At 36.5% G+C, this 72,089-nt stretch overlaps 1 non-coding gene across 1 annotated transcript; it reads right to left on the bottom strand.

The window, feature by feature from the left end:
• Positions 1 to 46,128: 46,128 nt before the first annotated feature.
• LOC136053376 (U6 spliceosomal RNA) lies at positions 46,129 to 46,232 on the bottom strand. Its single transcript, XR_010622637.1, has one exon. It is a non-coding gene; the product is annotated as a U6 spliceosomal RNA (small nuclear RNA).
• Positions 46,233 to 72,089: the final 25,857 nt, after the last annotated feature.

Raw genomic sequence — 72,089 nt, 5'->3', positions numbered from 1 at the left:
GTTGGATTTAAGTGATGCGTAGGCCTTGTGCAGGCCGGGAGTGCTAGTGTGAATTTCACTTTAATGATCTGAATGTCCATAGTGTTAGACTAGTTGAAAAAGAGTAGACAATCACTTACAAGGCCCTATGACACTGTAGCCCAGTAGTCTGTTACTTAAACATGTTAGTTTGTTGTGCCTGTATATTAAAATGAACAGATCCCCCTCCACAGAATATAACAGCTGTACAAAAAAAAAAACCATAAATGGTAATTATATCAGAAGGCTCTTCAGATTTGGGATTTCATTAATAACTCAGAGTACAAGCTGACTTTGAGTGTGAATACTATTTCCATTTTCAATAGCCTTTATGGTTTTTCATCGTTTAAAAATTAACATTCCATACTTTTGCATGTTAGCACAACCTCTTATTAAGACTTCAGACCAGCAACAGCCTCACATCAAAAGCCAGATCCTTGGCTTCTGAAAGTACTTAGTAACTAAGTTTAAATGAGAATTTTCCTGATTGACATCAGCCTAGGATTTCCAGAAGTACAATATCAGAGGAATTTAAAAAGTACATACACACTCATGCAAAGTAATGTTACTGAAGAAACAAAAATAGAAACAATAAATACCTTAGGTCATAGAAACAATAAAATGGAACAGATTGATTTACTAGACACCCCAAATCCAATGTAATACTGTTTAATAGTTGCAGAGGATTACGTCTAACACTATGCCAGCCATTACTAGAATGGGAAGCTCTTTATCTTTCTGTGGAGGTTCAGCAGGCAAGCCTAGGGGAATAATGGATGAAAGGACAGGTGTCAAACTGAATATGGAATCAAAAGATATGGCTTCTTCTGAAAAGAATAACAAAGTGTTTCAAGATGCAAGTCTATGAGGTTTTGTTGAAACATAAGAGGACAGAGCTGTGTTTTTTCACCTGGGATGGGCTGATGAAATAGTCAAGAGTTGTCTTTTTTTCTTATTTTTTTTCATCCAGGGTGTTTCTTTAAAAACATGCTTTTTTTCTGTGGAAACATTATCCAGCTGTAACTACCATCAGAGTACATGAAACAGTTTGACTAATTGAAATCTTCTGAAAATGAAGATTGTTTTTTTGTGCTAACTTGAACTTGCAGTCATCTTTGTAGACCCAGCTAAGTCATTTAACATACAAGTAATGAAGACAAATTGCAATTTTTGATCCAGATTATATATTTATGATAAAGGCTAAAATGGGAATATATTCTTTGAGGGTGAAAACACTTTCAAATGAGCAAGTCTCAAAAGAATTGTTTCATACTATTGGGTTTTTTTTTTGTTTGTTTGTTTACTAAAATTCACTAAATAGAGTAATACCCTTTGTCTCACTTTTCTATAAAAACAGAATGAGAGCAGTATGCTACTCAGAGAGACTGAAGCACTCACACTGTTATATGCAATAAGGAACGATGTTGGGATCCAAAATTGTAGAAGGCATTTGGAGGAGGAAAGCAGTTGTCAGAATTACAGGCAACAGATAAGGTGCAAAACATTATAGGAAGTTTGTGGTGTCTGTGTGAAACATAAGACAGTAGTTAAAGGGATATTTCAGCACCTGAGGATACAGCCAAGATATTTTCCTTCCATGTGAGAAGGTTGCACTATCAGAGCTCTATGTTAGCATACATTGTATATCATATACTACATCATAATAAATATGTCCGACGGTGCATTTTGACAATACAAAATATAACACATCAGCTAAAAAAATTGCAAAACAAATTGGTTTTCTTTAAATGGCTGCTGTGTTTAACACAGTTTTCCTCTCTACAAATGCAATTTGTAAGATTTTTTCTATATATATATCAGTCTTGTTACCTATAAAGTTGACATGTGTCCTGTGATGCTATCAGTGGGCCAAGAAACAGAGTTTTGTAGCACAGATACTGTGAAAAGATGATATAACAAAGAGATGAAGTGTCAGAATAATGCAATTTTGATATAGAGTCATCGGTCTGACTTTATGTTGCAGCTGGGAAACAAGACAGAGTACTGTGAATGTGTGATGTTTCCAAAATAGATATTTACATCCATGTTTTATATGTCATAAATTTATAAGGATTTTTCTATGCCAGCGTTTGGTAAGGATGATAAATTTTCCTTGTATTATCTAAAAAGAAAAAAAAAAAGAAATTTTTGTGAAAATTACAGCTTTGCGCAATATAAATGGGAACGATGTTGCATCGTGTAAAGAATAAACAAAATCCAGTTGGCTATGTACTCTCATAAATATAACTGTACTTCTCCCTGTCCCCAGTCACATAAAATGTCATCCATATTACAATGCCATTGATTCTGCTTATGTGATTTTTTTTTCTCCCCCAAGGCAAAAAGCCTGCAATGTTGGTGTCTATTGATCTCCTTGCTGGAGGCCCACACCACAGCATGCCAGAGAGGTTTTTTGATATGTAGCTCTACTGGATGCTGGGCATCCTTGCCACCCCTGAACACTGACAGAAGGTGCTGCGAGACTGAGACCTTCTACCACATTTTAAATAAAAGCACCAGACAGCACTGTAAACACTGAAACAAATAGAGAGTGTTGGTACAGTGTAACTGAGTTTGTGAGAAAGACAACTGTACACAATAAGGAGTGAAAACAAGCAGAAAATTATATCTTGTCTATTAAGAAGAGGTACTTTTAAGTTCTGACCTTTCCACCCTTCATTAGCCTAGAAAATACAGGAGACAGTGTTGATGTCTGAATAACAGCAAAAAAGCTGTTTGAAACAGTGAGAAAACTGATAATATTACAAAGTTTTTTGTCAGTCAACAGCACTTCAAGTCCAAACCCTTAACTTCGTGTAGAGAGCACTGAAGGAAGTTAAATGATAATTTTTTATTTTTTTCTGAGAAAGCAGATTTTTTACTTAAAATTCTGAGTTCTATGCATCTTGATGTACTTAACGTGCAATCAAATACCTTTTTCTTTTCTTTCCTTTTTTCTTTTCTTTTCTTTTCTTTTCTTTTCTTTTCTTTTCTTTTCTTTTCTTTTCTTTTCTTTTCTTTTCTTTTCTTTTCTTTTCTTTTCTTTTCCTTTTCTTTTCTTTTCTTTTCTTTTCTTTTCTTTTCTTTTCTTTTCTTTTCTTTTCTTTTCTTTTCTTTTCTTTTCTTTTCTTTTCTTTTCTTTTCTTTTTCTTTTTCCTTTTCCTTTTCCTTTTCCTTTTCCTTTTCCTTTTCCTTTTCCTTTTCCTTTTCCTTTTCCTTTTCCTTTTCCTTTTCCTTTTCCTTTTCCTTTTCCTTTTCCTTTTCCTTTTCCTTTTCCTTTTCCTTTTCTTTTTCCTTTTCCTTTCCTTTCCTTTTTCCTTTTTTTTTCCTTTTTTTTCCTTTTTCCTTTTTCCTTTTTCCTTTTTCCTTTTTTCCTTTTTCCTTTTTCCTTTTTCCTTTTTCCTTTTTTCCTTTTTCCTTTTTCCTTTTTCCTTTTTCCTTTTTCCTTTTTCCTTTTTCCTTTTTCCTTTTTCCTTTTTCCTTTTTTCCTTTTTCCTTTTTCCTTTTTCCTTTTTTCCTTTTTCCTTTTTTCCTTTTTCCTTTTTCCTTTTTCCTTTTTTCCTTTTTCCTTTTTCCTTTTTCCTTTTTCCTTTTTCCTTTTCCTTTCTTTCCTTTCCTTTCCTTTCCTTTCCTTTCCTTTCCTTTCCTTTCCTTTCCTTTCCTTTCCTTTCCTTTCCTTTCCTTTCCTTTCCTTTCCTTTCCTTTCCTTTCCTTTCCTTTCCTTTCCTTTCCCTTCCCTTCCCTTCCCTTCCCTTCCCTTCCCTTCCCTTCCCATTCCATTCCATTCCATTCCATTCCATTCCATTCCTTTTCTATGGGAGTGCATTTTGAATGGAGTTATTAAACCAAAAATTTCCCAGGTTATTTTGAGTGAGTGGTCCCTTTGACTCCTTGACCCAAACAATAGCAACAATTAACTAAAACAACATTCCCATCTAAATGGTATTGCTGACAACCATCTCTCAGTCAGACCCTCTGAATTTGAGCAGTGAAATAACACCGGATCCAGAGGTGCAGAAAGAAACCTGGTACAAATCCTTCTTTCTGTTTTCTAAAGCTCACCTCCTCTTGAGCATTTCAAGACAGCCATTGTAGTTAGGTCAAGTAAATTACCCCACGTGAGTACTATTCTGCAAGCAATGCATCATTCTTCCACATATCCCAGTAGTTTCTTCATACAGGATGAGACAGAAACACTTTCCTCAACATTTAAGTGAAAGAAAACAGAGAGTACACCATCATTTTAATGTGACAGTGCTTAGTTGCCTGTGCAATAGACAAGGCATAAAGCAGCAAAGATATGTACTCACAGATACACACAGTGAAAGTCTGGAGAACTGAAAACTCAGATATTACACATTTCCTCATTCTTTCTGTACCCAAGTAGTTAATTTCAAATGCTGTAATGTTACAGTTTATGTGCCTCATGTCATATTGCTTCCAGGGAGTTAACCAGTGTGAGAGGGACAAAAGACAAATAGAATTTGTTTTCAAAATAACATATTTTTTCTTTTGTAAGAAAATATATTCTCAAATATAAACTAAAAAGCAACAGTAGATGAGAGCCACATAACAGCAACACAGTAAGCTGTTCTGAGAAGAAAACAATACATAAAACATTAATTGCTCGCAGCTAAAATATCTATATTCCTTGGCTCTGCTTGAAAGAATGCTGTTGAAAATAAATCCTTTGTTTGACTTAGACTAAAGATGTGTGGGCTAACAATTTTATTTCATTCCAAATACAGCAGTAGTTCTGTAGCTGTCATGAACTGCCATTGTTTGCAACCGTCTATGGAGCTAAAACAGCTTATAGCAGGTAACGTACACAATGTTTTTGATTTTTTTTTAATTAAGGGAAATTTTATGCCTCTTCACTTATTATTATTTGGCAATCCCTGATTAGTCAAGTTCTTATAATTTTTCCAGTATGATTTTTTTTCTAAAAATACATATATTCAGCAGAAACATTAAAAGAATGTTAGGGGAAAAAAAATAAAGTCTGAGGGAGAATGACACTTTTCTCCTCATTGAGGTACTGCTTTGTTTCTTGTAATACATTTCTCTTCTTGGAGAATATCTTCAAGGATTATCTTCCTTAGGTCAGAGTAGAGGTTATCTTCACCTCCCAGTCATAAGAAGCAAGAAGAAAAGGGAGGAGGAAGAAGAGAGGGGAAATACATTTGCAGGAGGAGGCATGAGAGAAAGGACATGAAACTGACCTGAGAGCTTTGTCAGGAAGGAGAATGTGATGCTTAACAGTGGCAAAACTGTAGCTATACAAGGATGCAGAAACAATTGTTGAATAATGTACATGATACTAAGTTGGTAAACAAGGTGGAAGGCGCGTATGTAGTAAATTCAGAAGATAGGCAGGTAGTACTAGTAGTAGTTTTTGGAGGATGGGTGGAAATGTCAACGGTTTACGGGCAGGTTCGGCCCGGTTCCGTGACGATTGGTGCGGGGGACCCACGGACCCACGCCCCAGGAAAGGGGAAGGGGGAAAGGGAAAAGGGAAAAGGGAGATGGGCCTAGGAACAAAACAGCGGCAACGATCTGAGGAGGAAAGCTAATTTACTAAATAAGATATCAGAAAGCAAAATAACACAATATAATACAATATAATTGGAATTAAAGCTAATAAATCAAATAAAATGAGCAAGAGAGAGTGTCCGATAAACCGAAGGCCTTACGCTAACGCTGAAGGCGGACGGCAGCGAGCACCCACTGCTGAGTCGATCCCAAAGGAAAGAGAGAGTGTCCCGTGACCGCAGACAGTTTTTATCTTTCCCTCTGAGCGTAAACACGTAAGAACGCAAAACATCACAAAGTCCTCTGGGGAATGGAGTTGTTCTTCTCTTCTGAGACAGGTATACCTGGAACTATCGATGATCCACGGAGCTGGAGCATTAACTCTTTAACTCTAAATGCACTACATGATGTTATGATGTGGAATACCAGTACCAAAAATCATAAAACCATGACAGGAAATTAAATTACTTGTAAGGAGAGAAAAGGAGTAAGGCCCAAATGGAAGCTGCTTTTGCAACCTTAACCGTTTGCCATCGCAGTGTCACCTGTGATTTCACATCTCTTCAGTTGTAGGGTAGAAAGAAAGTGTAATAAGTGAAGTGTTTGCAGTCCACTGGAAAATCACAGAAAATTGCTCAGGATGGAATCCTAATGAAGGCCAAAGCAACCTACAATGTGATTGCGCTAGTGTAAATTTTGTTGTGAAGTACAGATTCACGGACCAGTCTTGTCAATGAAGATGAAGATGAAAACCACTATTAAAACAGCATTACCATCTCTTTGTGTGTAAATGTTATGTATAAACCAGTTCACTAAACCACTGTGTGTGGTCAGTGCATCTTTATGTTGTCTCACGTTATGATCAAATCAAAAGATACTCATCTGTACAGCTTTCAGCTGTTGTTATTTCCTTCATTCAAGCCATCATATTAGTTACAGTGTGACACAACTGTGCTCTCATTTCTATTCATAAGTAAACATTTTCACTCAAAGAACATAAGAGAAAATATATATATATATTGCTATTATTTGTACTTTTATGAAGTGGAAAGTATTTCCAGGACCATTTTGAGATGCCTTTTTACTTTCCATCTTCATTCCTCCCTTTACACTAAGAAATATTTGAATTTCATATATTTGGATTTCTGGATTCTGGGTTTGTAAAAATAGAAAAGTAGCTTAGAATTCATAAAATCTCTTGAGCATAATGAAAAAGTTAACTTCAAAGTAAATCTGAATGTAAGAAGTTTTACCAGATTGCTTCTTAAATACTGTTATTCTTAATAAATCCTATTTTGTGAAATTATTTGTGTCTGCTTTATTTATGTCAAGGAAATATCTCAGCTTTAAGGAGAACAGCACTCTATTCAAATGACTCTGGCTTTTACCTGATGATCTAATAAGTTAGTGACTGTTTGATGCGTACATTGTTTCAGTGGGAAGTTGCCAATACTATTATTGAGTGGTAATATTTTCCTCCTGCTAGTTTTGGATTTCTCGGAGGATCAGCAGTTAACGTAACATTTTCTTTTAGTATTAAATTGAAGTGCCAGAGATTTGTTTTTCCTTCATTCCATTTTTTAAATTGGGTAATTCCTTAAAAGGATATCTTAATATTGTAAATGGACTACTTCTGTGAATGAAGCATGCTAAATGATACATGGATTTTTTCCATTAGAGCTTTGTACAAAAGATTACTTACATCAAATTCGTATGCTGACAGAAATAGTAGAACAAACTTATCTGCTATTCATGAGTGCTAGGCTTGCTTGCATACCTAGAAATATCAATCCATACGCCAAAAATAACAGAAATATGTAGAAAATCTTTGATCTTTTAAACTCAGTGAACTGATTCATAAACAGCCAGTAACTGGTCCATTGTGTCATAAGAAGTGTTACGTAAGTTTATGCTAACTGAAGATCTGTCCTGTGCAAATATCAGTTTTAGGTTTCACTGGTTCTTCTTCAGTCACTGAACCACTGTAATAAATGGCAATAAAAATGAGACTGGTATATTTTAATACACTAATGACAGATTTTCAATTATTGAGTAGGTGGCTGTGACTTGTTGAGATTTGTTGAAAAAAAAGTTATTGGAACATTGATCTAGCTTAGCCTGATTTGCAACCTGAGGTTAGCTTGTTTGTTTGCAGATTGTCTTCAGGACTTCTCTTTCTGACAACGGAAAGAAATAACTGTAGACTGATAGCAGCAGTCTTCATAGATTATCACAGAATCCTAGAATCATTAAGGTTGGAGAAGACCACTAAGATTATCTAGTCAAACCACCAGCTCATTCCCACCATGCTCACTAAACCATGTCCTCAGTGCCACATCTATACATGTCTTGAACACCCCCATGGACGGTGACTGAACTACCTCCCTGGGCAGTTTGTTCCAAAGTCTCACCATTCTTTCAGAGAATAAATTTTTCCTAATACCCAGCTTGAACCTCCGCTGGTGCAACTTCAGGCCATTCCCTCTTGCCCTATCACCTGGGAGAACAGGCTGACCCCTCCACCTTGCTACAACCTCTCAAGCAGTTGAAGAGAGCAGTAAGTTCTCCGGAGCCTGGTCTATTTCAAACTGAACAATCCCAGTTTCTTCAGCCACTCCCCGTAAGACTTGTGTTCCAGACACTATTATGTCCTAGTTGTACTGTAAAGGCTCTTTTTCTGAAATTAAGTTAAAAATGCCCCCACTGCAACATTCCAAACCATGTGATTGCAACAAAAGGTAAAAAAATTGCAGAATCAAATTTGTCTCTGAGCACCATGTTTCTGGTGAAACATGAATTTATCAAAACAAAAATTATAATGAAAGATTTTTTTTATCTGATTTCACCTCCCTTTATGTGATTATTCTGAGTAAGAAAAATATTTCACAGAGAAATGAAAAACACAGATAATATTTAGAGCTCCTTGTGATAGACCTTTAAAACTACCACTGAGCAGGCTAGCAGTTCACACACTAATAGATTAGCACAATCATTGACAAGAGCTTCTCAAGAGATTCAGGGAGAGCTAAAACCTTGAGAATGGAAAGTTCACATACAATGAAGTACTACTGGATCAAAGCATAAAATAATCTGTAATCCTTGATAATAAATCTTCAAATGCATGCTAACATGTGCCTAATTAGACCATAAAGGAGCTAGTTTGGGGACTGTCATCAAATTCTGTCAGATTCTAGTCTGATTACTGTAATGTTTTCAAACAATGTAAATAGCATTTTATCATTAAATAGCTTATGCACTGATTCTCTTGGGCCTCTATGGAGTTTGTAGAGCCACTGTCAGATGCAAAAGAGATGACTGGTAATACTCAGTCCTTAAACAAATATTGTGTAACCTAAGCAGGCAAGAAGTAATGGAACGTGAGAGAAGAGGTTATGAAACATTATCCCAAGACACCACGGATCAGAGCCAAAGAATCACTCAGGTATCTTCTACATCCATCAGTGAACTGTTAGGCCTTATTGCTGTTGAGAGATGATTCATTCTTACATTACACCCTGTTGTGTTTTGATCAGTGTAGTCACATCTATAAAAACCATGATGCTGGGTGAAAATTTCAGCTGGCTACTAGTTGAAAATGTAAGGAATAGAAGTAGTAATTGACATTTCTTGATCTAAAACATGGTTACTTGTCATCTTTTTTTTTTAATCAAATCATGTACTGTTTGTAAATAATGCCTCAAATAACTTGCAGATAGGCACATGGAATCAGTGTGATTGTTTACCAAGCAAAAATTTCATTGATAAGAATGTGTGGTACACTTAAGAACAACAATATGAAAAAGGCATATTTTTAATTTGTCTGACTAAATCAAAATTACTTTCTACTGTTAATTATGAATTGACTAAATCAGCCTTAAATTTATGGATTTACTAAGCACTTCCAGTTTTGAAGATTAGAAAAACTGTTGACAGTCTTTTCAGAAAGAAAAGAGCAGAAGATATGAGCAGAATACAGAGCAGAAATACTGCTCACTCACCATCTGTTCCGTGCAGCCAATTAAAGCATCCTATCCAACTATTCAGTATACTCAAAAGAGTCAAGGTATTCAATTTGTTAATGTTGCTATTAATTATGTATCGAGGATTGTGAGTGTTTTAAAATGTGTGTAAGATGCAAAGGAAAGACTCAGTTCCTTCCTTAAGAGCCTGCAGTATTAATGGAGAGAGTCATGCAGACCCCACTAGTACCCATCAGCAGCCCCAGAGGAAGGTCCACCTTAAAAGCAGTCTGTGAATGTCATTTGTTTTATTTATGTAGTGGGTAATCTGGTGACACAAAATTTGCAAGAGTACACAGGATGATTGATCATGTTGAAACCTGGGTATGTAACCTTACAAGGTTGGATGAGCCATGTGTTATGCAAAGCTATCTAAAGGGAGAAATAAAGGAGAATTTTCTCTCTATTAAGCAGAATCCATTAGAAATTCACAGCTTCAAGACTAAACTATGACCCATATTGCTTTTTTTATGTCACAATATTTACATGAAGGAGCTAGGAGACTCACCTTTCTGTAGGAGACTACAGAAACATTTGAGACCTGTAGCTCATCTCTCTTCAGTGTATTCTTTCACAGCAACTGCAGTTACTTCCCATGATTGCTATGAGTGCTTTCAGCAGTGGTGCTGGAGATCAGACTTTGACTAAGTGATATTTCTCTGACTGGTACCTGCACACACTGATACGTGTATGTATATTTTCTTTGCAGAGTGTTTAAGCCATGTGCCTACCCAATTTAAATAAATCTACATCTATTTCTGGAAACAAGAAAAATGAAGTCTTCTGAATTCTGCTGAAGAAACATCTGAATTTTAAGCATAGATTGTTAGTTCCAGTAAATCATTTGCCTACAATATGGGACTTAATATTCACATTGGCAGAAGTCCTTTTACTACAGGTGCTTTATTCAAAAAAAACATCTAAACTACCAGAATATCATGCATTAAAATCTATGAAAAAGTTGTCCTTCTGCACTTTCCATTACCAAATTTAGTAAACTTATAAGTAAACTTGCGCATATATATTTTATATATTTCTATTTCAGCTCAAGTGTTGTGTCAATAAATCATTTTATTTTTAGCTATACCCATCCTTCTGAATTCTCTTTAGCACTATGTATCAAAATGTGAGCAAATGTCACACTCCAATATAAAGGAGTGAGACAAGGTTCTTTGATTATGTGTATACCCGATGGCAAGATTAAGACACAACGGGTGAAATGTTAGCCCAACCAGTTTATTACAAATACTAGTTGCTTAGGGATATGGGGAAGGGAAGGTGGGCGATAGAAAAGAGATGAAAAGCAAGGAGACTTGGCAGAAAGCAAGAGAGATATAATCACCACCGTGGATCCAGCGAGGTTCGTAGTAGGTCCATTGATCTCAGGAACTTGTCTGGTCACCGCGGGGGATGGGAGATGGCAGCAAGCAGGCCTCAGGGTCCGTCCTAAGTCTCTTCGGGAGTTCTCCTTAAAGATTTTTTTCTTTGGGAGTTCTTCTCCAAAGTTCTTTTCTGAAAGTTCTCCCAAATCCTTAGTTCAGTGAAGGCCTTTTATCCCTCATTTCTCAGGTATTTTTTCCTTTTCTCTTTGTTTTTGTGACATGTCTGGCTCAATAGATAAGCCAGCAGTGGATGTCACCTTCATTGCCATGCAAGAGCATTGTTGTTTTTTTTTGTGGTGGTCAGCTTATTCAGGCCGTACCCCCCCCAGAAAAGACTATTTGCATCTATTTCTGCTTATCTTTAAAACCATAAGCAGAGACAATGGCACCATAACACCCATCTAGATCAGCAGTTATCAGTCAGAGTCTTGTCACCAGAAAAGGTCTTACAAAGCAAGCTTTGAGACAAAAGAAAAGGAAAACATTTTCTGTCTTTCACAGCAAATTACGCCAAGTAATACTACTTGAGATCTGTGCTACTCTAGAACAGCATATAAAGAAATGAGAAATGGCTCTGAAAAAAAGATAGTTATATAAGATATAAAGTTACATAAGATACTAAGTTATAAAAGATACAGAGAATGTGGGATTCAAAATTATAAATCCAAACATCAGTACGAGACTTTGTTGCCTGTAATCTACTAATTTTTATAGTTGCTAAAGATTTCATTTTATCAGCAGATCAGTAGTTGAAAGAATCTACTTAATTACTGAATATATTACTTGTAGGAGAAACTATTCTTAAATGAAGACAAAGAACCAAGGGATCTGAAAGACTACTTGTTTTTAAATGGTGTACTTAAATCATAGTAAGCAGACTGAAGCCAAGTAAAAGAAACAGGTCTGTTAACCGTCTGAGTCTAATGTTTCTTTTCTCTTTATATCACCAAGTAGTATCAGACCAACAGGAGGTTACAGTAATGTTTGATGCTTGATGGACAGTACTGCAGGTTTTACAACTATTACCAGGTAAAAATAATAACGTAGCCTCTATTAACTGAAATTCTTTCCGAGATTCATATTTCTAGGTGTAACTCATAGAACTGTGGAATCACAGAATCACAGAATAGCTAAGGTTGGAAGTGATCTTAAAGGTCATCCAGTCTCAAGCCCCTGCTGTAGGCAGGCCTGCCCCCTAATAGCTCATGCTGTCCAGGGCTCCATCCAAGCTGGGCTTGAACACCTCTGGCATCCACAGCTTCTCTGGGCACCCTGTGCCAGTGCCTCACCATCCACTGAGTGAAGAATTTCTTCCTAATATCTGATCTAAATCTACCCTCTTTTAGCCATCAGCCCCTTGTTTCATTGCTACACACCCTGAAAGGGATTCCTTCCTCATCTTTCCTGTAGGCACTCTTAAGTACTGTAAGTCTGCTACAAGGCCTCCTCCAAGCTTTCTCTTTTTCAGGCTAAACAAATCCAACTCTCTCAACCTGTCTTCATAGGAAGGGTACTCCAGCTCTTTGAATATCTTTGGGATCCTCCTCTAGACGTGTTCTAACAGGTCCGTGTTTTTTGTTGTGGTCCCCAGAGCTAAACACAGTACTGCAGAGCAGAGGATAAGAATTAAGTTGAGGTTTGGGACAGAAAGCTTTTAATGGAGAAAAACAGAAGATAACTATACTACGGAGCATATAATAGATATTTAAATATTATCTAAAATCCTTTGAAGTCACTTGAGATTTCCAGATCCTATAGGAAATGTGGTGAGATACTAGACAAGGAGGAAAAGGTGGAAGATAGGTCAGTTCTTTTTACCACTATTTTCATTTCTCATTAGTAAAGTTCAGACAGGAAATCTTGTTTTTGGGATGAAAATTCAAGGTACTTCTTATCAGTAATCTTAAACTTCACTTTTCTCATATAGCATACTGTGAATGTAACCAGCCTTATTTTAAAAGCTTGCTAACCTGGATCCTGGATGAGCAGTTTCTGCACACTGGGAGAGTGACACTTTTCACCAGGAAGCTGTTAATTTTATTGTAGATCATCTCTCTATTACTGGGCTAACAAGGGGCAGGGATCCACCTTTGATCATTTATGTAAGGTAATATGCACAGAGAATCATCATAAAGAATGAATTAGAAACCTGCAGTGTTTCCTGAGTCCCTTTCCATGCCATGCATGTATGGTAGTTAGAAAGCCTTCCTATAAACTGTAAAATGAATATGGGGTTCAGTAGAAAATACAACATGTAAACATGAAATTTCAGCCTTGTAATGCATGTGCACAAGGAGGTTGAATTAAAATTACACTGATAATCTTGCAGCTTTTGACTCCTTAACTTTAACATAGTTTGAAAAGTCCCATTCATGTTAGCTTAACTGTATAAGCATTCCACACCTTTCTTTATAAATTGTGTTAGTGATTTTTTGGTTTTTTTTTTATACTGTTTTCTGTCTGGCATGTGGCTAGGAAAAAAATTAGTAAATCCTAATAACCTTATGTCACAGGATCACAGAATTGCAGGGACTGGAAAGGACCTTTAGAGATCATCAAGTCCAACCCTCCTGCCAAAGCAGCTCCCTATCCCAGGTTGCACAGGTAGGCATTTAGGCAGGTCTTGAATGTCTCCAGAGAAGGAGACTCCCCCACCTCTCTGTGCAGCTGTGCCAGTGCTCCATCACTGCACTGTGAAGAAGTTCCCACACACATTTGTACAGAACTTCCTATGCTTCAGTTTGTGGCCATTTCCCCTTGTCCTATTGCTACGCACCACTGAAAAGAGCCTGGCCTTGTCCCTTTGCCTCCCGCACATTAGATATTGATACTGATCAAATCCCCTCTCAGTCTCCTTTTCTAAAGGCTGAACAGACCCAGATCTCTCAGTACCTTCATCATCTTCATGGCCCTCTGCTGGACTCTTTCAAGATTCCCATCTTTTTTATACCAGGGATCCTAGAACTCGACCCAATACTCCAGGTGAGGCCTCACCAGGGCAGAAAAGAAAAGGATCATCTCCCTCAACTTGCTGTCCATGCTGTTTTTAATGCACTCCAGGATGCCATCAGCCTTCCTGGTCACCAGGGCACACTGCTGGCTCATGGCCAACCTGTTGTCCACCAGGACCCCCAGGTGTAACAATTTCCTCATTATACATTTTTTTTTCTGTCACATATCACAGCAGTCATAAGAGAATGCTGTGGAAATAAATATTAAAAAATTACATCTAAAGCTCGAAATATTTTTGGAAAAATTCTGTAACCTGATTTTGTTCATGTAAGACATATCAATGCCTTCTTTTCCCAACAGTGAAAACTCCTCTCTATGGAGAAAAGAAACGAAGACCAAATCAAATACTCAAATCTTTTTAGTTTGCACGGCATGTTATACTTCATGAAGAAGAATCCACTTGAAATTCAAAATAGCACTTAATCACCTTCCATGCTGCACAGGGTGTGCTAACATTTGCGCTCATCTAAGGAGCATTTAGATACATGGGAATGAAGAATTATTTAACACTTGCTAATATAAACTAATACCCATGTGAGTTACACAAGCTTTTAGGATCATCTTCTGTCTACAGGGAGAGGGAGTGCATCTGAAGACAGAACTGACTCCCCTGCTTCAAAGAACTTAACTGACTGGCAATGTACAAAAAAGAGGATGTGATAGGGATATGTTGAACTATGTGTAGCTAAATTGACAACAGACATAAGAGAGAGAAAAATTAATTTGTTGACACAATGAAGAGATAGAACAATTACTTAATTTCACTGACTTGGTCATAATATTGGATCAAGTAATTCAAAGGTTCAAAGTCTCTTTTCAGAGAAGCTATAATGGATTCTATGGATCTCCTGAGCAAAAATGAATTTGGACTAGGTTTATAAAGCAAACAATGCTTAAGTATTTGAAAAGAGAGGTTCTGACACCTTCATGTGGTATGCATTTGGAAAAATAATCAGATGAATTCATAACAACTATTATGCATTTTTGAACATATTTTTATAAATGGGAACACATTAATACACTTCTTTGGCAGTAAAAGTTTGTCTTATATGCAGTACTTAATAGCATTTAATCAAGGTGAAATGTCCAAATAATGGAATAACAGATAATTCTGTCTGTTCAAATATCTGGGCATTGTCCTGAATGCCTACGTGCATTTTCTGAAGTTCTTTTCAATGAGTAATTTTGCTTATTAAAGCCTTGGAGGAAAATATCCCTTTCTTGCTGTACCTTATTGAAAGGCAAATATGATATTGGTCTTACAGAAATCATATCTGAACTCCTTGGGATTATCTTTAACTCATTTCAGATAAGAGGTTTTTTAATATAATATACTCACTATTCTATTCTTTTTAATAGAAAATGTAAATGTTCATTCCTTATCCGATGTGCCATTCATAGCATTTTCATTTAATTTTCTTGCCAATTAAATCTATTCTTCTTTATGATTTAATATATGCAGTAATTATTTTGAATCTTGATGCAATCATTCCGAGCATAAAGAAGTAAGAACTTCCGCTAAGTTTTTCATACATCTGTACATCGTTCTCTTTCTTGCTCTCTCTGTGCATGTCTCAGGTCCTGCATGGATTCAAGGTGATAAGCCCTTGAGAAAACCATAATGTGATTATCTTGCAGAGAGGTGGTAGAATAAATAAGATTATCCATAACAAGCTTAGCCACTGATGAGTTCAAGCTGTGCTGATACAGAATGTCCTGACACAATTGTAAGGTAATAACAGAAAAAGTAGGCATTTACAAAGGAGGGAAAACTGTTTGAACTATGAAACCCTCAATGATTAATGCAAATGCACCTATATCCCTTTTATAAAAGCTTCACTACCTTTTCTAAACTTCTTTCATAGAATATTCTATTGTAGACTTTAAGACATTTAATGTCTATCAGCATCACTATTATTTAAAGAATGCTAAATTTCCTTTTTTTTAATTTTTATTTTTATAAATTTCTATTTTTGCTAATGGCTTTGAGGATGTTTTGATGAATTGTGTTCATATGACCTACCTAGACCATGAAGACAGCTACTACATATTGTGCACACTAATCTTACCACAGTCAGCATAACTTACTTATTTCGTTGTTTTTTCTTTTTTTTAAGGAAACAACATTTTTTAAAAAGTTTTTTAATTTAATCCATCTTTGACTCCAATAACAATAACGATTCACAAACCTTGTCCTTCTTCCCTTCTCCACTAGACTAAGTGGAAAAGTTGTTGCTGTGAGAAGTAATCTAACAACTTAATTTAATGTTTTGGGAAAAAAAAACAATATATTTTTTTAAAAGCATATTTGACTGTTGCATGTAGTAAAACAATACCAAGTAATCAATAAATTAGTTTATAATTACTTGTTTTCTAATATTCCTCATGTTAAAAAGAGCATATGCCGAAGAAATCAAAAGATTTCAAGGAAATATAAAATTTCAGTCATTATAAAAATTCTATGGCAAGGTTTTCAAATACTGTGAACACACTCAGCTTACTACAACTTCATTTCCAGAAGTTCAGTGCATAGGACTTAAGACCACTGGCCATTAGGTCGTGTCACAGTGTACATGTGTACCACTGCACAGATTTGGCTAAAGAATTCAGTTTTAGATAATCAAGATCTTCTAGGTCAAGATAAAATCCATTTCTTTTCTAAATTATATCTAATATGGGAACTATACAATTTCAGGGTCATTGTTGCCTTGAGCCATTCACTGTGACAAGGAAAGACTATTTCAATTAAAAGAAGCAGTTTCTATAAGGCCCAGTTGTAAGTTGATAACCAACAGATATGCATTATTAATATAATACAGCTAAAAGAGATGATAATTCCTGTTATTTCTAAAAAGCTACATAAATGTAAAAGCCCTTAAACAGCTTATAGTAAAAGACATAGCTTAACATATTCATATATATGTTAATATATTTTTGTTTAAAAACATGCTGGAATCGGCATGATGCAGTGATACCTTTGTAGTTAATGTCAGCATGAGTGAGGTCAGAATCAGATTCTTCCTGTTCAAAAGGAACTAACAAGTTGCTGTTAGTAAACCACTATTGAGGCCTTGGATAGTCTGTTCATTAGTGTATGCGGAGAAATACTTGGCTATATAGACAATCAGCATCCATGGTGAAGTTACATAGCTGCCACCTGGTACTCTAATGAGATTGAAGGCAATTAAAAATAATTACCACAGTAAAGTCATTAAAATTCTGAAGGTTTGTTCAATTCTGGCCCCTCATAATTGCTGCAGAACATTTTAGTGTACCTCAGAAATGACAGTGAAACTCAACTATCACATCAGAAACTTAAGTTAATCACATATGTTTATTTCAAAGAAGATATTTCTTAACTAGAAAACACTGAATGAGAAGGTTATACTATTGTAGTATCAGGGGCTTCATCACTTCACCGTATTTGAAAGTCTTTCTGTACATTGTTCCCAGGTTTAACATTATGATATGCACATAGACTTTTTTTTCTTAGTGCTTTGAAAAGTAAAGCTTTCAGAAACTTTTTTCAGTTTTCAAAGTAGCATAACAAATATAGTGAAAACATTAAAAAAAAAAGGAAGAAAAAGCACATATCTTACTATATAATGGTTTCTGTAGGATTGTTTACTAGCAGTGCCATGAGAGACTATTTGTGGCATCTTGTGGGAGGCCTTCAATTTCAATGACTATAGGAAAACAACTGCCTTTCCAGGTAGGGCCCTGCTCCTAAACAGCTAAACAGTCAGTGGTGTCACTTACATGACAGGAACTTCCTGAGATCAGTACATCTCTTTGCGGGGTATCAGCCTTACACCCTTTTACAAATAATGCAGTGATGCATTTATAATGCTGTAACTGATAGGACTCTTTAAAAAGCATTTACAAGATCCCGCTTTTATCAGCTAAAGTCACTCCTATACTCCGTGTAAGTTACACTAAGTAAACAGTGGGTTTTTTTCGTATTTGAAAAAGGTCTCTGAGTCTTGAACAATGACAAAAGTGAGTTATTTTAGATTTCTCTGTATTCTGTTTTTAAACACTTTAGCTAGATCAGGAAATAGAGTACAGCATGCTTTAAACAATATATATATATACAAGCTTATGAACAGTATAAACCTTGTACTACTTGCATAATCACAATTTTGTAAATGAGAACCATATATGAAGACTCAAAAGCAAGGAATGAGTTCATCCTCACAGTTAATACTCCAATTACCTTTACTATCTGGTGCTGTGCAGCAGTCTGAGGTTCTGTGGCATCTTCTAGTTGGCATAAAATTCCTGAGGTAACTTCTGTCTGGCAGGATAAGGAACAATTGTGCAAAGGAGGTAAATAAAAAACAAGATTAGAGAGAACAGAATTAGATTAGATAAGAGTAGAGAGTAGAGTAGAGTAGAGTAGAGTAGAGTAGAGTAGAGTAGAGTAGAGCAGTAAAATTAGGAGAAGATAGAGGAGAGGATAGGGAGAGGATAGAGGAGAGGAGAGGGAGAGGAGAGAGAGAGGAGAGGGAGAGGAGAGAGCAGGGACAGGCATGGGAATTTTGCCACCTTTAAAGAGGGAGGAGGATGGCCTCCAAGTGGGACATTACTGCAGTCTTGGTACATACTTCCTGCGTCCCCTTAAGACAAGGTATTGATCTTCCAGTTTTCTAAAAATACAATGCAGGCACAGTAAAAATAAACCAGAACATAAGATAAACTGAAAAAACTAAATTCACCTTACAATTATGCTATACTGCCATAATGCTGCTGCAGGTATGACCATAACCTAGGCAGTTATAAGTGGGCTGGTTACAGGGTTTGATGAAAGAAATTTCAGCTTTTTCAGTCTAGTAATATATTTTTATTTCACGTTACTTCACAAATACTGCATTGTGAAGAAATGCTGTTATCATAACCCAGGAGTTTAATAAGACAATACTCAACTCAATTTTCAGATTTTAATTCCTTGTTGTTTAAGCCACAATTATCTTTTACATCTGCTTTCTCTTACAAAATAAATGAAGAAAGTACACATGCCAGGAGATTGATAACTTTTCCTAAAGGCTCAAATCTATTTTTTCCCTTCTCACACTACAATTATTAATTATGGCAATGTTTTTCATTTTTTTATTCTTAGAAATGTGTTACTCTCCATATTAAGAAAGGCAAGTCATACTGCAAAAGTGTGCTAACTATAACTATAACATTTGTTATTATAGATGATAACAGTAACACAGTAGAACAACTGTTTTTTTGCTATTGGCTTATTGGTATGAGGTCTATGATCACCTGGTATGCTGGGGCTGCCAGGAAGACAATATAACACATTTTATCACTGAATGAGAATGATAATATTCATGGCTACAGAAACAGGTACAAATTCAAAGAGTGGAATACTACCTTTTGTGGGCTTTCTGTATTTACATTTGAAATACTACAACTGCTGTGAGAGAACACAGTCACGATAGCTGAACACAGTTCCAGAAGTCTAATGAATTAGGTTTTTCCTTGGCTCTCTTGAAAATTCATCTATCAGCAGTTTTAGCAATGGCAATCTCATCTAATTATATTAAGTGCCTTAGCCATCAATGCCAAAAGAACTTCATAAGGCTTATGTACTAAAGTTTTCTGATATTGCTAATCTGGCATACATCCCAATGAGAAGATTGTACACATTTTAGAGAATTGCTATAAGATCACAGAATATTCCAAGTTGGAAGGGACCCACAACTATCACTGAGTCCAAATCCTGGCCCACTCAAAATTCAAAGCTTATGCTTGAGAGCATTGACCAAACCTTCCTTGAACTCTGGCAGCTTGGGGCTGTTAACCACTGCCTTGGGGACCATGTTCCTGTTCCAAGGTCCGACCATCCTTTGGTGAAAATCCTTTTCTTAAAGCCCAAACTGATCCTCCCGTGCTGCAGCTCCACGCTGTTCTCTCAGGTCTTGTTACAGTCATTGGGGAGATCAAGCACCTGTCCCTCTGCACCCCTCATCAGGAAGCTGTAGGCCTGATGTCTGAATGGTGTCCAAAATACCAAATCAGGGAACAGCTGTAGCCAAGTTGGGATGGGTGGGGAATAATGTAAAAAAGGACAAGTTGTTTATTTCAGAAGGAATCTGGACAGGCAAATGGCAAGCACCAGCCCATCTGTTGGGACTGGGAAAACCAAGGCCCAGGCCTGGGTGTCTGCTGAGAAAAAGCAACATCAACACCACACTATGTCCAGTGGGTGTGTAGAAGCGCAGTGTTGGCGCTAGACAGGATGCTGTGGCACTAAATAGGCTTCCCAAGGGTGACAGCACTGAGCAATAAGTCACAAAGTCACGGTGTGACACACCTCCAGGCAATGGGCTGTGACCTCACCACCCTCTTCTGCATATACTGGAGTGACAGTAGAGCCTGCCCCAGCCCTGCCTGTTCCTGGATTCTGGCTGTGCATGTTTGCAAAGCCTGGAAGCTTTAATTGAGGCTTTGTGTGGGTTGTACTGTGGGGCAGCTAGCAGCTGTACTCAGTGCTGATCCCCACATTGCTGCCTGCATTCCCCCAGCTCTGCCTGGTTCATTGAAAGACTGTGGCCTCTCCTTCTTGCAGCGTGCAACACCTATTACAATGACACCAGTGAGGAAAGCAGCTCTTCACCTTCAGATCCTCCCAGTCCTCTGCAGTGTGAAGAACACAGCTACAGAGGAGATATGGTCATGTTCCATCTGCCATGACATGAGAACTGATGCAGCCTATGTGGCTCCCAGTAATTCTTCCTCAGCAGCATCCTCCAGTGGACCTGGAAGAAATACAACTGCCCTCTCTGTAAGAGGTTTATGAATTCTACCAGATTGTCAGTGAGGGCAGATGACTGTCCAAAATGTGGCATCACATTTTGATAAGGGTCCACATCCGAGAGCAGACAGATAGCCTCCCTGCAGGTCACTGTCACTCCATGTCTTGGACCATCTCTCGGGCGCGTAGGTCCCAGTGAGTAAGAGCCCCTCAGCTCTTCCAGGTCAGCTCTTCCTAGGGACCTCAGACATCATCATACCCATTCTCAGGGAAATGGAGGAGCCCCATGGGGGGCTGTGGCTGGTCCTACTAACCATGGCTGCAGCCACAGCCCCTCTACTGCTTTCCTGGAAGGCCCAGACATCCCAAAAAGAGGACAGCAGAACACAGGACACTTCCCAGTCCTGCAAGAGGTTGCCTTCTTAGCACCACTAGCAGGGCTTACACTAATCTTTAATTAAAAAAAAACCAAACAAACACAAGAAACCATGACTATCCCACAGACAATGTCTTGGTCCTACTCAAAGCTCAGGGCAGAGCACACAGGTGCTGCTATCAATTGGGTGTGGTGTTCCTGGCGATGAGGCACAAAGGCTGGGCTTCAGCAGTCCTGAACACAGTTCCCTCTGAAGATCCTGCCACTGTCCCTCATTAGGAAGCTGTATGCCTCTCTGAAGCTTTCCCTCAGTCTCAGGAACCTCAGCTGCTCCTCGTATGTCTCATCCTCCAGATTCTTCACCACCTCCACAGCCCTCGTTCTGATACTTCAGTTATATTCTAAAAATGAATCCATATCGTTGATTACTGTCTGTACTTATATTGCCATTCACTCAGGGTTCATGGAGGGTAACGGAAGAACAACTGAAACTTACATTCACTAGAACATATTAAAAAATAGGGAAAAGACACAGCACAAAAACAGATTATAATTCCTGCTGGAAGATAAACGAATACTTTAGAAACTTGCATTTTATAAACACAACCACACTGGTTAATTCGTTAAGTCTCAGTCACCAAAGGTAGGCAGCAGGTTATAGCTGAAGCTGATTTGAATCCATGCAGCCTGCTAGGTTATCAATGAATAGTCAAACTAAGACACAAACAAAAGGAACAGCAATGGATCTATGTAGGCAGCTCCAAAAGTAACATCTCCAGTTTACTTCCGCGGAAACAACAGCAGATACAAAGAGCAATATAACACTATTTAATAGAGGAAATTCTCAACCACAAAACACTATTTTTCAACATAAGTCACCACCATTGGCCAATACTGTCAATGAATATCATTGGGTACCATTTTTAATGCATGAAGGAATTCAGTTCCACACCTTTTCTTTATATAATTGCTCAGGTTGGAAAAGAACTTCAAGACCATGAAATTAAAACCATCAATATATTGCACCACCCCTGACGTTGTGGGACAATTTAATAAAATGGGAGGCATTACTTTTGGAGCAGTCCACATACATCTGAAAAATGCTCCTAAAGATAACACTACTGTTACATGCACATATACTTATTTTGTGACTCGACTCTTCTTCTAGTTGTCACGCACTTATTCATTGTGATACTTCACAGTTAAGATTTTTTTTTCTCAGTGAAGATTTTTTGAAGCAAATACAAATGTTGCCTTCTCTTTTAAAGCAAGTTGGAGTATTTATTTTCTTCTTACTCTCTGGCCATAGTATTTCTGGCAATTTGCCATGGGCAGATAATCTTCAGAGAAGTGAAAAATGTTTGCTTACTGCTGAAATGATACGTACCTGGAAACTGCTGACATGAAACATACATGAAAACATACATACATGAATGAACTTTGCTTTTAGTTCCATGGTTGTTCCAATATATAACGGATATGTTTAACACAATGAAAGCAGAGAATGTGAAAGAATGGGATAAAGGCTGAAATTTTCTCCCTTCTTCAAAACTGAAGTAAATGGTATAGTGTCACTTACAGGTTTAAGCACAATATCTACCCCATTCTGAACTAGAAACCCTCTGACCCACTCTGAGTAGACATTACGAAAACTGTCTACTTTATGTGTTTCAGCTGCCTTTACACTCTCATTTATACAAAGCAGAAAGATTTTGCCATAGTTATCAATTTTGTTAGCATACAGCATTTGTATGTTAGCAGGTGACTTCTATCACTTGCCACTAGATGCCACCAACCTGTATTAGTCATACATGATCTCCCTGAAGCTGTAAGCTTGAAATCAACATTGCCCTTTTTGTACTATTTTTTTTTCATAGAACTGAGGCTTCTCTGTAGAACAGTTTAATGTGTTCTTTCTCCTTTACTCCACTTTGGCTCCTCTAGAATGCTAGGTTGTTATAAGAGTACAACAGCTGCATTTTACCTATTTGGCCTAACAAGCACACTGGAATATACCACACAAGATCAGGCTGCATTTCATCCCTTTCGGTATCTTAGCTGCATCAGTGACTTTTACCAAACTACTAGGAGAAATAATAGATGGAGCAGACCTCTTCCGATCAGATCATCAATCAGTTTTACAGTTTCAAAAGTTAACTTGAAACTGCATACTTAACTTGCAGTAAGAGTCCTTTAAAGATTATTTTAAATTATGTAGGCATACAAGAAGGAAACTGAAAAATGCAACCTGTAAAAAAGTGACATCAACCTCCTCATTTATTACAAAAAATTGAAACAGAGAAGTTTACTTTACCTTTTTTTCTCCTTTTTTCCTCTTCTTAACTTCTAATTTAATTGCAGCAAGTCAGCTGCCTACATTCCCAACCCCTCAACCCAGCCATAGCATTATGCTCCAAGCAGTCCTTGATTTCAAATGACAAACTGGTAATTTACTTACACTGTGATGCAAGGCATCTCTGTCATCATTTCTCTTTTCTTGAAGAGAATATTTTTACCCAGAAAAGTGCCCTAAGCATTCATTTATGGATGTTCTAGTTTGAAGGGGCTTCCTGCGTCTTGCTGAAGCTGTCACACTCTGAACAACGATCTTATCAGCTGCAGAAAAAGAACAAATTACTGTTACTCAACAGTTCAGCAGTTAGCTTCTCTTTCTTGGTAGGTCAATCTCTTCCAATGAAAATTTTGCTCTTTCATGGTAAACATTCAAGATTTTGTATGGAAGAAATGGTATCTGCACCAACAAGAAAACTGAAAGGCAAAGCAATTCAAAGCTTATACTAGATCTGTCTCAATCCGTTATCAGGGAAAGGTTCTTAAACGACCCCAGAAGCAAGATTAAGACAAAAATAAGGTCAAATGCCGTAAAACCTTATCAGTTTTATTTGCCGTAACAAAAACCCAGTACGGGCGATAGGACAGAGGGAAAAGAGAGAGGAAAATTAGAATCCCTAAAGCAATAGAACAATAGAGGATACAACTAATTACCACCACCATGACCGGAGATCCGGTGATGTCGATGGTCCACGTTCCTGGCTCCACCCAAGTTTCCAGATCTTTCTTCTTCTAAGTGTACAGTCTATCCTTGTATGGTCCTTGTCCCCACGGCTTGAAGCAAGCAAGAGCAACTAGGAGAGTCCCAAGAAGAACTCCCAGGAAGAACCCTCTGCAGAAGAAAAGAGAGGTCCCAAACAGGAGTACACCGTTCATATAGTCTCTCTGTCCCCGCAATTCATCCGCCTATTTCAGAGGCAGCTGAAGGGGTCCGTCTGGGGCAGATGTCGTGGGTCTTCATCGAGACAAGTTGTTTACTTCTAGGTGTACTCTTCTCTCCTCGTGCAGGTGGATCGGATATTGTGGTTTCGTCAGGGACCATCGATCTTCTTCGAGGTGTCACAACAACAGGATGCTGAAGCCAGGAAGTGGTAGCAATGAGGCAGAAATGCTGAGACAAACAAAAAAGTCCAAAGAGTCCCTTACAAGATCCAAGGCTTAGATGTGGGCAGTTGAAACAGCTTTTTCCACTCTCTGAACTGGCAGAAGTTGAACCATTTTTCATCCAAGCATGATTTACATATATCACTGTAATGGCACCCCAACAGTTGCCTATCAACTATGCAGAATGTGAGAGGCAATTTTCATATTCGTAATCTCTCTAAAACAAATGTTATTCGCATTTTATTATTTGAATGTAAAGCCTTTAGTCTCTAATGCTCAACATACAGTTATGAATGCAGCAGAGACTGACATCTAAGGCTTTCATGTCCTTGTTCTGTTAGTATATTTGAAAATTTGCTCTGTGTTAAAAGTATCATAGACAAATTTGCTTAAGTGCAAAGCATCCAGTTTCCTAGAATCTCTCTCATATTACTCGAGGTTGTCAACTCTAGGAGTTGAGAACGAGCTGAAAGGTAATGGGAAGTGTTGCATAAGAGACCCCATTTCCAATATGAGATTTATAACAGGCTGCAAAGACTCTGATAGTGTAACTTCTGACCTCCTATGTTCACAGTAGTGACAACTAAGTCATTTCTTCCACATATTCAACTAAGGATGCACCCAAGCATTTCTAACATCATCACAGTATAACAGTTTTGCAGGCAGTTGCCCCATTGGCCTTCATCTGCCTCTTCTCTAAGAAATGCAGGTGTTTCCTTCTATTCCCTGACCAGCCCTGCTTGTACAAAAATGGGTCTCAGATATATCCTGTGCTCTCTACTATATCTTGTAATTTTGGATTAACAATGCTCTTCTGTCTTTCCAACCAGAAGAGTCTCAAGTCTGACCGGCTTGAAAAGTAAGTCTGTATCTATCACATAAACAAAGATCTTTTTATTTTCACGATATTCCCTTGGCAGGGCCAACAGAAATGTAATTCTTCTAGTCCACCCCGAAGGAAAGCAGAATGGGCTGCAGAATCATATGGCAGTCAACATGTCATGGCCCTGCTTTTCAAAGATGACATGTTACATGGCCCAAGTCATGCTACCCATCACTTAGATAACGTACAGCTCAGAAAGTCGGTAACAATTGTATTGATTAGTAGATGTAAAGAGTGAAAAGAACCACTATTAACTTACAGTCTGACATCTTCTAATAGCAATGGCTGTCAAACTTTCTGCAGTTGACTCCTGCACTACACTTGCGAGGGATCCTTTGACTGAGGCAGGGAGAAGAAAATTGAAGGTGATATTCTTTTCCTCTTGAAAGCCTTAAAAATTACCCATTAGTTCTTATGAGGCCAGAAATACTCTTTCTTTTTTCCTTTTTCTTCAGCTCCTCACAAAATTGCCTACCATTACTGTAGAAATTGTAGAATTTCTTCCACAGAATATTCTATAGAATATATTCTGTTAGGAAATACACTTTTGTGTTCTTGCATGAGCAAGAAGTGCAACGACTGTCCTATTTTCACAGTCCAGAATGCTACCATTTCAAGAGCAGATTTGAATAGTTACGCACAGCTGAGGTAAACAGACATTGAACAGGAACATACCTTCTGCTCACAGTGATATTGTTGGCAAATCTGCACTGACTTCCACTGAGAGTTAGTATTTCATGCAGTCCTACTCGCTGTATTTATAAACCTACAGTTATATTTCAGAAGTATCGTCATTGCTTTTTGTTTTGTTTGCTTCGCCATACAATAGCTATGTGGGAAAATTCTGACTCTGGTTTAAAATGTGAACAATACCCACCTCAAACAATGGCTCTCCAAATCACTGGTACTGATGTTATGCAATACCCAAATTAGAGAATTTTATCCTCAATGTTCTTTGATTTCACACCAATCTAACAGACAAAAGAATCATTCACAAACTCAGAAACTGATCTACAGCAACTGTCCACTGTGAATTCTTTTAGCCCATGGCAAAAGCAAAATAAATTGAGTTTGCTTTGCCTTGCTTCATGCTAACTTGAATTAAGTTGCATTTGCCATGGGCTAAGAGCACTCAAATATTTATTGTGGATCTGCCAGCACACAGTAACTTCTTACCCTGCAGAAATGTGTTTGCGTGATGTCTCAGGTACAGAAGTTTTAATGTCACAAGTTTTCAAATTAAACAACAAAATTAATAAACAGTTTACAATTTAGTGCCACATCCTGTGAAGGGAGGTGTGAGAGGGGAGGCTGCATAGATCTGAAATTCTGAAGTCATTTTGAGGAAAGGGAACAGAAAAGAAGTTGGCAAAATGAGTCCATTCTACTCATAAATCAAGGGAAAGCAATAAAAAAATAGTTTTTGAGTCAGAAATCTTTTCAAAGCTTCCTTATTTGAATATTTGAAGTGATTTTGGGGTATTTATCAAATATTCTTCATGAAATGCTTTCTGAAAGCGTGGTGGTATTGTCCTTTCATAAAGTACAAATTCACTGTTTTCCAATTCTGCTAAAATAGTCAAGACACTTCACATCATGACTTCACTTATTAACCTCCCAGTTACCTTTGAAATTGGTGGTTAATATTTGACCTCTATAGCCATGTGTATGAGAACACAGACTTCATCATGCAATTTTTAATACAACAGCACAGTTAGCATAGTAGAAATAGCACAGTTGGGACAGCAATTCACTGCTAATAAAAACATTTCTTTCAAGAGGTTTGTTATCAGGAGGTTTTATGTACACTTCTCAAATTTTACCACAGTTTTGGTATTGAAGCTGTATTCCCTGCCAGTTATTCAGCACATTGGCAGGCTTTCTTTACACACAGAAGCAGGAGGATGGTAAAAGACCTTAGCTCCCTGCACTCATAAAAGACGATCTAAGGATAATAGCCTGTTTTTCTTTTTTAACTTTCGTATTCCATTGGAGACCTAAAACCTGTTATCAGTTAAAAAAACAAACAAAACAAAACAAAAAAAAGGTAAAATCCAAACTGCCACTACAGCTATCTCTTCCATGTGTTGTATAGCTTATATTGTTACCAGTCCCCAGACTACTTGTGTACCTTGTGGCTCCTGTACATTGTAAATAAGAATCTAACTGAATTTAGTATCCAACAGAAAGTTCTACGTAAGACATAAATTCATCTGCATCCTTACTGAATTATTTTGTGTTTTAGGGCTAGCAATGGAGACAACACGTGACAGCAGCCATGTTCATTTTATGAAGAAAGTTTCACCTAAAGGAGAAGTGATAAAATGACTTGGAGCTTAAAGTGCTGAACTGACTTCATCACCCCAGAAAAGTGATAAGCCCTACCTCATCACCTGAAAATGCCTTATCCTTATATCTCCCACACTTGACTATACATTTAGTGGCCGACATTTGACCAAGCCATTTTTAAATTTAATCTGCTCATGTGAAAGCTTATCTTTCTTGATCTTTTTGAGCAGAAACCTCACTGAAGGAGGAGTAAGCCAACAGTTGTGTTAAACAACACTAATAATTTTCCATGCCTTGTAACACAAAAATTACTATCATTTCCACTAGCCTGAGAAAGCAGTTATTTTTACATATGTAGTTCTGTATACACAACTTTACATATACACAGTGTACACATATAAACGTTCATCTGGATTTATATTCATTTTTCACAGGTACACTTATATACTTTTGTATTAATACTTTCAATATTTCAGTCTGTCAAAATTATTAAAGTATTTGCTCTGGAGAAGCAGTAAAACTGGAAAGTCTCAATTTTATTTTTAAGAATGGTAAAAGGAGTTGATTCTCTGGGAGAAAACACACTTCATAGTTTTAGACAAACAGATTCTCACATAGGGTGCCCTGCTCACATGTGGGCTTCAAAGACCATTCTCCTGACAACAGAGAACTTTAATTGCCTACGACATCTTTAACCTCAATAAACAGTCCCCAAAAGCACTTGCAGAGAATGAAGGCTATAGGCAATGAAGCTTTTTTTGATCTGATTATCAAGTTAGTCACTAGTTGCAGTCACTGAGCCATCTAAAAGCTAGGTAGCTGTAATGAAATATCAAAACTAATGGCTGTCAGGTGGAATAACTAGAATTAGTCACATCAAATAGAATTAGGCTAACCTCTGTTATTGCTGCTTGTTTTTACTGTACAGACAGCACTGCTCTGCTGAAGGTGGCCCTGCTCAGGTACCTCTGGGCTGTTCTGATCACCCTGCCATAGCTTTCTTCTCCTTACACTCTGATCATCTGCCCTATGCCCTCCTTCCTCATCTGGGAAGCTCTGGCCTTGCTGCCTAACACCTCATCTTTCCTTTCTGGGCAGGAAGACTAAGCAAATTCTCTGTCAAGGGAAGATTTATTCTTGAACTAATCTGACTGCTCATTTTTTTATCCCTTAGTCTGCTAAATACAGCTTGCTAAATACCAAATACAGCAGCTAAATACAAAAGACTGGGGCCACTTTTTTTTTTTCCTGCTTGTTTGATTGTTTTTACATACTAGACAGGTGGAAGAAATTAACAATTTAATGTACAGTGTTCAGCTCTAGAGATTGCAGCATATTAAAGTCATAGATTTTTAGAGCAAGTCCACAAAGATGTTCAGAGAGCTGGAGAACATCTCCCAGCAAAAACAGGTTGAGTCAGTTTGGTTACTTTAGCCTAGAAAAGGCCCCAGGAAAACCTTACAGTGTTTAAAGAACTTAAACGGGTGTCTACAAGAAAGATGCGGAAGGTCTTTTCATCAGGAAGTGCAGTAATAAGAGTTAATGTTTAAAAAAAAACCCAAAATTTGTAAGAGATCTGAAGGGATGTGCAAAGATTAAGGTGCTGGTGTAGATCAGACAGGGAAATCTGAATATAGATCTGGCAGGCAGCAGAGACAGAGTAGCCCTCATCACCATTTCCCTAGATATGGCTGCAGAATTTGTTCAACATGAGAGAACAGCTGCTGTCACAGCAGGATTCACAATCACTGGCCAAGAAGCCCACGAAATGATTCCACATGACCAATGACTACAGATGCATATCCAGCAATTTCAGAGTCCCACAACATTTAGATTCTGTTTGCAAGCTTTAGGAGATACAATAACACATAACACCACCAACCTCTCGATATCTCCTCTTTAAAACTACTGATTGTGAAGTCTTTAACCTTTCTTACTTTTCCGAAGCTAGATCCCTCCAAAGGCTTCCTCATTTTCCTCAGCCACACAGGGCTTCTGCAGACACGGTATGCTGATGAATTCCTATGGTGGAAGAAAATTAATTTATTATAGAGCATTTAATGGCCATCCACAAGTACCTGAATTTTCAACTACATACAAAAATTTTGAAGAAAGCCACTGCTCTTGAAATAATATGCAGACATTATATATGTATATACTTTTTATTTTTTTTAATCAGTGAAATATTATCTTGCTGGCTTAGTTCTCCTTCTTACTTAAAATGTGTCATGTCTTACCGCATTTGGGAGGTTTTTCCTCCTTTACAACTTACATGAATGAATACCTTGCCACCTGTAGTACAACCATATACTTTAAGTCATGCAATAATCACTTTCTTACACAGTAGAAGTGGAGGTTAATTCTAAAAGATAAACTTTTGAAATGGGACCTGACTGTTTAAGCGTAGGCAGCTCTTCAGTAGCAATTATTATTGTGACTGTTCTTAATGATAATATAGCCATATACAGCACCAGAATTTTAAATGGCCAAGTAATTCAGGAAACTAAAATCCCATGTAGAAATACAACATCTCACTGTGTGAGCACTGAGAACAAGGATTTCATATGCAAATGATTTGAATATCTCTGGGTAGGCATGGTTAAGAGATGATGTGTACACCATATATCTTGGTTTCATTCCTGCAGAAATCATGCATTTTAAAAATAATCTGCTAGTCTGTTACCTATAAAGAAGGAAAAATATTAAATACTACAAATAAATACATAAATGAAAACTATCAAGATAAGCAATTATAACTTTTAAATATTTTCATGACCTCACAGATGCAGTGTAGTTGAACAGCAGTTATTTTCTTCCTGCACAAACTGTAGGGTGTCACACGGGCAGCATGAGCCAGATTTCATTTTTCTCTTAGTATATTAAATGTTTCTAGAATCTCCAATATTCTCTTAGCAATCTACTCAGCAGATAATATTCTTGCTGATGTTGCGTACCATTTTATTGGTTTACAGAGTCACTGAACTTAATTTGAAATTCATTTCCACAGTTATATATACGCGTATTGTGCAGAACACAAACTGCTGCTCCTACGAACCTGATCTATACTTCCTCTCCTTTTCTTACTACCAATGCGTGGAAATCACTCACAGATACTTTGATGTGTCACACTGACATAAAAAATTCATTAAAAACTATTCAAAACTGAAGAGTCAGCACACAGCAGAGCCAAAGCATCTCAGTATCGTATCTATACAAAATGCTCATCAAAACCTACAGTGTAATCACTCAGGTGTTTATATTGCAGTCTAGTCTTACTTCAGTGAACACTGCATTTAACAGCAAGTTAGACTTGCATTAGGGAAGTTGTGAAACAGTATAGTGCAAGCAGAATTTGGACATACTATTTCCCATTGTTATGTAAAACTTCATCCTTCCACAGTAAGTCTGTGAACTGAAAATCCTCCTCTATCCGGAAACAAAAACAAAATAAATTTAAAAAAAAAAAAAAAAAAAAAACTTCGCACAAAGTACTGCAGAAAACACTATATTTCGTTAGATGTTAATATACATGTTGTTCCTTCCCATTTAGATGTGGATTCAAGGACACAGTTACATCTCAGAGAAAAGTGCTGATACTGCTGCTGCTGTTTCTCAGGTCACTACACGTGTACAAAGAAAAGTATTATGAGCTAGCATGAAAAAGGACATTCAAGACTAAAATGGGACTTAGGATTTGGACTCTGATACCTAATCTGGGATGCTGTAGCAAAGGTGGAGAAAGTTCTCCCACCCATGGTTTTAGCTCCTAGTTACTGCTAGGAAAATAAGATCACTGAATCAAAATCTGTTCTTAGGATTTTAGTCAGAAGGACAATAACTCATCTGTTGTAGAGATCCAGCAGCCGACATTACTGCTGATTAATCTTAATAAATTAAGCACTAAACTGCATTAGGCCTGGCTGAAGTTGTATTGAATTTCTTCTAGACACCTGTATTGTGTTGTGTTTTGGATTTGTGACCAAAACACTGTTGATAACACCGAAGTGCTATTCACAGAATCATAAACATTAGAAAAGACCACTAAAATCACCTTAACTATGGGGGTTCAACTTTTTGGCTTGCCTGGGCCACAATGAGTAAAGAGGCATTGTCTTAGGCTACATATAAGAAAGTTGCTCCTAAGTCATGCCTGTAAATAAATCCCTTACTTTGCTTTAACTGAGCATGCAGCTTTGCTTCACTTACTAAAATGCCTTTATCTCGACCCACAGGTTTGCTTTCTGTGCTTTTCTGATGCCAACCCCCATCTTGATGAGTGGGGAGTAAGCAAACAACTTGGGTGGGTGCTCAGTTTCAGGTCAGGGTCAACCCATCAGAGACAATTTATCAGACTTGTAATGATATTTAAAGCAACAATACAGCTAGTACTTTGTTAATCCACTTTTTCCTAAGAAAACCTTTGCAAGTTTTTTTAAAGGCTTTACATGAGTCTTTAAATCAGAGAAGTGCAAATGTGAGCAGATATAGCAAACAGACTCAATAGAACATCAGTATTGCAGAAAAGAAATCCTGGGCATCAGTTTAAGAAATACAAGGTCAGTGTAAATACGTGTAGATCCCATTATGCTAAGATGAAAGAAAATTTCTAACTGTTTATCAAGAAAAAAAAGTTTTTAAAGATAAATTACTTTCATCGAGGGAAGCCAGTTTGTGTAATCTATTCAGGACGGGCCATCACCAGCCTGGATCATTGGTGAGAGCAGCATCCATCTTCTGCAGGCCATGGCTGAGGCGACCTTCCTTGCCCTGCCTTTGCTGGGCATCTCCCAGAAGTCGCAGTTGAAGGCTGGCCACGTGGACACAGACACACAAGCTCACGAAGCAGTGTGCAGAGCAGCTGAGACCGCTGCTGAGTCAAGAGAAAAGTGCAGGGGCCAAGGGTGCCCTAGTCCTTGCTACCTGTAACAGTTCTGGGCCTTTTCAGGACTCCTTGCAGTGCTCTTTGGGCTCTGCTAGTGGCTCAGGAGCATGCCAGAGAGCAGCAGCATGCCAGGCAGCCATACAAGCAAGGAGTAGGACAAGGATGATGGCAAAGTAGAAGACAACAGTGACTCAACACACAGGACCTGGACATAATGTCTGCTGATTACCCTCAGTGCCATACATGGCTGACAAGTGTGAGGTTATGGAGGAGCTAGTGGTCGATTTTCTTGGGACCTGACAAGAAACACCTTCAAGCCATGGATGCAGTTGGCTATCAGAGTGGATCATGTCCAAGAAGGACAACATATCCTCTACTGCCTGCTCATGCCCAAAGCCTCCCTGGTGGCAGCACACCAGGAGCTGGCTGACACGCTAAACATGCTGGTGAGGAACTCCTGCCTATGTGGGGCGCTGGATCAAGAAGGGACTGCCCCTGAAGCTGGATAATCTCCTGCAGTACCTCTGCTGCTGCCTGGAGAAGAAATGCCTCAAAAGCTTTCTCTTAGGCACTGACAGAATGCCCAAAGAAACTGCATGGTCCGTGACCTTCTTAACAGCCAGCCCACTCAACCTCTTCCAACACCTGGAGCAGGAGATGCCCATCCACACAAGTTTGAGGAGCTATGACATCAGCTGATGAGAAGGATCTTCCTCCACTCATGCTGAAATAGGACTTTTCACACAGAGCTGTGTTTGCAGGGCTCACTACTGGCAGCAGATGATGACCTGATACCAAAGGGAAGAAGCAAACAAGATGTAGGAGTTGACCAAGGAAAGCCAGCTTGTGGAGGATTATGTGTAAAGTTATACAGAGGAAGGTGGACTGGGAGACTATGTAAAACTGAAGTAGAAGATGTGACCTTGCACTGGAAGATGCTGTCTGATAGAGGTCAAGGAACATGTTGCACTCATCAAACAGGAACTGTGACTGCAGAGCCCGGATGGGTGGAGAAGTCCTGTCATTGCTGAAGAGTACACCTTGAAGGAGACAAATAGTCCCTGACAAAAAACCCACAACATCCACCCCAGACAGGCCTTGTCAGCTGCACCTGAGCAAATGTGTGGACAAGCTGTGGGAATGGGAACTATAAAAGGATAGACTGCATACTCCCTGTGGCTTGCTTGCTTAGAAGAAGAAAATATCTGGACAGGGGTTGTGAACTCCATGAATTCCAGAGGTCCCTTCCAACCTGTATGATTCTGTGACTTTGACATGGAAGGAAAGATCTGGAGATTTGGACAAAGCCATGAAATGTGGATCAACGAGCAGGCAGGACATCGCTGAATCCCTGGTCATGGTGGTGATAATTAATTGCGCCTTCTATGGTTCTCTCACTTTAGGGATTCTAACTTTCTTCTCTCCTTCTCCCTCTGTCCTATTACTCTTATTGGTTTTTGTTGCAGCAAATAAAGTTGATAAGGTTGTATGGCATTTGACCTCATCTGTGTCTTAATCTCACTCTTGGGATTGTTAAAGAACCTTTCCCCAATATTGGATCAGGACAGGGGGATACTCTGCACTTACTAATAGCTCAACACAGTCTCAAATGTTACCATCAGGCATATTCCTGATATATAGAGACTAAGCCTGGGGAGATATTCCTGCCAAGGGGTGGGGTGGACAATGTTATCTGGGTAAATTGTCTATGTTCATGCCCCAAATGAAGGACCTACTTTAGTTCTATTGCTATTTATATGGGAGAAGAAGCCAACCCCCACCTAACCACAACCTCCCCTCAGGCAGTTGCAAAGAGCAACAAGGTCACCCTGGTGCCTCTTCTTCAGACTGAACAATCCCAGCTCCCTCAGCCACTCTTCACACAGTATGTGCTCCAGACCTCTCACCAGCTTCATTGTCCTCTGAATACGCTCCAGAGCCTCAATATCTTTCTGATAGTGATGGGTCCGAAACTGAACACAATTCAATGTGCAGCCTCACCAGAGCTGAGCTGAGTACAGAGGGAAGATCACTTTCCTGCTCCTGCTGGCTGTGCTATTTCTGATACAAGCCAGGATGCCATCGGTCCTCTTGGCCACCTGGGCACACTGCCAACTCAATTCAGCTGAGTATCAACCTGCACCCCAAGGTCCTTTTCTCCTCTGCACGATCTTCCAGGCACTTTGCCCCAAGCTTGCAGCATTACCTGCGGTTGCTGCCATAGACTTCCTATTGTTAATTCATCAGAGTTGATATGAAGTAACAACAAGGACTAATAAGAGATGTACCAGGCTAGTGAGATTTCTAGTAACAACTCTTACTCAGGACCCAGGGAGGCTGCAGACTTCCCTACGGGCCGGGTCCGGCCAACTCTGTTCCCTTCAGAGAAATCAGCTAGAACAACAACCCGTCTTTTTTGTCTCGATGGACGCAGTCGCCGCGTGCACTGCAAGAAATGGCTGCCGCGCTGCCGGCCCCGCCCCGCAGCCGCCGGCGGCGCGTCCCCGGAGCCTCCCGGGCGCAGGGGCGGTCCTGCGGGCTGGATGAGCCTGATCCGGGAGCGGTGGAGGCGGGGGTATGGCTTGCATGCAGCTTTTCAGCAAAACACGGAATCCGTTCCCGGTTCACTGAAGTTAGAGCCGTATAAATTGATTTGCTTACTAGATAATAATATTTGCTGTGCAGAGCCTCGTATAAGTGTAATCCTCTTTATTTGTTAAAACCCTCAGAGAATAGCTGCTCCTGCGGCATCATTAAAATGCCAGAGAAGTCGCAGAGAGAAGGCTTGTGCAGAGATGACCTCTACTGAAAGATTTGAGGCTGGATAATTTCTGTGCATTGTTTTGCAGTTCAGTATCCAAAATTATTTTACCAATATTTAGCATTGACAACACCTCAGTACTCTGCATAAGCAGGTAATGTGTAGAGTGGAGAAAGGGCTGAAAGAAGTTGATGAAGACATACCACTTTAATCAGCAAAACGTCCCCGAGAACAGGAGTATGGAGCTGCTTTTGAATCCCCTTCTGATTTACAGTCTGGAGGGGATTGATAATACCTACAAAAAAAAAAAAAGTAGTACTGTAGGAATTGTCTCTGACAGTGCCTGTTTGTTTGTTGTCAGGATGGGTGAGTGACTGGTTCATGTTCTGGTGCGTGTCAGCCTTCTAACAGAATGAAGCAGCAGAGGTTAAGAGTCAGGTGTGCAACATATATCTATTTTAATGTATGTCATAGTTCGTGATGGGTCTGAGAGCTGTTTTTTACCACTACGCTGTTCTGCAGTGGCCAGCGTGGAGTAATGTGTGAATATTTCGCCTTTGTGTATTAGGATCCAAACACAATTAGTTAATAAGCATAAATGAGTGCAATTATTCCTTTAGACCGTAAGCTGTTGGCCATCTGGATGCTGTCAGGGTTCTGGATTTGCACTTCTGTCCACATTTCAGGATTGCAACGTATTGCCTGCACAATCCCTGTTAGTTTCCAGTTCTGTTCCAAAATCTATTTTAACATTAGGGTGGAGGCTGTTTTTTGATTATTCTCTGTTCAGAGTTCTCTGTGGATTACTCACTGACTGTAGGAAGGAAAATTAACCTTGCTAAACTAAATTAGTCTTCATAAACAATGCTTTATTTCCTCCGTCCTTCATCCTACAGCTACAGCTTACAGATAACCCAAATGGAATACTCAGGTGAATGCAAAATATTATTTTTCCTTCCAAACATGATAGATGCTTACCAAGGTACTGCTCTCTCTTTTCAGTAGGGTTGTAAAAATAACTGGCCCCTAAAGAGGCATGATCTGGAATGTAACAGTCCCTTTCAGACTTAGATTTCAGTTAAGAGTACCTCAGAGTTCTGGTCAAAGTGTATTAGCAACTTGATTAAATTTCTCTCTGTTTCTCTCAGACAATGCCCTTAACCGCTTCTGTTGTCTCACTGTATTAAAGGCTCATCAGAGTTATGGCTCCTGACTTAGAGGGTATTAATCACCACTGGAGAGCACCACGAGGGCAAAGTCACAACATTACTGATACACTTCTCCTGCCTTGTTTTATGAAGAAGGTCAGTACTACAGAATCACAGTATCAAAGATTTGTAGGGGTTGGAAGGGACTTCTGGAGATCATTGTGTACAAGCCCTTGCTAAAGCAGGTTCCCCACAGAAGGTTGCAATTATTAACCTTATTCAATTTCAAGTATTAGCTTTATTGAATTGGCATTTTTAAGACAGCAGTTCTAGACTTAAATTTTTAAGTGTCAAGGTCATGTTGCTACTAACTGGTTATGAGATGACAGTTTCAAACTTCTCTGCAGGTCATCTTATTAAGATATATAAATGTTGTTATTGCACCTATATGTGATCTGGGAAAACCAGTAGTTCGTAGCTCTATTAGATCATTAGAAGTAATATCACTATTATCACAGACATTTTATTTTTTTCATTTCATTTATATTTACATTGGTAGAACCATATCCACTAATACACTGGTAAATAAAAAGACAGGTACACATAGCAGCTTTCACATGAGGAAAAAAGCTGATACTGCCCAGATTAGACATATATAAACTCTGTTTATATTGAGCCTGATGGAACCTTTAGCTGCAGAAATATAAACTTAATGTGAAAGCAGAATCCTGGGTTACGATTATTAAAGAAATAGGTGAGAAGGCTTGACTGTATACTCTGATTAAATAATAGATGTGCTTCTTCTACTAGACAGGTTTATTTTTGAAAACAGGTAAATATTAGTAGCTATTTCTGATTAACAAAGTATATAAATATTAAAATATTATATATACTAAAATACTTCTTGGATGTAAGCCTTCAGGAAAAAAAGGTATGGGAAACGAGTTATTGGAAAACTGATTTAGTCTTGCATTTTTAGATACTTAAATATCATTGCAAATTTTGCAGTTTTGTGAATAGCAAAACTTCACCTACTGAAAGTCTTGCCAATGAGTTTGAGGCTTGCTAATTTCTGTACTTTTTCTTAGCACTTTTTTTCTATCTTTATCATTCTTCTGTGTTTATCAAATACAGTCATATATTTAATGATTTATCAGTTGATATGAGCCATGGTGGTCTTTCTAATTGCGCAGAAGCACTTCTTGGTTTATGCTTTAAGATGGTAGGACATTTTTTATTTATTATTTACTTTCTTAATAAAGGATTCAGGAGGGATGTTTGTCAGGACAGTTAGTGACCCTAGGGTTCTATTGCTTAGGAAAACAAGCCAGAACAAAATTATAACATCCCAGCATGCTTTTGATCAGCGGCAGCATGCTCTCTGTGGACTCAGATAACATGTGTCTTTGCCAAGAACATCTGGCTTTTGAAAAACTGATAATAAGTTTGGGATTCCTGTAACAAAAACAGAAATGAATTGCAAACCCAGGAGTAACATGTAGTTTTTTCAAAGTAGCATCAGTTTAATTTTGCTTGGGGCTGAAGAGACGAATGATATGGACTTACCAGTAAAGCTAGCCTAAACAAATTATGCAGGAGGCACATGTAGTTCTTCAAACACCAGAAAAACCCCTGAAGTTTCAATTATATCTTCAATTTGGAAAATATGTTGGCAACTATACAGTATGAACATGAAGTAGCAAGATGGATTTTTGGATTTTGGTAAACTTTTGTTGTTGTTTTTTTTTAGTTCTTTAGGGATGTACCTAATTATCAGTTTATGCATGTCTGATTCCAAAGGCATGATTAACTTCAAGGAGGATTTACTCATTTGATTTAAGTCCAATGTGTCACTAAAGTAATTTTCTGAATCAAGGTCCATGTTCTTTGACAGCAAGAATGTCAATACTGTTTCCAGCTGTGATGTAAACATGGTTAACTTCACATTATATCTAAGAACTGTTCTAGTTTAATTCACACTGCACTGTATCACCACCAAAATCTCTTTTTTGTTTGTTTTCCAAATAATAATTAAAATTTTTAAATGATTATCATCTATGTATCGTGTTCCTTGATATAGAACACATTGTCTTCTAATGATTATGCTTAACTTTCCTCAAAGTCCAGACAAGCAGAAGACAAATGCAACCAGGACAATGGAGCAAAGGTTTGTGTTTTCTCTGGAACACAGAGGTTTTCATTTTCCATACCAGTAAAATAAGCACCAGCATGACTCATCAACCAAATACATGTATGTTTCTGAAGTATCATCTCAGTAAAAGAAACAGACTAAAATATCATCTGTGCATGCAGATGAATGATTCTGTAGTTTTGAGATCCTTAATTTTGCACAGATGTGTGGTATGCTATAATATCAAGGCCCTAGTGCAAAGGAGAACTGATTTTTTCTCCACGAATTTACAAGTTTGTCCTTGCTATATCCTTCTGCCATATAGCACATAGTTTTTTGGATAGCAGAATGAACGCTGACTGGAAGCAGGTCTTGTGTGCCACAGGAAAGCTAAAATTTTGTTCTTCAATCCCACTATGCTGCTATCTGTGAGGAAACAGGCTTATGTGTTTTGGGAAGACAAGAGTGAACAGGTATAATTACATGCATTGCCATTTATATGACAGTAATACAGTTCTTGCTTGTTTGTGAGCAGTATCTTAAAGACTTCAGTGAAATCAGTAGTCAAATAGCTGTTGTAAATTAGCAGTTGTTTGTGAATACAGATGAGAATTTTTGTTTGTTGTGTATGTTCATTGGAAGTATGATTTCAACAGTAGCTGTTTGCAGTAATTAGGTGCACAATGCATTTGGGAGAATGTTTAAGATTGTTAATGTTTTGAACAAGTGATAAATTTAACCTATGTTAATAGGATTTACTTATTATCCAGAGATAATTTTGTTTCCTTGCTAACCTTTTTTCCAAATATGATACAAGATCCAGTAATTTAATTTTTTCACAGAATCACAGAATGGAAGTCAGTGAGCTAGCCTTTTTTCAGGGATTGGTGTATTCTTCATTTACATAATGGAGTGAACTATGGTTTGTGGCATTTTAATTGGAAAAGATCATAAAGAATATTTACATATTGAGAGATTTGAAGAACTATTATCAACATCTAATTAAGTTTTATAAGAAATATTATATTCTGTGATGATCTCAACACCAAGTTCCTTAATGCTACATTCATACTGTAATTGCTTTCATTCTGTTTTCATCTCGTTATTTTTTTTGTGTTTCTCATCTAGTTTTGACCATTCACCTGAATGAAGTCTCAGTTCAGCATAGGACTGGCATATCCGTGTAACTTTTAAGCATTGGATTATCTATGGTTTTATGGTCTCGGTCTCTGTTATTGGTATTCCACATCATAACATCATGTAGTGCACTGGGAGTTAAAAAGTTAGTGCTCTAGTTCCATGTATTGTCAATAGTTCGGGTATACCTTTCTCAGAAGAAAAGAACTACAGCTCCCAGAAGACTTCATTATTCCATTTCCTTTTTATTTTCAGAGGGAAAGATAAAACTGGTCAGGAGTGACAAGACTGCCCCTTCTTTCTGCTTATCTCTGCAGTGTGTGCTCCTTAGCTGTCTCAACTTCAGCATTAGAGTAAGAGCATTTTTGATGCTCTCTTTCATTTTATTTATTAGCTTCAATTCCAATTGTATTGTATTATATTTTGTTATCTCTCATTCTGCTATCATATTTATTAAATAAGGGTTTTTTTCCCTTTGCTTGTTGCTACTGTTTTATTTTCAGACTCATCTCCCTATCTTCCCCCTTTCCCAAGGCATGGGTTTGTGGGTCCCCCCACCATGTCAGTCATGGAACCAGGCCAAAACAGCCATAATCTTGTCATTATTTTATTAGCTTCAGCTGTTGTTAACAGCCCTCACCATTCAACAGTATACACAAATATGCAAAGTTTTCCTCGTCATATTGGAATGAATGACTGGCATGGTGTCTTTAACTTAACTTTTTCATTAGACCCTGCTAAGGAACTTAACCAGCTTTGATGTTTGAAGTCCTGAGCTGGGACAGCATAAGTCTATTTGAAAACAGAATTTATAACACACACCGTGAATATAATCAGTAATGCAGATTGAAAAAGGAGTGGGAAAAAAAGAGCACAATATGGAAGATGGGATAATTCTGTAATGCAAATGTAATCTAAGTCTTCTGATTTTTCCTTTAGAGAGAATGGAGCAGTCTGTAAAATGGTCTTTTGTAGGTGACATGATCTGCTGGCTCTAGTGGCAATACTGATAAAATTAAAACTTCAGGGTTTTTTTCCTTCTACCCCATTGTGGTTAATTTAGTTGTTTGGAAAATCACAAATTAGATCAGGGTACTGATTTCAACCTCAACATTTGATTTACATCAGATTTATTATGTTTGCTAGTGTTTTCAAGAAAGTTAAGGGACTGGTCATAGAGAAATGAATGAGAAGCATCAGGTGAAGGAGAGGAATTAATTACATTTACTACAGAGACACCCATAATGGCAAAGAAGGGGGACAAGTTTCTTGCTTTAAAGTTTTCATATCTGTCTATGATGCCTACTCTTTGATTTTTTCAACAAAATTTAACAGTAGTACAGAAGTGGAAGGAAATCCTGTGTCTGTTGACAATAGCAGAACACAAAATTTCTGTTCCATCATTGCCTACTATATCCTATGGGATATGGCTTCTCAGACTGGGAACACCTATCAAGGCTGTCAGCATAACTGGTAATTGTCATCAGAGTGAAAGAATATATGGATTGCCACATTGGGTTAGCCCAGCCACCTATGCCTAAGGCTGCCTTGAGTCCAGCAGTAGGTAGTGGCAAACAGTTAACTAAGAGGTAGAGAATCAGGATGGTATGATATCTTCCATAAACACTCTTCTCAGTTTTCAGTAAATTGCAATTCAGAACCTTCCAGGAGCAGAGGTATTTTTATATTTTACGGGTGTAGGTGTATGGTACTGTATGATGTCTGTCATTTTTATTTAATGTACTGCACATAACCATGTCTCAAGACCATTAAGAAATTAATCTTGAGTTCAGCAGGTTAGAGCCAGAAAGTTAATGCCACATTGTGGCCTTGAAATAATATCTGTGACAGTATTTTTACAATGAAACAAAAATATTTTAAGGTATACCTTTATCAGTCATTAAAGGATACTTTCCATATTTCATCTTAGCAGCAGTTGTGTCTGTAAATGAATATGGTAATTTAAAGTGTATAATAAAAATAGACATGGTATGTAATAGTCACATAGGATTAATATATTATAGAAAAGTAGTAAAAATAACAAATGATAGTAGTAATATCAGATAGAATAAACAAAGGCATTCTCCTAGACCTTGTACATCACCAGTTATACTTCATGTTTTAAATCTGCAGGGAGGAAATACTTATTCTTTCTAGTCTGTGCTGGTGTGAGTGAAGATCACTTTTGCAGTTCTGGGAGCAAGTGACTGTTAGCATCATCTAAAGCCGACTATAAAATGAGTGGCTAAAATGCAAGCTGCCACATGCAGTCTGCTGCACTGAACTATTATGCTCTGCTATAGCCCTTTAATGGCAGTTTAGTGATTAGAAATTATGTTATTTGCTGCACATGCAGTGACACAGTGGCTTTGTCTAATTAAGGCAGTATTAGAGAACTGTTCTCTTGGTTAGAGGTAAATGACAGTCTTCAATGTGGGGTGTTCTCATCTTCAAAAAAATACACTGGAAAAATGATTCTGCTTCTAGGCATAATAGCTTTTACTTTCATTGTGCCCACTGCAGTGGGACATATTTGTATTAGACTGTTGGAACTTTTCTGTAGAAACACTGAAGGAATTGCTGGGGCAATATAAGGAGTACAGCATTTGATGGCAACCCAGAGCCCAGGCAGATGGGAATCTACAACTTGAGGCACTGAGCCCACTTCAGAGGTTCTGAGAGCTCTGAGTTGTACCCTTAGTTTAGCAGATTATCTGTAGCATTCCAGAAGCCCTCGTTCTCTTTCCTTATTTAAAAACATACAGCAGTTCTTCTGCAGACTCTGTATTGAAAATGTATTGAAAATGACTGATAGCACAATGTAAAAATCCAGCTATAGTATGAATAATTTACAGTAATATGCTGAAACACTTTTTTCATTTGTGAACCATTTTCTTCTGTGCTTCTTCAGTTCTGCACTGTATCCCACAGCTGGACTTAGTAAGTTAAGAAGCAGAAGCGTTATACACAATTTTATACACAATTTAGAATGTGGCTGTAAACCTTTGCTGGATGCCTGGTCCTCAGTCACCTGAGAAGTATTAAATCTTTTAATAGCTTTCCTGTGTTGCATTTTGCTACATGCTACAAGATTTGTTTAAAAGAGGCTGTTAATGTCTACATTGTTTTAAGGATAATATTAATAGATTGTTCTTCATCTCTAACATTTCAGTTTCTTATTAGAATCATGTACTTCAGTCAAAGAGAAGAAACAAAAAATACTACAGAAACTGATCACACTGATGATTCTTCCACACATGCTGTTTGTCACTTCATTGTATTTATAAAATGCATCTTGTTATCTAAAAGATACTATCTTGTCTTAATCTTCATCCTCCAAATCCTGCATTACAACCATAAGATGCCCTGAATATGCTGCACGTTCTCACAACTTTACATTAAGTTGTATTTTGTTACAGGGTCTGTTAGGTGGGTTGTTCATTTGTTTGCTTTCCGTGTATTGCAAGACTTCAGGTCCAGGAGATCACTGGCCTCCAGTTCAAGGGGGATTTCTGGGGAATATTTTCTATTTGTGTTTGCATATATTGAATTTGTGCCTTCACAATCTTTTTGTCCTCTGAACGCTTTCTTTCATAGGCTTTCATGTATTTCTTCCCTTGTAATAACATACTTCATTGACAATGGAACCCAATGGGAAATGTACAGCTAAATAGCAATTTTCTGATAGAGAATAGAAAGCAAACAGGAACTTGCTAAAGCAAATCTTGATTTAGATGTTGCTTGAACTACTTCTAAAATCAAAGGGGAAAAGACATGTATTAAGTTTTTCTGCATTAAATTACTTGAAAGTCTATCTGCAGGCTCAGCACAGATCCTCAGTAGCAGTTGAACAAGCCATATTCTGTTAAGTCTCTTCCTGAAAATATTTCTGGTGAAATGGAATGTTCAGGAATATTAATACAAATACCACAGAAAACACTGTGATGGGATTACAAATGATTTAGTGAAATAGTAAGTTGCATGTTCTATGAATATTTTTGCGTTCTCTCACATAGTATAGTCTGGGGCAGTTTCACTTCTAGAAGAGGGACAGCATGTACCCTGTAAGTAAGCTATTAAGGTAGTGTACCTACACCAGCTGAGCACTTAGTGACTTTTTTATATGGAGTGAGAAGCCAAGCTTGTCTGTGTATATAATAAATATAGATTCTTTGGCTTTTTTTTTTCAGAGTTCTCATATAAGTTCTGGTGAAGAGTTCCTGAAATATCATTTCTTAGTTAGAAACATGATACATAAAGATTGTTTGTGTGTACTTGGAGACTACAGTTCAAAGAGCAGCACCACCTTCAACAATTTAATCTCCTGTTGATCTGCGATCCTTTTCTTAGATTACGTTCATGTTCCAGAGTTGGCTTGTAGGCATATTTTTATTTTTAAGTTGCACAGGTGTGTATACCACAATTCGTTGCTACCTGAGTGCTGCACAGCTAGAAAATTCACCTATCATCATGGCTGTCTGTTTCAGAGTAGCAACAGAAATTACTGTCTTTAATCAGCTGAAATTTGGACAAAACATAAGTTTTCCAGGGTAGGGAAGCTGAACTGGTAATTTGAAGTGCTGTGCTATACATCATTTATTCAGCACACCAACACCAATATTTCACTTGAAAGTATTTTAGCAGGAGAAATAGTAGGTATAGACTGAAACCAACAGTCAACTTCCTGGATACCAAAAGGCTCTTTAACCAGTATCACTGACTCCAATTATAACATGGCTCAGAGTTGTCAGATTTCAGCTGCTATTGCATCATGGTCTTTCTATACTGACTGGACTCTTTTTGTTACTAGCCTTTTCACTGGTCGAAAGTTTGGCTTTCTACATGATCATCTGCTCAGAACAGTTTACTCTTATATGTCCATAAAAGTTAAACTCCAGGAGTGCCACTTGCTCATTAATTGTAATTTATCAGGTTGCTTTTGGATTCTCAGTCAGTATTTTGAACTAACTATTTTCTGTGGTAAAAACAACAATAAGAAAAACCAGTTGAAAGCAAAATTGCCCACAACATGTTATTTTCAGAGACAGAACAAAGGGATGAAAGTGAAAATACTGAGGCACATGCATCTCCTGCCCCGAAATGTGACACTAAACCCAAGTGCCACGTGATGTGATGAGAAGCTATGTGCTGACAGCTTCCACCCTTATTTCCGGAAAATTCAGCATATAAATGACATACAGAGATATACCAGAACTATTGCACCTGCACAGGGTAGCTAGCATGTACAAAGTGAATCTGACACATACTGACCGCAGATAGACTCTGTGAATTATCTTCTGTGTAGCAGAGATACTCAAGGGGCTGCAGTGTATTATTACATGGAGCTAGCACTGCACCAGACATGCATGGCAGGGATGGAGCACTCTGGCACATTTCTGCACACATGCTACCCATTTGAACTCTGCCATCTGTTCAGGACACAAGGGCCTTGAGCAGGTTTTCCAAACATCTGGAAACTTTGGATTAAAGACTTGAAGTGAATGATGTTAATAATGAAGAACTACAGGACCCTTAGTCTTTGCCTCAGTCTACAAAATGCTGAGCTCAAAATGCTACTTGCATTTTGTTGTAAATGAATAGCAGGTGGAGGGGTTTTTTTGTTTTTTTTTTTTTTTTTTTTTTTTTTTGTTTTGTTTTGTTTTCTGACAGCTTACAAGCATTTCAGAAGTCATATGACTTAAAAAAACAATGCATGTTTATAATTCATGAAGCATTACATCTCATTATTCCCTAGCAAGATGCGTGAAAAGTCCAAATCCTCTGAATGAATTCTGCAGTGGAAGCTAAAAAGATTCCCTGTTTTTTTCATGGATAACCTCACCTATCTCTTTCTTAGAAAATGGTGATCTGTATTCATCAGCAGAAACTTTTCAAGTCTACAGATAGATTCAGATGTTCAGTTTCCTTTTTTCTCATGTAACATTCATCAAGTCTACAGAATTATGCTGATTTCTCTTAATATTTTTCTTTATTTCAATCTAAACGCAGTTAAAAGAAACACAGTGTTTTCATATCTTCTCTGGTAAGAAGATAAAAAATAGTGTGAGATACTAAGTGAGACCTACATATGTATAATAAATAGTAGTGATGTACCTAGATGTCTCAACTTTGTAATGGGCCCTTTGTCTACTCTCAACCAGTGACATCTCACACTTTTCCCATTCCTTGATTCTGTCCTTTATCCCACTGTGGGATATAAACAAACAGCTGTGTGGTGCTTGGCTGCCAGCCAAGTTAAAGCACCACAATCATTTTGGAGTTCAGTGTAGCCTCTGAATCCATAAACCACAAGACCAAGAGTCTTATGCACTACTAAAAAATATGGAGCACTGCAAGAATGTGCCTGTCATCCTTGTGCAGGGGCCATGCAATTCTTCTTTCTAAATCATTAGGTAAATCATTAGGTACCCTTAGATGATTCTACAGTCAAGGATATAGAGAATGGGATTACAAACACCTTTTAGAGCAGGATCTTCTGAAACTTAGTAGATGAAATACAGATCTATTTATAATCCATTCTGTATGTGAGAAAGGGTGACTAAAATCTATTTAGTGAAGTAAGTTCATAAAGAAGCAAACTTTTTTGCTTAATTCAAACAACCCTTTTGTTTATGCATAATTACGCTCCTTTGACAAAAAATTGAAAATTCAGCAATTGGTCAATATAAAATAGTTTATTTCTGAGGTTTCCTTCAGTTTTTAGCCCAGAAAGGCCCCAAAATTCAGATCTGTCATAACCCAATGACTTGCTAGAAATGCTTTACAGTCTCCACTTGACGGTTTGATATCCATGGGTGATCCACAGAATTTGCATGAATTTTCACATGGAAAACTTGGCATGTATTTTTCTCCTGAGATCTTAATGGCGGCCAAGAGGATGCAGCTTTTTTAATTTCAGCCAGCTGAACCACTTGGTAGTTTTGTGCCAAGGTGGTCCCAGGGACTTGCTGGAAGCACTTGTTAGAAATCCACCCTGTAAGTGAGGAGAGGACCAGAGTCACACCTGTCATTTTGTAGCACATAAAGAATTATCTGTCTTTTTCATGCACTTAATGAATTGTCTCTGCTAGAGAGCACTTATCTTAAGGTCAAAAATCCAATTTGGTATGTTTATTCAATAAATCTAATGATCTCCAAAACATGCTAATGCTAAAGAGTGTTTAAAGAAATAAGTACTGTTAACAAGTATCTATGTTATATGTCATAACTGATTACTGATGAATTGAAAAGAGGAGGAATGAATGTTTAAATTTTCTCTGAACTTGAATATGACAATAATTATGCTTGGTTATGATGCAGTAGCATGAGTACTGAATTGCTCTTTGCACAGTAGAATCCAGCGAAGCAGATTTTTCTATGGGGAGAAACAGACAACACACAGATTGTAAATTACGTAATTATCTCCTAGATAACGAGACTGTTAAAACATAAGCAAAACAAAATAAAACTAAAATTACCCACTGAAAAGACTGCTCTCTATAGATAGATACATTCAAAACTTATTTGTGAGGGATTAAGAATTATTGAAGCCCTGAAATTTATTTAATATTTTCTTTATCTTTTGATGGTTTATATCAATAGACATTCATTTTATTCCAAAAGGTAGTTTGTGTCAAGTTATCAGAGATTGAAGGATAATCTCTTTATCCATGTATTCTTAGACACAGCTGTATCATTAAAAACATCTAATTAATTTGTGTAAGATAATTATAAGGAAAAGCCCTGAGTATACTCCAGGAATATCAGTTTATATGCTAGTATTAAATTTTTTCATTCTGTAGCTATTTTATTTGTTTAGCATGTATACTTATTTGTTCCCTTCTATTTCTTTTCCATTCTTTTTCATTCACACTCTGTTTTGTGTTGTAAATCCATGTATGGCAGAATCATCCCCATACTAGTGAAAGGTAGCAAAATGACTTGTCTTCTACACAGTTATCTAATTTTGTTTATAAAAGTGAAGTTCATATCTGTAAGACATTATTTGTTTTTCAGCATCAGAAGAAAATATTTAAGGTAGTACATAATTTCTGATGTGGAGATTACCTTCTGTTGCATTCTTCAGGCATTTCAAATACAAATGAAATTTTTTGTTTGTTTCAAAGAATGCCTACTATGCTGTCCATACAATTAAATATATTATAAGCAAAAACCATTTATTTCATACATTTAATATTTAGATATTTATACTTCTTAATTTTTTATAGTATAAGTAGACTTGTCATTTACTATTCTAATCTCACCTTAAAATATTTCAGTATGTGGAACAGTTTTTGATCATTACAAAGTAATTTCTTTAAAATGACATGAATTTGACTAGTTAAAAATTCAGAGCTATATGATGACATTAATATTTGTTGAAGAACCTAAACTAAGTTCAATAACATTAAATAGTGTTGCATTAAAAAAATGTACTATATTTCTCCCACGTAATAGCAGACAAGAGGAGGTTTAATATGCATTTTTTACAATTCCTAGCATTTATTGTTTGCCTTTTTTACAATACAGGTGAGAGAAAGGCAGCAATAGTGTCTCGTATAAAACTAGAGTATGTTTTCAAGATAATTTTCTGTTCCAGATGAACTGGAAACTAGCTGTTTGTGGTGGAGACATTATTTTGATAATGATTTAACATAAAGATGAAACAAGACAGCAAGCATTTTGGATATAATAGCATAGCACATGTTAATTTTACAGTATCCTTTAAATTCTTTGTTTTTCTGTCAAAACACTTCTGCAACTATGAAGACATCCTAATTTTTTAATACTAAAAAAGATTGTAGTGTCTTGTGGACCAAAAGGCAGTAGTTTTTTTTTAATACTAGAGAAAGTGTAATAAAAACTTTAATTTCATGAATAAAGAGGGAAAAAGAAAAAAAAGGATCACTGCTAATTAAAAAAAAAACAAAACCCTTTCAGTTATTTTTTTTAAATAGGTTTCTGTGCCTTTTAAAGTGAATATGGCCTCTTCACTACATTCATTTTCGAAAAGTTTGTATTCAGCTATTCTTTGTACGTAGCTGGATTAGATGAATAAGTTTTCTACTAAGCAGTGCTGATTCAGAATTTTAAACGGAAAGACATGTACAGGATCTATAGTATGCCATAAAATCTGAGACTTCTTGAAGATTGTTTTGTCTATATACTTTCGTTAGCAACCATCAGTAAAGTCTGCATGCAGTAGATAATACTGGTTAGTTAGATTTATCTGTTCAGCAAACATAGACCTACAGAGCTAAAACCAGTGAGCCAATGAACATCTGTTACACAGACTTGTACATGTCTGTGCATGCAAGTGCACATGCAGATACTGTTTCTAAAACATTCATAATTAAAATAAATCTAAATATTCATTGCATTTCAAACATGATAATGTTTTCAAATGCTATTTTTGTAGGTGTAGAGATGATTTACAGTGTTTCTACTCAGAAAAGTAACCTTGTTGATTTGTCATTCTAGCACTCAGATGGATGTGATAGGCAGTTGCATATGGCAGTTTTTCTGAACAGATTTTCAAAAAGCATGAAACTAGAATGCATTGATTTAGGAAAAAAAAGCAGTAAATAACTGGATTAAAATAAATAACATTTTGCAGTTGTAAAATATGGATACAAAAAATAAATTCGGGAGAAATCAGGCATAAGAAATCACAGTTTTGTTCTGGAAAACGATCTGTTAGACACTGTCAGTCTTAACCTTACCAGGTATAAATCCAGCTAACTCCACAGGCAATAATAGAACCATTTCAATCTGTCACAGCTAAAGAGCTAGCTCTAAATCTTTCCAAGCAAATTTTCCTCTTTTAAACTTGTGCTGTAAGTGCACTTTTAAATATGACCATCTGAGCAAAGCCATTTCTCATGTACAATAGGTTTTAATTATGGCAGCTGAAATTAATTGTCCAGGTAAATTAAAATCTTTGCTTAATTCCAAATAGTTTTCTGACTTGAAGCCATTTCTACTTTACTTGAATAGTCCTTTTTTCCTATTTGCCATGTACCTTGGTGACATTAAATATTTAATTTGTCAGAATTAAGAAATTTCCAGAGCAATGCAGAAATAATGTCCTCCCACTTGTTATACACAGAAGCCCTGAGGATTTATCTTGCTCTTATAATGTGGAAATGAACTTTGACGAATTAATTCTGGTGTATCTTGATCCAGCAGTGTAGGGTGAATACTTGGGAGTCTGTTCTGGTGGAGATTACCATGCTGGTGGAAGAACTAGTAAAGTAGACTTTGTGCCCATAGATCATGTGTTTCTGTAAGCTGCCTGTGAATCTTCTGTAATATGGATACTCTGCAATCCAACAGAAGTAATTAAGTGATGATGCACACAGCACACTTCAGGCAGCATGTCATAACTGCAATGTACGTGCAGTATTCTGAATGAAAAAAAAAAGGGATAAGTTTAATGGAGAGTTCTTTAAAATCAGTGTTTGGAGTGACTTACCACAAAATGGAAGAAAATAGACCGTTTTGTGCATGACTTGGAAACATAAACAGCAGAAGGAAGGAGAATTTATGAAAATACATAAAATTCAGAGTTAGAGGCTGTGGGGGTTATAGAATAGTCATAAAAAAAAATGACAAAAGCTGCTGCATTTGGTGCTTTAAAATTAGATTTTACAAGATATTAAGGAAGGAAAAAGAGGGAAACTGATAAAAGGAGGAATGATTCTTTAATCCTGAGGCTAGCTGAGTTTCATTTATACATCTTAACAGCAGTCACCTAGGCTGATCTAAATTACATTGATAGCAACAGCTCCCAGAAGACAAGAGTTATGCTCCCTACATTGCAAGGCTGACAAAAGGAACAAAAGATTTTGAAATGAATGTTAGGTTCAACTAATTTAATTCAAATAGATTAGCCATTTGAGAAATGTTTTGCTCGCTGAAGGAGACTGGAAGTACTGGAACAAATTTTTTCTTTAATGTCCTTACGCTCAGTAGAATTTTATCAAATTTAAATTTGAAGTGCACCAGTGCAAGAGAGCAGTGGAGTTCTCACAATTTTCACTGCAGTGAAGTGCTGAGTTTACTCAAGTCAATACTGGATTGGAGATTGCTTTTCAATTTATGTGAATATATTTTATTATCTATTTTTAATTTATTCCATTCTGTTCTTTCAAGAATAACTTAAAAGAAGTTTTATCAGAATCTAGGGAAGTTTGCAAAATCCAATCAAAAAATGAATGGTTATATTTCTATGACTGTTAGTTTTCAGAAGGCCACCCCTGCTCTCAAAAGGAAACTCTGTAGTATATACAGTCTAAGGATATCTTTCCACTCAGTGAATTCAATGAATAGTTAGTATGGTTTCAAAAGAAGTTGAGATGAGTTATCATGCTTTACTGCCTTCCTAGAATATTTCGCAGAGAGAATTAGATTGTTTTAGAAAGGAAGAGGATACAATTTTCCCAACTTACATTTTCAGACAATAAACAATTATAGTAAAACATTGGTAAAAGCTATCAAACAGCATTTATCAAGCTAGACGTTATTTATTACAAAAAAAAAAAAAAAAGAAAATTGTTTTGAAGAGCTGCTTCTAAAATATGAGTGGAATCTGTTAGTTCGGTAAAAAATAGAAGTATTTACTGTCAAGGAAACACTATTTTGCATAGAGAAAATGGACTAAAAGCTAAAAGATAGAAGGAAAGCATGACTAAAAAATATTTTATGGTGGAATCACAGAATAGATGAAAAAAATGTAGCTAAAATTACTTTTATTATTTCTAATTTTCTTGTTTGGCTTGAACAAAAAGGATGGAGAATTCTCCAAAGAATTGTAGATGAAGAATATTTTCATCAGGTAAGATGACTAGTAATGTTTTTCCTTCCTGGGGATTAATAAAATGCATAAAGAATATGCTAAATACAGATTAAATGGAGAACATCTTTTTTACAGTCTCTTGGAACTACAGAAGATCTTTTCCTTTTTTTTTTTTTTTTGTTAAAGAGCCCATGGAATATATGCAAAATCCAATTTCAGAAGTGATCCTTAATAATGGAAGCTCGTAATTACATTCATCCAAAAATGATCATTTTTCCTCATTCAGAAAGTCTAAATTTAATACCACTGTCTGACCTGTTGAAAATAGACATTCAGTTGTACCATATGCACTGTGATCCCATTTATTTAAATGTTACAATTCAAGGATCAACCTTTTAATCAGGGACAAAAATACTAATTTTGACTAGCAAATATGAATAATAAAATAAACTATCAATGAAATGTAAGTCACACTTCATTTCAAAGGTCACCATTGAGTAGTGAGTAGTTGACACTACCAATATAAAGAGCAAAAGACAGGTATAAGAACAAGTTGGAAGAAAGATATTTAGAACATACTCAGATATTCTAGATATTTCTAAATGTTTAATGACACATACTTAGGATAAACTATACAATTAACTAAAGTAAGAATATGTAGGACTTCTCAGGAATTCTGAAATACTGAGAAAATGCAACTGTAGCCTGTTTAATATTAATGACATAAAATAAAATCATTAGAATTATATTTTTCTCGTTTTCAATCACTTAGATGACACCTCGAAGACAAATAAATGGTAGTAAAGACTGTTCAAAAGCAAATGATGTTAAAAGTATCCAGTGTATTTCTGTGCTGGCCTATAGGATTGTAAAGAAAATGAGTAATTACTGTATGTCTTGATTTCTGTAAAGATTTCTTAGACTGTACTCATTAGAAAGATAAGAAAATAAGACCTAACTCATAGTACTAAAAAAACAGATGGAAAGGAATATTGAAGGAACACAATTGATAATGGTATGTTATCAAACTGGAATAATATATCAGTAATTCTTAAAAAATCTGTTCTGAGCCTTGCAATATTCTATATTTGTATGAGCTGACTGATGGAATAGACATTTTCTTTTTACAGATACCAACAATTTTGGAAAGGTGGCCCTCTAGGAAATGGGTTCAAATTTAAAAAAAAACTGACAGACTGGAGAAATTAGTTGGTTCAGTTAAAAAAAAATCTCCCTTTGCATAGGCATATGAATTTTTACACTGCAAATTTAACCACTTCAACACAACTGACAATTCAGAAAATTACTATACAAAGAGAATTATTGAAACCTCAGTGTGACAACATCGTGTTGTTTTCAGAAGTACTGATCTAGTACTGCAGTGTGAATGGAAGTTTGTCAGTCGGCTGTGTGACAGAATCTTTCCATTGCATACATCACAAGTAGTTTGCCTAGCTCTAGGACAACAGTTAAAGAAAAAAATCTGACTTGTTAGGGAATGGCAGGAAAAAAATCATCTGTAATCAAGAAAAGATGGCATAATATGAAATAGTTTTTGAGTTGTTACAGAGATAAAGGGAACCTGAAGGAGGAAGTCAGACTATCTACAAAAATGGTACTAACCAAAAAGCAGATGTTATTCCTTCAAGAACTGAATTTGTACCAACTTTTTTGGAACTAAGGGATTAAGCTGGTCATCAAAATCTCACTTCTGTTCTAGAAAACAGTCTTCTTCCTGCTCAAACAAGCAATTCTCTGCAGAGATGGCAGAATATATTTCAAGAATCTTTTGGACCATAAAATTAATTTTTCTGAGATTGTGTAGGACTTGAGACACCTTCTCCTATGAAAAAGTATACATATACATGCACACACACAGCTAGCTAGCTAGCAAGCTAGATAGACCTGTCATTTTAAGGAAGTCCAAATTGTGCAGAAGGATTATGTACGCGCAGTTCCTGTCTCCAATGTCAGTAGAGATGTGACAAAGGGAGACTTTCCAAGATAAATATGCTGTGAACAATTCCCCCAGAAGTAATTCTAGCACCAAAAGCAGAGACACAAAGAATTGGGTAGCATTGTGGTTGCTTGTAATACTTGGCACATCAAAAAAGTTTAATTCAAAGCACACTTTTAAAACTATTGTCTAATCTAATTTAAGGAGTTATTGAAGAAAAAAATTTAGAAAGTATTCAAAATTAGAAAGAAAAATTCTATTTTAAGTATGTCTACATTTTCTAAAAACAATAAGCTCATATTTCTCATTCCCTTAAACTTAAATGCTTCCAGTACTAGCTTAAAATGCAAAATTACATCGTGCGTATAATACAACACAGAAAATTGACTATTCTTTAAAATGAGAGTAAGATAGGAACAGTCTTGCACCTGCAAATAGAAGAGTTTTCTGTTAGTTCAAGGGTTCATAGAAGGTCATTGAAAGTAACTCTTCTCAAGATCCTTATTTCAACTGGAATTATGTTTTCAGGAAGAAGATGCCTGATAGTTTAAGAATATATTGTCTTGAGTACTCTTACTGCAAGGATAACCTGGCTGTTGCAGGTCTTCCTAGAATCCTTTACTTGCATTTGCATTAGAGTGCATATATTTCATCAGCATAGTGTTGTAAATACTGCCCTCAGAAAAATGACCTACTGAATATAATGTGTAATTTAATTTCAATTTCTGTCTGAAATTAATTATAAGGCCTGTGAGACATAATAGAAAATAACATTTTCTGCTTTTCTTTTCTTTTTTTTTATTAGTGGCAATAAATTCATGCTGATTCTTCACGAATTATGTTTAGGCTTTACTGATATGAAATTTTAACTGATAATACTAGAGAGATGGCAGTAAGTAAGGTGAAATATACACGAAAGCACTTAATCATGGTTTATGATTAACCATAAAAAACACTAGGTTTTTGAGCAGCTTATCTTTTTTCTAATGTCCTTTATTGTGTCTCTAAGGCTCGGAATTAGGTAAAATATATGCTACTCTTACCATGAATAGAAATTAAAACTACAATTTATTTACAGGACATTTTTATAGCCATATGTACGTGTACTGCTGGTCATAATCTTGTATGAGGCTGAATGAAAATGATTTCACTGTAAAATATTTTGCACCTGATATCATATAGTTTGCTGCAGTACTGTGTAGGATGCATAAAAACAGTCACATACAATGGAATATATAATGGAATACATTTCCATCTATATAACTATTTCCTTATTGCACAACCTTTATGTTAAGAACTTGGACTTCATAATGTGAAATGTAATATGATATCAGTTTTTAAATAGCTTTTGTTGCAGTTTGGTCTAGTCTCAGAGCTTTCTTTTTCATATTGCCATATGCTGATTAAAAAATTTAGGGTCAGACTTCACTCAGATTAGGTTGTTTGACATTGCATCCAATAGCTGATATACTTAGATACTAGAGAAGAACCAGGCTACTGGACTTTCAAGTTCTATAATACCTGAAAGAATGTCCCTAAGGCAAAAACCAGAGTAGAAGTTAAATCTGTTTTGGACAGATTTAACTCCCAGAGTTACCAAGGTAGATTTTATTAATAATAACATGTTAGCTTCTTGTTCTGCTTTGGGATATCATCTCATGATCTCTATCAAGAAATCTAACAGCAAAAATTCAAATTGCAGGCTTTATTCAGAACATATATCTGCTTAGAAAACGTTTCAATATTTTTGGAATTTATAAAACAGTTTTCCAATAGAAAAAAAGTTACTTCTGAATGAGTGAAAATCCTCAGATGCTGTGATTTTATATATAAACCAAAAACAGATGAAAAATCGTATCTACTGCCCTTTACAAAGCATAACCTTAGTCTGCTTATCTCCTTCAACTTGATAGTCCAAGATACACAAAGCAGTATCCAATTTATTTTAGAAATTACTGAATTTCTACTTGTCCATGATAAAACACTGCTCTGAAAAAATAAATAGGTGATAGATAGATAGATAGATAGATAGATAGATAGATAGATAGATAGATAGATAGATAGATAGATAATCATATTTATCCACATGGGTAAGGTTAGAATGGAGTCAGTGATCCAGAAAGAAATTTCACCTGACATAATGTCCATTAAGCCTTTCTCAATCTTAGTGTTCAGAGTACCAGAAAAATATTAGTGCAAAAGGAGTTGCAGGCAGATTGTGTTTTATTCTTCCTCTCCAGCTTGTGTTAGTTACCTTCCTGAAATTCTTTTTCTTCTGCCTTTGTCTTCTCTATTTACTAGGTAGTTTCATCAACAGTTTAGTTTTACTTTGTCTACTGTCTTCCCTTACATAAAAATTTCCTTTCTGTCATGTTACTCTGTCATGTTGAGTTGTTCAAGAATCATAATCAAACATGTCATCCCATTTTACAACTGACTAAAATTTCTGGAATATGATCAACTGTTGCAAAATATATTTTTGTTATTCTATGAACATAATCTAGTTGGTTTACTAAAGATACTTTCATATACAAAAATACAAATTCCTAGCAATCTACTCTCATCTTTTTTTCTTCCACAGATAAATACATATTTTTAGTTCATATAAATAGCAGCTTCAGCAGTGGACATTTCTTTGGGTTAATGACCTTTCTGAGGGCTCCCAGGACGTTGTTAATTCTTAGAAAAAGTCCTGTTTTCCTTTTATTGCTTAAATATACTGTGTGCAATTGTTCACTGCCATATAACATAAATTTTGGAGAGAAAAAATAAGGCAAGTTGCAGCTAAGTAGAAATGGATACAACTCAAATTGATTCTGGCTTATGCTAGATGACAGTTAGATATCAGGAAGCACATCCTCTGCCCATCTCTATTTTAATAAAATATTCAGGATAAAAGACTGCAATTTATTCACTCTTTGTAAAGAGCCTGGTGATGAATTGTTTTGAGAGCAACAGCTGCAAGTTTTGTATCATAATATGAACAAAGCCTAAACAACTTGCATATCTTTCTTCTAATTTGTACCCCACAAAAAATTGCATTATGGCTTTTATTGGTTTGTTTTCATGCAGCAAAGTTTTTCTTTCCTTGTAATTTATACCACCACTACCAGTTTCTACCAGGAACAGGACAGTCAGAATTAAACCATTACGTTAAATATAGCCTCCGTTGGATTTGGTGTTTAAAATATTAATTTTAACTTTTAATAGGTGAAGCACAGTAGTATAATAGACTTACGTAGACTCCAGGAGTTAAAAAAGAAATGACAAAAAAAAAGCTTTAGAAAAGGGAAAGTAGTAATAGGAACTCCATTAGATTTCTTTTACGAGTTTTGTTGGGCTTTTTTTTGAACCTAAATCTAACTGGCTGTTATTAGGTTGAGAAGGTGTGTACATGTCTACACTGTGTAAATCGCCAGGTTGTTAATATGCACCTCATGGAAAGCAGCTCGTGATTAAGGGAAATAAATCTTTATGTTACAAATTCAAAACTGCCAAAAGTCACTCTTTTCTGTATCAAAGTTTTTGGCATAACTGATAAACGTCTGTAACCAGAATTGAAAGTATGGATAGAAAAAGCAGTATTTATTAATTAATTTTTGTTGTTTTAGATCTTGTGGCGGTAACTCTTGACTAGCTTTGGCCTGTCATGTTTTCCTTAGCTTGAATACAAGCCCTTACTTAAAGTTTTTAAAAAATGAATAAGCTGAAGTTAGATTCCACTGGAATCCAGAATTCCAAATGGAAGGTTACAATGATTTTTTTTTAATGAATATTTTTATACTAAATTTTTTATCAGTTTGACTGCTTTTTGGACTACTGATTCACTAGAGAATAATACATGCAGAGACAACTAAGTCATTTATCAGAAGCATCATAGTCCTTTGGCAGCTTAGTGACCAGCCAGAACTGTTCTTCAAAGCTAAGCCCATTGCTCCGAAACACAATAAGTATATGAAAGTATATGAAGACCCTAGAGTTGCCTATTCCATGTGATTTATTGTTTCACATTTCCACATATCAGCTGTTACCCACACTGAAGCTACTACGCAATGCCATGTTAGACCAGATAAAGAATCTGAACACAGAACTCCCAACAGTTAGGAAGAAAGTCTCCTTGAGGGTCCTGATGGATGTAGAGATGGATATGAGCCAGCAGTGTGTTATTGGACTACTGGGCTGCATCAAAAGAGGGGTGGTCAGTAGGGAGACGGAGGCTATTATCCTCATCTACTCTGCCCTTCTGAGGCCCCATCTGGAGTACTGTGTCCCAGGGCTGGGGCCCCCAGCACAGGAAGGATGCAGAGCTGCTGGAGATGATCCAGAGGAAGCAACAAAGAAGATCAAAGGGCTGGAGCACCTCTCCTGTGAAAAAACTTTGAGAGTGTTGGTCTTGTTTATCTTGGAGAAGAGAAGGCCCCAGGGAGATCTCATTGTAGACTTCCAGGACTTAAAGAAAGCTTTAGACTTAAAGAAAGATTGGAGGAGGACTGACTTTTTGCATGGTGTGATAGTGACTGGACAAGCATAAATGGTGTTAAACTAGAAGAGGGGAGAGAGAATTAAGTTAGATGTTAGAATGAAATTTTGTACTCAGAGGGTACTGAGGTACAGGCACAGGCTGCCCATAAGAGCTGTGGATGCCCCATCCCTGGGGGTGTTCAAGGCCAGGTTGAATGGAGCACTGGGCAGCCTGAGCTCGTGGGTGGCTGGGGAACAGAAATATGAAACCAATTTAAAAATACTATTTGTGTGGACTAAAGAGAAACTTCAAAGTTCAGACTCACCAGAATGTTTCCAAAATGGTTGTTAAAAAGCATGGAGGGAATATTGGATATTTTTCTGACTGAATATGTAAGTATCAATACAAATACCAGAGGTAAACTTACAGTATAATACAGTGACTGTATAATACTGACCTAAATTGAATAAAAAATCACAGTGCTTTTCTTCATTTTGATGAAAATATTGAACATATTACTGGATTAGTACTTGTTTGTCACTATGTTCTAATGATTCTGCCTTTGCTGGTGAATCATTTAACCAGAAGGATTTCTATAAATATACATACATATATATATATTTGTTGTTGTTTTTGTTCTGTGACTTTCAAATGTGGGCTTTGGTACAACAGGACTTATTTGTAAATTTAAGATACAAATATGGACATAGTAATGAAGAGGAATTCTTACATGGAATGTGTATTCTTTAGAAGGGATTGTAGCAAGGGTTTATATTAATATATTCTATATGAGAAGCAATATGGGACAAAAAGTAATGGGCATGACTGCATTATTTTGGAAGATATACAAAATAAAAAGCATTAATCAGTCTGCTCACAGAACTGCTTAAGCCAGAAATCCCATTAAGTGCTTAAATTGATTTACTCTTCCTCCTACAAAATAATAAAATAAAATTCTTCAAGTGTCTATTAAATCAGACAATAAATAAAGGTAGGTAGGCAAAATCCTTGGGGGAAAGGGGGACCTTAAGGCCATCTGATTCATATTTCATATCTCCTCAATTTCTCCTTTTTTTATCCCTGTTGAAATTCATACATATACAGTGTCATAAGGTAGTGTTGCTTTAGATTCAATTTATTTCTCAAAAAAAAATAAAAAAAAAATAAAAAAACAATTCATGTGAACTGAGGCCAAAATAGTCTAGTGAAATAATGTGGGTATTTTTTTTCTTTTTCATTTATATTCAGTGCTGTGTCTCTTCACTGAAGTTAATGCGTTTTCCCTGAAAGGTAATTCATTTCAATTTAAATCAATACAGTATCTTTGAACTAATGCCTTCCAGAAATTCCATGCTCGAACCAACAGTGGTATGTTTGTTTAAGTTGCAAACTTTATTGGTAATTGCACCAAAAAAGGTGCTCAGGATAAAATCTTTTGCTTCTAGCCAGTACAAAGCATGAGCATAATTATGCAGATACTGTTTTGTTTTGACTTGGTATTCAGGAATTTTATGGGCTTTGGCATAAAGAAGGGAAGAAATGCTACTTCAAATATCTGAATGCAACCAGGTATAATTCTTGCCTTGAACATGAAATAATACTTCCATGAAAAGTGATTTTGGGGCAGATTTAGGGGGTTACTAAGTCATAGGGGTCAATGCTATAAATTCATAACTCATAATCGCAGGCACATTCACCAAGCAGTCATCTAACTTCTCCAAAGGCTTTAATAGTCAAGAAGATTAGAGTTTTTCCTGACAGCAAAGCATGAAGAGCATACCTGATAATTTTTAAGTAGAATATGAGCTACAACAATAGTTCATATTAACATTTGTTTTGTCTGTCTCTTAATGTTGTAGATTTCTAACAGCAGTATTTTAGGTATGTGTTATTTTTTGAAACCTTACCTAGTAAAGCAAAATGCCTCTCCTCACAAGTGCCTCAGCATTATTTTGTAGGTATGTGCAATTCCAAGAGACTGAGTGCAATGGAGGCAGAGGCACCCTCTTAGGTGGCGAGGGCCACAAGGTAGTGCAGTGCCTCCATTGTACAGCCTCAGCAAAGTGAGATGGACCAGGCCAGGGGGTGGTGACCTGGGTCAGCCATAACCTCAGTGTTCCCTTACACCTCCACAACCCAGGGCCTGGCTAGGAAGGCCAAAGCATTGGGATTTGAGAGTTTCCAGGTGTGGATTTAGGGAAGGAAGTACTGGAAGCATGGTTCTGACCTGCAATGCTGCTTACTTTCTCTGCTCCTTTGAAGTACCAGTAACTATGTCTTGAGATAAGACCATAACCTGTCCTTTCACACTGAATAAACAGAAGGCTGTATAGTAAGTACAGTTTACAGTCAGACTCCATCGCATCAAGGCCTGTTTGAATGGGAAAATTCCCCGGGGAAAAATCCAAAAATAACATTGCAGAAGCATGGATGGACTTTAAAAATGATATCTTGGTTTGGCTCTAGACTTTCAAGAGAAAAGGAAGTCATTATGTAGGTACATTATGTAGGTAGATGTTGCTTGAATTTTGGTTGTCAGTGATAGTTCTGTATTTCTCTGGAGTTCAGATACTCTAAGGTAAAACATTTGGTCTAAGGCATGTGGTATGTTCAGAGCATCTTACTCAGTGACCAGACTAAGCATGTGAGACCTACAAGAATCCATCTGTATACAAGGCAAGGAACCTATGCCTGAAGTAATTTATTTTTATAAGATCAGAAAGGGGAAAACAATACTAAGATAGTTTTAATTACCACAGTTTAATAAATAGCTCTAAATAGATTAGATAGGAATTAAATTAACATTTTCTGATACCTGGATAAGACTAAAAAGACAAGAATAGTCATGTTGCCTGCATAACAATTTATTTTACCATCATTTAGGTGCCCACTGTCATAAAGGTCTTCCATGCCAATATTGCTCAAAATGGTGGAATGACCCAACCAACCTTTTGAATGATTATACAGTCTTATATTAGGAAGTGGCTGTTCAGCCATCCAAAGTCTCAAATATATGCTTCATCCTCCTTTTTTCATACTATTATCTCCTTTAACTCATCATATGGTCATCATTTTTCCCAAAGAATGGAAGGGGCAGAAGGGTGATGTTGCGTTATATATTTAAGAATATCAATAATGTGCTGTTCGTTTTTATTTTTTTTTTTAATCACTTTATCTTTTCGTTGTCCAGTTCATTGTGTGGATGGATATTGATCTTTAAACACAATACCTACAAATCTTTCTGTGTGCTTTTGACAGCTCTCTTATTTTTCTTTCTTTCTTTCTTTCTTTCTTTCTTTCTTTCCTTCTTTCTTTCTTTCTTTCTTTCTTTCTTTCTTTCTTTCTTTCTTTCTTTCTTTCTTTCTTTCTTTCTTTCTTTCTTTCTTTCTTTCTTTCTTTCTTTCTTTCTTTCTTTCTTTCTTTCTTTTCTCTCTTTCTTTTTCTCTCTTTCTTTCTTTCTTTCTTTCTTTCTTTCTTTCTTTCTTTCTTTCTTTCTTTCTTTCTTTCTTTCTTTCTTTCTTTCTTTCTTTCTTTCTTTCTTTCTTTCTTCTTTCTCTTTCTTTCTTTCTTTCTTTCTTTCTTTCTTTCTTTCTTTCTTTCTTTCTTTCTTTCTTTCTTTCTTTCTTTCTTTCTTTCTTTCTTTCTTTCTTTCTTTCTTTCTTTCTTTCTTTCTTTCTTTAAGAATCCAATGGTGTTTAAAATAGTTCTTCCTTGAGATATCATTAAAATATGCTAACTAAGGTAAACGTGTAAGAGGGAATGCTGATATTTTTAAAGGTTATGATCTGTGACAATACTTCTTAGCTTTAGAGCTAGTTTAATTGAATTAATTGTAGCATTGGAGAAGCTGAAGAACAAAGAGAGCTCTGACTCTGAATGTATTAATGGAAAATATTTGACCTTTTCAATATGTTCCATTTTGATTGGCACTCCTTTTTTACTGTAGCTCTCTTAACAATTATTTCTTTATATATACCCATGAAAATAAGGTAGGGTGTGTAGAGAGCCAAAGTAGAGCAGAGATAATTGGCAAGAGCAAAAATGAGAAGCATGCAAGTATATATGTACACTATCTTCCATAATTCACAGAACATTCGCAATGGGGTTTTCATTCTGCTGGCAAAGCTTTTATCAAAAAGAAAACAGCAAACTAATATAAAGCTAGTATTTTTCCAATTTGAATGCTAATTTCAGACTTATTTCAGTTTACAGAGTCTGAAGGAACCCACTCTTCGTAAGTTTTTATCTCAGCAGACGCCTGTTCCCAGCCATACATATGAGAATAAAACTATATTATTTCTTAATAGATCAGTCTGAAAATTGAAAAGTACTTTTTTTTTTTTTGGGGGGGGGGGGCACATTTTTAACTTGCTAAGATAAAATCAATTTTCTGAAAAAAGCAGCAAGAGTTTCAGTTATCATGACATTTACCCAGGTTATGGACATTTCTTTTACCTCATAATTCTTCACTTTCATTACTAGTTACATACTGTTTTTGTCTTGTATTTCACTGTGTGCAGCCTGTCCAGCTCTATCGGCTTTGCTCATTTCAGAGCTCATTGGTGTTTTTGAATCTCTTACTCATGGTTATGTGTATCATACAGGACTGCTTTGAAAGCAATACCTCCTATTTTAGGATGTTGGCCCACAATACCAGAGGCGGATGTTGGTGCTATGGCAGTAGAGGTTGAACTCTTGACCAATATCCCATTACATTTTGTTGTCATGTGACAGATGGCAGCAGAGGGACAGTCTGACAAAATGGCAACTGACATGGAAGTGCGTATGAAGCAAAGGTATGTAAGTGAATTCCTTCTTGCAGAAAAAGAAGGCACTCATTCACTGATGCTTGCTAAACATGTCTGAAGACCACACAGTGGTTGTGAGGACTATGAGGTGATGGGTGGTGCATTTCAGCAGTGGTGACAGCAACAGTGGGTCATCTCTGCTAGTGAAGGTGTCAGTAAGCACAACATGCAGGCTCTTGTTCATAGCTGGTGAAAATGCATAGCTAATAGTGGTGACGATGTTGAAAAATTGCAATTTGTAGTTGTGAATTTCCTTTATCAAACAGTTTCATTGTGCTCTTTTTGTCTGCAGTATTTTCCAAGAAAATAAATAGAAGGTATTACTTTTGGAGCTACCTTCATATATAAAAATTCAGGTAAATTGCATTTTATCCAGTATTTAGCTTTTACTGGCAAACCTGTCTATTTTGTTTTTGTTTAAAACAAAAAATGAAAACTGGTAATATATGAATTAGTGCTGTTTACTGTTTTATTGAAAATATCCAATTTCACTTTACGTGCAAATCTTCTCTTATCCCTCAGAGGTGAAAAAACGTGTATTTCTATGCAACCAATATCTCTTTCTGTAGTGTTGTAAATGTATGCAAAGCCAAAACAGAAATTGTTTTTCTTATATAGATTAAAGCATGCTCAAGGCAAAAATCTGGGCTTGTTTTCAATTGATGAATAATTTTTTGTAGACTACCTAAGCACCATGTTTCTGTGTTGCTGTTGCATCTCTTTAATGTCCTTGTAAATGGTTTAGTAGCAAAATAATGATTTTGATCCTTAATAGCTGATTGGTATTTTCCTTGTGTGAAGTAGGAAAGCCAGTTAGTGTTTTAAGCTGGTTCCACGTCATTTACTGATTATTTCTAATTGTCAAAAAATTAACAAGAAGTCCCACAATGTGCCTTTGTCTTTATAGGAAGAATATGTTTTAAATAACTTTCTACATCTCATTTTAAATTTCTGTTGACTTCAGTTTCTGTGTAGAAAAACACTTCACATTCAGCACATCACCAGATAACTTTAACCTCTTTGAAAATGCATTTCAGGAGCCTTGATGGATCTCTTGCTCAGCAAGTGGCCTTGAGAAAGTGTATTTTTTATGTCATACCAAGTGTCACATGCAATAATCTGTCAGAAAGTGAGCAGAAAATGCAATGGAAGGCTGAAAATGATCATTTAGCATTGTGACATTATTTGTGCATTTGACACTACAAGAGATGTTTTTGTCATGCGTATGGTTGATGTTGATCTGAGGCTATAACTGGTGAATTGGCCATATGTCTGGCGCATGAAGAGTTCTGAAGCTTGACTTAACCTGCAAGTTATTTCAGCCTCTCTCCATAATCTTTGAAGACTAGGACAGATAAGATCTCCCACATAAGGTGTTCCACTGAAGTGATGCTGAATGGTTGCGATGCATTTCCAATTGCCTACAGAGCTATTTTGAAGGAACTTAGCTTCAGTTTTATTAACCCCAGAGGTCTTTCCATTTGTTTGGCTTTTCTAGTCTGTATCTACCTTTCAGCTGAATTGACAGTGCGCAGTCCTGTTTCATATAGCATGCTTCTTTGCAGGAATCCCTTTAAAAGCACTAGCACTTAAGAAAAATCAATAGCACTTATGATGTCTTGCAGGCATCCCCTCTCCTGCCCACTAAATTCTTGTAAACTTGTTATTAGCCTGACTTGAGTTACTGTTGGAAAAGGAAAGTAAACATTACATCTTGAAAGCAGTCATGTGGTATTGCACTTGAATAATGTTGTCCGTCCTTCTTAATGAATTTAGTGGAGCTATGTTGCTGTTGTATTTGGAAAGAGAAAGAACTGTGCAAAATGCAATGCAGACACAGAGCCAAATATATCTATTATATACAAAGCCACTGAAATAAAATGAGGCCATAGAAATACTCATATTTTACACAACTCTTCAAAACATAGATGATTAGAAGACAATACATTTTTTTCTCCAGGTTTATTTTAAAACGTCTGAAAAATTAACGTGTTATTTATTGCAGGAAAGAAAATGTAGAGATAAAAATGTGCAGTGAAAAAAATGAAGAAAAAAAAGTATGTGGCTGAGCTACACTTAGAAAAGAATTTAGGAAACAAAAACAATGAATACAGAAACACCTAAGTTTCAAACATATAGTTTCCAGATGCTTTCACATGGTTCCTAGACCTGTAGTCATTTTGTCTTGGAAAGAGCACTAAAAGAATGAAATCTGGAGCCATCTAAAGTTGAATGGAGGTCAGTAAGAATAATGGTTTGTCTTTAATCTTGTTCCTTATGAGAAGAATGAGGAGCAGAAGAATATACATCAGGGTACTGAGTTGAATGCTCGAATACTTGTTAGCAATTTAGATTATGTTCTTGTTTTTCATGCATGTTCTTTATGGTTCTCGGGGGTTTATGAACATGAATGGTTTATTTTATAATAAGAAAGAGATGGAATCAGTTTTGGTTTGTTTATTTTTCTTTATGGAGTATTTCAGTGGCTAGAGTAGCAGCTTATATACTTATGTACAACTTATATATCTGAGTCCTGGTTTCAACCTCCTTATTTTCTTAATAAACTATGAAGATATTCACTGCTATAGAAAATGAAAAGTTTAATAGGGTGTTGACTAGTTCAGTGGTGCTTATACACCTATTATGGGAGGATGAGGAATTTCCTATTCTGCATTTTGAAGTGTTTTTCCTTAAAATAAAAATATTAAAGATTTTTATTCCAAGAGTGAAAGTGCGAGTATATGTATCATTCTGTAGTTTGATGATGATGATGACATTTCCTGAAAAGAACCCAGTTTTGTCCTCACAATATTTTTGATTGTTTTATTATTATTTTTTTTTTATGAGGCATAATGATTATGCAGTCTCTGGAGATTAGTGTATAAGCTGAATTCACATAGTCTTCCAGAGTGTGCCCTGTACCTGATGTTGAAAAGATACAATCACTTATTGAGTCTTGATTTTCTTTATACATTTATTTTTCTGCTACGATTTGCTATTCCCCATACCGGTTTGGTAGTCACGACATGTTTTGACAGTATGAATAGGGAGAAGTTAAAATTCAGTGTTCATAAATGCAAGGGTCTTGCAAGGTGATTGCTCTGTCATGGTAGAAAAGAGACCAGTCTCTACTGAGTTTTACAACAAAATGTTTTTCTTGAGCTCTGAGTGAAAGCGGAGTACATGCACATCCTCACAGAAGAAAAGGAAAGGAAAACATATTTTTTGATCCATATTAGTCTTTTATTTGTTGCACAAAATACTGGATGATGCCCTAGGCAAAACTATACTGGGAGTCCTGCCATTCCCTCTCTCCCCATGATTACAGTTCAGCTACACTTTGTCCCTTGTCTTTAATGCAGATACAAAATGTATTCTCTGTTCTAAACTTGATCATGAAAAACAAGTAAATAAAAACAAGAGAGAGATGTAAAACAGATTGCAAATATCTGCACTGGCTAAGTAGGAAATTTGAGGAAATTGACTTCTCTATGGTAAATAAAGACAATGGTAGGCTTTGCAAATGAAGAAACTGTAAAGTGGAACGACACCTTCGGTTTATTTATAGACTAATTCCAGTGTCAGACCATTTTAAAATGAATTTTCTCTCATAATCTCTCATAATCTGTTTCTTGTGTAGGAACATACTTTTCTTCTCTGATCTATTCTAATGTTACCATCAACAAGTCTTTCCCCCTTTTAAACAAGAATGAGTGGCATTTCACACCTCATCTGCAGAAACAGTGCGTTTTGGCATCTCCTATGCCCAAGAGGATAATATGAAGCATGGCCAAGAGATTTCTAGATTTGTAGCTACAAGGAGTGTCATCTTTGTGTTTTCTGTCACCTTTGCTGACCTAAAGACAAGAGTACTTTGCATTGCCTTTAGTAGGTTTAGAATCAGGTTCTGATTCCTTTATCTATAATTTCATTAGTTCATACCTAATATATAATCTATATAAATTCGGTAGCTTTTTTTATCTATTTCTTAAATAAAATTACAGTGCTCCTTTTGCTGGTATGATATAGTGGTGTGGGAACATCTCAGATTTAAATATTTAAATAAATGTAAATATAAATTAAACAAATTTTTCTTTATGATGTTATTTGAATTGTAAACTTTGATAGAATATAAACATAGTAACAGATCTGAAGAAGTACACTAAACATTGTCATCCATATAGTGGGATAGAGCTGGAGAAAAGAAGCTGTAAGGCTTCACTTTAATCATTATTATATCATAGTCATAAAGCCACGAAAAAATTCTTGCTTGTGACTTAAAAGAATGTAGAAGGCAGCTTAATTTAGCATACAAAATAGTCCTTTCAGGGCATAATTATGTATTACAAAGTAAGGAAAGTGGATTGCAATATCTTAAGCCAAAGTTCATTGTGACCAGTGAAGACAATCAGCTTTTCCAGGAAGAGATAACTAATTATTTTGAATACCAAAATTCCAATGTACATTTAAAATTTGTGCTCCATTATAGTCACTTAGTTATTTTCTTTTTATATAAAAAATTCTGTTTTTATCCTGAGAAGAGATGCTTCTCAAATGTCCATCAGCAGTTCACTGTTCAAAGGATTTCACTTTTTTTTCATTACTTCAAATATTGAATATAATCCTCCTAGCCTCAAAAAAACTCTCATTTTCCAAGAAATCTTAGGAAAGTCTAATTTGCCTTAATTCAGAGTATGTAACCAGAAATAAAATCACCTCTCTTCCTCTACGTCATCATGTAATAAACAGTGTAAACATGAAATCTTTTCTTCATTTTTAGTATTTTGTGGGTTATTATAAGGTAAAGAGTTCTTCAAAACTCATCTTCTTCATGTACAAATCAAAACTTGAAATAGGTTTGTTTTGCTCTGGCTGATAGCCAGTATCCATATCAGCACACAGTTTATGATGGGTAGTCTTGGCTTAGGATAAGGATAAAGCTCAGGTATATAAGCAAAGCTGTTAGACTAAATTTCACCCGTGTCCAGTGATATCAGCACATCTTTTGTAGTTTTAAGAGAGTGATAGAGGAAAAATAGTAAATCAAAAAAGCAAGAGGAAACTGCTTTTTCATTTATGAAGCCAGCCTCTGTTCTTACCGCATTCAGTGCATAAATTGGTTAAGGTCAAAGACTATCAGTTTAAATTTTGTACAAACTGGCAAACTGATTTAAAAGAAAGATTACTTTGAAATCTGACAAGCAGGTAGAAGCAACCTAATGCATCACTGGACAACATCACAAATTGCAACACGAGATTGCATGAAGAGAGTAAGTCATGTATCGTTTTCCTTGATACCATGGTATACATAAGCAACATACAAATGTACCTTTCAGTCATATCAGTAGAGCTGGAACAAGCAGGTCTGAAATTTTTTCCAGTAAATAGATGGAGCAAATTCTCAAAACAGCTTTTAGGAATCCACTACATACATATAAGCCATAGATATATACACATGTATTACTGTAAGAATGTCAGCTTATCTCTCGTGGATAGGCAGTACATTTCCTTTACAAATCTTAGGTTAAATGGAAGTTATTGACCTTTATTCATCCGCATATCTTCTAATCAGGAAAAAGACTGACCAACCTTCCCCCCCTACCTCCCAAACAACAAAAAAGGAAATAGGAAAAGTTCCAAATAAATACTTGGCAGCCAGGGAAAATGAAATCCTGCGGGAAAATCTTGTTTGTCATCTTGTGCCACTGTTCTGCCCACTCTGAAGGGTAATCATTTTGCACAATTTCTCCAGATATCTTTTGCCCTGTGGGAGAGATGACAGTGCTTTTCATCCTGTCTCCAAACTAGGAAAAATTGTGGTCAAATATTCACAACCGCCAACTTCAAAGCAATTTTTCCATGGCAACCATACCTCAAAAGCCTGGATTTGCAGAACTTGCCAATTAGCAACTCCAAAGGGGGCCATTAGCTCCATCAAAAACAGCGGACACTTGTTTTCAGCCACCGTTTTTTTTTCAGCATTATAGCAAACACTAAGCAAACACTATCCATACAAGTGTAAGACTAGCTACTTAGAAAGAAGTTGATGATGCATGAAAAGAATAACACATATTGTGCTCTACTTTTTAATAAAGAATAATTATTCTCAGTGAGTCATCAGCGCTATTTTATTGTTGTTTAATTAAAGCAAGTTGTATTTTCTCATTATCACCAGTGGTAAATCATGCATAACAACAGAATTTGCTTATAGTAAGAATTTCAGTTATAATGCTGAAATGAACAGGTTCCATAAAGTAAGGAGCATAAGTATAAATATGAACCTGTAAAAGGGACTATCTAACTGTCAAAGGGTTCTGAGAAAACAGGAGAAAATAAACATATAAGAAACAGGAAATACAGAAATAAAGTACAGTAGGTCTTTTGCTTTGAAGTCTGTGGAAGGCTGTTATATTTTTAGCCATGAAATCTAGATCTGTGTCTAGTTAGGATTTTTCTGTACTTAGAAGAAAAGGAATAAACAACCAATGCCATTTATAATAATTTAGGGAAAAAAAAATGCAACACAAAGCAACCAACTATATTAGCTGTTCTAACGTAATTATTTCTTTAAGAACATAAATGATGTGCCATGTCCCTTAGAGGTCACAGTATGTCAGCAACAGAGTGTAAGAAATACATGAACTGTACCCATTTATTTAAATAGGATGTCATTTGTGAAGACCAATTATTCCCATTACCATTTACACTGTAATGCTGCTAACTAATTTATCATCTACCATCCTATTATAAAACCCTCGTTAGTCAACTCATCTTATGTTTCTGGCTATGTTCATGCCACTTTGACATCTGGTGCAATTCAGAGGAAGATCTGTGCAAATTTTGAACCGTTACCCAACCTGGGGACCTCTCCAAGCAGTTAAGATGAATTTACTTTTACATAAAATCAGGATCATATCAGAAGAAATGAGGCTTACAAGATTTTATATGAAACCTGTCTCACTCTCTGAATGCTGATGTACAAGACACTGTTCAGAAAAGAAAGAGTAGGAAGTGTTCTGGAATCAAGTGACAGGTGTTGTCCCAGTCATGTCAGATAATAAGATTGAGAATGGGACTGCTGGCTGTGGGCTGAATTTCACTCCCTGAAGGCCCTACATGGCATAGTTTCACAGGGTACCACTGGCTACAGAGCTCAGCAGGGCCACTGTGCTGCTGCTTCTTCATAAGCCTGTATAAAGCAGCCCAGACTATTTGTCAGAAGCATGAGAGATGCAGGCTGTGGCAAGTAAAGGCAAACTGAGCAAACGCTAAAATCAGAGTACAAGTCTTGACAGATCAGAAGAATAATAGCAGCAAAATAAAATCACATCTTTGCAATTTAAACCCAGATTCTGACAGGCAGATATTGTCCTCTACAGTAATAGGCTTAGTGAACTTGTAGCTCTTGTAGCTATATTTGTTGGGGACAGTTCTAATCAGATTGATGTTGCTAATACATCTATTTGAATTATTTCAGTCCCTTAAAATGTAAGTAATTCTGATGTACTCTCTAAGGATGAAAATCAAGTAAGTAATACCTATTCACTTGCCTCTCTATGAAAGCTGGGGTTATTTGGGAAATTTAGGGTTGTGAGAGCTTCTAAAATATTGTTACATCCGCAGGTACATTTTTAGCATCCACCAAACAAAGCCGATATTATTATATCTATTTTTATATATATATTAATAATTTTATTATTATATTATTTTTTATATTTTATTATATAAAATCAGCTGTATGGTCTTCAGGAAGGTTTAATTGTGAAATAACAGTCACTGCTTTAATACACTCTGAAAGGAAGCTGGCAACATTTCATGGCATTTCAGAGGTGCACATTTTCTTGCATATTCCTTATTGGCATTTAGATGTCTCTCTTCATAAAGGAAGAGATATTAGTGTTTGTTCAGGTTGCATTTGTTTTAACATATGTTCTATAAACAAAGCCTGAAGGTGTGCCCTTTCTCTGAAGCTGGTATCTGTCTTGGGGTCAACAGAGTTGGGAAAGGATGGATATCATAGCAATATATAGACTGAAAATAGAAGCCTTAAATCTAGGAAAAAGAATAAGGGGAAACACTTCTCTGCTGTGGATGGAGAACATGCTTCCTTGTTATTTGTGTGATTTTTGCTTAACTGCACTTTCTGTTAGTAGGCAACTATTTTGAAAGTTAGAGGGAGACTATCTTGAGGGAAAAGCAAAAATCGCCTCTCAAAGGCTTTCACTTACTTTCCTAACACATGTAAGCTAATCACCCTGAGAACAAATTAATGAAATTATTAAATAAATAAATAGATCATTTCAGTTTTTCTCCTCACTTTCTCTTCACGTTTGATTTTCTTTGTATGTTCCTTCTTTGAATTGTGAATTCGAAAAAGACAAAGTAATGATTTTTTAAATAACTTATCATGTCAGTTGACATGTACAAGATGCTTCTAAATAGTCATGAATGCTTGCAAATCAACAAAGCCAAATTAATTTCCCAAAGACACGCTTGTTACATAACCAGTGATGGTTATGGGTGCCTTCACCAGCCAGTTCTGCATTGCCCTTATTGTTCTGCTTCATACATTATGTCGCTTCTCTTCTGCTTGTGTGGGTGTTCTTCATACCACATGGGTGCACTGAACAACCATAGCATAGGCTGATGGGAAACATCTGCAGAATGGGAAATAGATATTTCTTTTTCTCCATCTCAATATTGTCAGTATTTGCAGTAATAAGTGCCCAGTTACTCAGAATGTATCATTGCAGAATGCTCATTGCGCCTTTGGGAACATACGTTTGCTGTAAATTTTCACTAAGTGCTAAGAAAAAATATAAGAATGTATTTTTTATTAATCTGTTTTTGTTGGTTTTGCTTCACTTAAGTCTTAAGTATCTCCAGTGAATGACCTTGGTCCAGTCTTACTCACCTCCTTATGCTTTCTTTCACATTATTCAAGCAATCTGTATAAACTGGAGCAGTTTCCCAGTGATGTGGAAGCACACTTTGTTCAGTGTGGAGAATGTGTATCTAGAATCTTTTCCCAGCTGAACAATTATTTGTTATTTCCATAGACTTTGGCTGAGGTAATTAAAATCCACTGGAAACCTCTCAAATGATCCCTCCATCAACATGTATGTTATTCTATCTAGAGAATATTCATTTGATATTTCTGATATTGTAATGCTATACGACACTAATGCTTATAATCTATCATCATTATTTCTTTGAAAAAGAAGTTGAAATTAAACCGGTATGGTCTTCACCAAACAGTTCCAAGACAAGACA

The sequence above is a fragment of the Cyrtonyx montezumae genome, unplaced genomic scaffold, assembly GCF_038088225.1.
Source record: "Cyrtonyx montezumae isolate F1298 unplaced genomic scaffold, pur_monq_1.0 scaffold_3, whole genome shotgun sequence".
Classification (NCBI taxonomy): domain Eukaryota; kingdom Metazoa; phylum Chordata; class Aves; order Galliformes; family Odontophoridae; genus Cyrtonyx; species Cyrtonyx montezumae.
The sequence above is the reverse complement of the archived record's forward strand: the minus strand, read 5'-3'. Positions and strand labels throughout refer to the sequence as shown.